The 70,485-nt window shown below is 37.7% G+C and overlaps 2 protein-coding genes across 6 annotated transcripts; both read right to left on the bottom strand.

The window, feature by feature from the left end:
- Positions 1-13,018: 13,018 nt before the first annotated feature.
- Positions 13,019-45,444, bottom strand: LOC121871230 (ADP-ribosylation factor-binding protein GGA2-like). Its single transcript, XM_042373428.1, has 11 exons — positions 45,295-45,444; positions 38,255-38,415; positions 36,914-37,147; positions 33,642-33,851; positions 32,559-32,736; positions 29,382-29,621; positions 27,589-27,804; positions 26,295-26,942; positions 14,829-14,992; positions 13,539-13,649; positions 13,019-13,223 (listed from the first exon to the last, which is right to left on the bottom strand). Exons 1-11 carry the CDS (start codon positions 45,326-45,328, stop codon positions 13,134-13,136), a joined length of 2,286 nt encoding a protein of 761 aa, XP_042229362.1. The 5' UTR covers positions 45,329-45,444; the 3' UTR covers positions 13,019-13,133.
- A 4,167-nt stretch (positions 45,445-49,611) lies between these two features.
- On the bottom strand, positions 49,612-63,661 carry LOC121871229 (titin homolog). 5 transcript variants are annotated; one of them, XM_042373426.1, is made up of 5 exons: positions 63,301-63,661; positions 59,486-59,563; positions 58,529-58,630; positions 52,953-57,486; positions 49,612-52,880 (listed from the first exon to the last, which is right to left on the bottom strand). In XM_042373426.1, exons 2-5 carry the CDS (start codon positions 59,498-59,500, stop codon positions 51,313-51,315), a joined length of 6,219 nt encoding a protein of 2,072 aa, XP_042229360.1. In that variant the 5' UTR covers positions 59,501-59,563; positions 63,301-63,661; the 3' UTR covers positions 49,612-51,312. The 5 variants fall into 5 exon arrangements, with proteins under 5 accessions (XP_042229360.1, XP_042229358.1, XP_042229359.1 ...); XM_042373424.1 differs by having other exon boundaries at positions 49,612-53,924; positions 53,961-57,486; XM_042373425.1 differs by having other exon boundaries at positions 49,612-57,486; positions 58,529-59,111.
- Positions 63,662-70,485: the final 6,824 nt, after the last annotated feature.

Genomic DNA, 70,485 nt, shown 5'->3' with positions numbered 1-70,485 from the left:
CATATATCACAAAAAATGTGACCAAGTCCCAGGTTGCTGATCTGACTTTCTACCTCATTTACACACAATTGCAGGGTCTCAATTGCTTCTCTTACTATTGACAACACAACATACATACTGTAGGCTCTCACCAAAAACGACTTCCACAATAACGTTTTCGACAATAACGGTAAGTTACAATAGATACCCATTTTCGATAATAACATCTGGATTCTCTTGAATAACGGAAATTTCGCGGGAAGCGTCCGAGCTCATCAATGATAGCGTTTGTTTGCCGCCATGTTGATGACGTAGTTGTCCACTCCGGCTCACTCTCACACACGCTCAGTGGAATATAGCGCTGCGCCCACGTGTGAGATTTTCGCCACTATAACCAGTGGTTGTTAGGGTCGGTGATCAATAATGGCTTCTGCATTTTTGCCTGTGAGGGCTAGGGGAGGTGGTGAAGGGAGTGATTTGCCACCTGAATGACAGGGAACTTTTAAAGTGAGGAAATTGAACTGTCCTGAGTCTACAGTGCGAAATATTAAGAGGAACTTAGAGGAGACCAAGAAGAGTATTGTGCTGGCTAAAAATATTTCGGTAGTGATGGAAATGCGAGCTGAGCTATGAATGATAAAGGCGATAGAAACAGGTTGTTAGTGATAACAGAGCATTTTCTTGTGAAATGGTTAGCTTGTACAGTGGCGGCTCGTGCATAGGGCTGCAGAGCTGCAGTCCCCCCAGACACTCACTGCCAGGCGTATGATTCCTTTAGAGAGACAGCTGAATAATACACTACCAACAAATATATCATTTTATATGTTATTTAATTATTTTCAATACGTTGCTAAGTGAATTTTCATTAAAATCAGACCAAAATTTAAGTTACTTTCATAGTTGCTGTCAATGCTGTACGATTCATGTCTGTTATTAATTGGCGCCGCCGCCGCACCACTTCTGGAGACAATGAGCTGCACTTGAAGCAGCTCAGTCTCGTACAACGTGTTTACATTGCGTGTGGACGGTGTGGTTAAATCGTGCTTTCTTTAATTACCCTTTGACGATGGAAAATCGAGTGAAGTATTTGCAAAACATCAACTTTTCCCAGCTGACATTAAATGAAAAGACTGAAATCAAAGCAAGAGGAAGACCTACACCAGTTTTATCCATTCAACAGAACAGTACAAGCAGGAACAAAGAATATACACGCCAGTTTAACATCAGTGTTTATCAGAAATGTGAATGGCTCTGTGGTTGTGACGAGGCAAATACTTTATTCTGCTTTCCATGCTTAATGTTTGGTGGGGACTCGGCATGGACGAAAAGTGGTGTGACTGACTTGAGGCATTTGCCACAGAAAATAGTGAAACATGAGCAGTCAGCCAAACATATGAATAACATGAGTAATTTATCGTTGCTGGGTAAAGTGAACATTGCAGCTCAGATTGACACAGCATACAAGCTCTCAGTTGCAAAACACAATGAACAGGTGAAAAAAAACAGATGTGTTATCCAAAATCATAAACTGTGTAAAATTTTGTGGAAAATTTGAACTCCCTCTTAGAGGACATGATGAAACAATGAGCTCTAAGAATCCGGGAGTATTTCGTGGATTAGTTGATTTTGCTCGTGAACTGAATTCTAGCTTAGATGCTCATTTAAAGACCGCTACAGTTTTTAAAGGAACATCTAAATCAATACAGAATGAACTTTTAGAATCTATGTTGGAAAGGAGGTCTGTGACGTAATTTTGCTGCAGTGCAGAGAGAGATTCAGCTTTACTAATCATTTGGAAGCAAGCAAGTTACTTTTAGTGAATAATTTTCCAGTGTATACCAAAAATTTCCCTAGTAATGAACTTGAACAAGCAGTTGCAGCATATCCCATGCTTGAAAAAGACAAATTGAGAACTGAACTTACTGTACTGTACACAAGAGAAGATTTGTGTAAAACAGAAAGTCTCATAGACTTGTTGGAGATGATGAATGACAATAATCTAAAGTCAACATTTTCAGACACTGTCAAGTTGCTGAAAATTTTAATAACAACTCCAATGACAACGGCAGAAGCAGAAAGGTGCTTTTCAACTTTGAAGAGAATTAAAACTTTTTTGTGCAGTACCATGGTGAATGACAGACTGTCTGGTTTAGCAGTGATATCCATTGAAAATAAAATGATAACAGAAATAAAGGATTTTAATGAAATAGTAATAAACAATTTTGCTACATCGAAGAGCAGACGCGCGGACTTTATTTTCAATTAATACTGGTCCATCACCACCTCGGCCATCCCTTCTACCACCAACACTACTACCATGCCCTGGGAATTCGTGGACATCAACTACAACTCATACCTGAGGTAGGTCAAATTTGTGTATCCTACTGTTGTGTGAGGCTTGCAGTCCCTCCATTTTATTTTTCACGAGCCGCCACTGAGCTTGTAGAATGAAAGACAGTGCAAGTGTTAGCGGCCCTCAGATATGGAACAATCATCACACCAAGCACCTCAAAAACTCCCCCAAGCTAAGTGTTATATTACTCAAACTCTTTATTTTGATGATTGAATAACAATTCTTTTTATTTCAGCTAACAAAAAGTGTTAGGAGGGCTTCAAGGGGAAAAAATGGGTGAAATTCTTGTGGCGGCGGCACCAATAAACCCTTTTTACATGTATTTTAATGTCACACAAATAACGTTTTCGCTAATAACGGTGTTTTTCAGACACCTATTAAACGTTATTGGTGAGAGCCTACTATATATTGTTTCTCACTCTTGATGTTTTTTTCTCATTTTTGCATTTATTTATGGTTCTTTATTACTATTATTATTAATATTATTACATTATCGCCCCCCAGGCCCCGATGTGGGTCAGTGACCTGTGCCCGGGTGGGCTAATCCCTGTTATAAAAAATAAAAAAAATTTAGGAGTTCGGGATTGACGGTTAATCTGAAAGTCGGTTAATCGAGGGTCGGTTAATCAAGGTTTTACTGTACATACACTCCTAATTATCCGAGGCTATTAGGGACCAGGGTCATGTGTATACTGTAGTATCAGTAAATGCGAGGAAGAAAAAAAAAAAACACAAAAAAAAAACACACACACACACACATCCTTGACCACCGAAGGGTCAAGACGTACCTGGCGCTCCTCTCGGAGCAGCCAGGTCAACTGTTAAGTTGGCCCATACCAACCCCCTCCCCTGAACCCTCCTCCCCACCGGAATATCAACAAGTTCTCGCCAGAAGTTACAATTTCATTTAGGAAAGGAACGGAACCAGTGTTAAACAGAGGTGAACAGTGGTGAACAGTGCTTAAGTCAGTGAGAACAACTCAACAGTAACAGTCGTACCCAAGTTAACCTTCACACAGTGAGGTCCCAGGTACCCAGTGATAACGGCCCGCGAGACCCAACAACAACCACCGATGTGTTAATCCGTCTACGATAGGAAGGCCTGGGACCAAACCTCACTCATATAACACCATCTGTGAGGGAATTACTACACCACATGTCCCTCATAACACCATATGTGAGGGAATTACTACACCACGTCAAGTCCCTCATCACACCATCTGTGAGGGAATTATTGCACCACGTCAGGCCCCTCATAACACCATCTGTGAGGGAACTACTACACCACGTGATGCCCTTCATAACACCATCTGTGAGGGAGTTACTACACCACGTGAGGCCCCTCATAACACCATCTGTGAGGGAGTTACTACACCACATGAGGCCCCTCATAACACCATCTGTGAGGTAATTACTACACTACGTGAGGTCCCTCATAACACCATCTGTGAGGGAATTACTACACCACGTGAGGCTCCTCATAACACCATCTGCGAGGGAATTACTACACCACGCCAGGTCCCTCATAACACCATCTGAGGGAACTACTACACCACGTGAGTTCCTCCCAACACCATCTGGGAGGGAGTTACTACACTACGAGTTTGCTGTTCAACACCTACATTAATCTGTATGTTCACTGTATGTTCCTTTACCTTTCTCTAATGAAGGCTTTTGTTAAACCACCAATGTATGTAATAAGTCATTTATGTCCAATGTATATTTTCAGCCTTCGGGCTGCAGAATTTTTTCAATAAACCGTTAATTATTATTATTATTATTATTATTATTATTATTATTATTATTATTACACATACCCCGCTTTACACGGTTTCACTTTCCGCGAGTTCTCATTTACATGGTACCTTGCCAGAACTGGACTTTCACTTTCCGCGGTGCATCTACTCATATACGCAGTGAAGTACAGTGTGGTATGCTATAACGAACGGATCCTACTACGAATATTCCTATAACGAACGGTTTTACCTATAAAATTGAGATTGCTATAACGAACGAAACTCCTACAACGAACATTATTTAGAAAAAAATAATTCTTTTTTTTTTTACTAATTTATTGTTTTTTTATTACAAGTATTAATGATGTTCTGTATTTCAGGGGTTTAGATGCTTATTTATGCACTTTTTTACAATTTTTACAATTTTATATTATATTTTTCAGTGTTAAGTGGTTGTATTTGGGGGCCTGGAACGAATTAATCCTATAAAGAACGAATGCTATAACGAACAAGGTTCTAGAACCAATTAGATTCGTTATAGCATACCCCACTGTATAATTTTTTTTTTCTTTATTTAGCTCATAAATTCATACAAATTACCCGGCCAGAATATAATTTACATTGCTGGAATTCTTACAATATGATGATCATTTTGAATATAAACATCATGGATTTTGCATTAGACATACAAATTTTAGATCTAATGTAATAATTTGGTTTACACAAAGCAAATATTTTATCTTTTGTGCAAAATATATGAAGTTTACATTCAAAATATTCCCTGACCTCCAAGGAATCCAGAAATGTCACTTATATTATCCTAATTTTAGTCTGAGGTATTATTTATTACTAAACGTTAAAATCTAGTATTTTCACCCAATCATTTCTCTGGTAGGGAGGGAAGGTGGGGGGTGGGGGAAGGGTTGGGACCGACCGACTGATCCAGCTGGGTGAGTGTGAGGGGGGGCAAGGTGGGGTACTTTGATTGACAGATAGTGTCGGAAAGAATAATTTTTTTTTTTATTAACTGGAGATATTTGTTTTAGCTCATGAAATTCATACAAATTACTCGACCAGAATAAAATTTACATTGCTGGAATTCTTACAATATGATGATCATTTTGAATATAAACATCATGGATTTTGCATTAGACATACAAATTTTAGATCTAATGTAATACAGTGACCCCTCGGTTAACGAACTCAATCCGTTCCAGAAGGTCGTTCATTAACCGACAAGTTCGTTAACCGAAACCATTGTTTCAATGGGTTTTTGGGTAATTGGTTCCAGCTCACCGAAATTTTCCTAAATTCAACAAAAATGGTAGAAAGGTTCACTTACTTTGAGGTGTGTATGTAGAAGGCTCCTGGATGATGATGATGATGGGATTTAGAATGGGGGTGGAGGAGAAGGAAGAAGAGAAGGCATTGGGGTGGAAGAGAAGTCACCCCATGGCGCCATTTCACCCATAAAATTTTAGCTCTCTTGGTGTAATTCAAGATTATTTTCTTTAAATCAACACTGCACTGCATTATATATTGTCAATATGTAAAATATATTTCAAAATGACCAATAATTTGCTTGGAAACACAAAAAAAGCATTTAGTTGAAGAGAGTCTCAAGCAAGATGTTACCTCCAGTGAAAACAGAGAGAGACTAACGCCTGTTTGCTGTGTTAAGAGGCTGGATGCCGCGCATTAAACTAGTCACTTTACCTTCAATTATGTTCAATAATTGTTAAAATGACTAAAAAATTGAATATTAAACTTTTAAAATTATTGAATAGTATAAACTTCTTGATATTTACTAAAATGGTAAGAAATTTAGGCCCTAGAACCGATTAATGTATTGGCGGACTGATACTAAAGCTGGTTGCCCGTTCAGTGCAAGCGAAAACATGTTGAGGTCGGTTCGTAAGAAATTCGTTAACCGAATTTTTGTTCGTTAACCGAATTGAAGATCCTTATGGAAGGCAGTTCGTTAACCTTAATTTCGTTAACCGAGGCGTTCGCTAAACGAGGGGTCACTGTAATTTGGTTTACACAAAGCAAATATTTTATCTTTTGTGCAAAATATATGAAGTTTACATTCAAAATATTCCCTGACCTGCAAGGAATCCAGAAATGTCAATTATATTATCCTAACTTTAGTCCGAGGTATTATTCATTACTAAACGTTAAAATCTAATGTTTTCACCCACACATTTCTCAGAGAGGTAGGAGCTAGTGAGCTGGGAAGATGGGGGATTTGAGTCCATTAACCTGGCGACTGTATTTCTCTTAAATATTAATTGTGTGAGCATACCATCATAAATTTAGATGTTATTTTTACTACAACATAGATATTGTGTCGGAAAAAGTGGAGTTTGGGGGTCGGGCCAGTCTCTATTGGAATTAATCCCATATGTTCTGTTGTTCACTTTATGCGGTTTTCACTTTCTGAAGTACCCTGTGGGTTCAATTGACCGCGTAAATCGGGGTACTACTGTGTGTGTGTATATATATATATATATATATATATATATACAGGTTGACAATCCTTTATCCGAAATCCTTGGGGTCAGAGGCATTTCGGTTTTCGGAATTTTTCAGTTTTCAGAATGGTTAGGGTTTTTTTTTTTTTTATGTGTATTAGCCCACCCGGGCATAGATCACTGACCCACATTGGGGCCTGGGGGTCTAAAATATAATAAAAACTATAATAATAATAATAATAATTCATTGGTCTCTAGGGGGCAGTGAAATTTTGCTCAAAGCTGCACTCTTCAGGCATTGTTCCTTATACATATCTAAGACTCCATGCCAAATTTGAAGCTGATATGTCGAGGTTTAGTCTGCCGCATTTTCTACTGAAATTTTTAAATTTACCTACAGTACTAGCCAAACAGCCGCTGTGGCGGTGCAATGTTCTGTTCAGTGTTTATCAACTTTTTTTTCATATCTCTTATTTCATTTAAGTTGTCTTGTTGCAGATGAGTATGGTGCTATGTCTATATTGATTATCAGCCTTTTCTCATTTCATTTCTCAATGTTGTGTTACTGTACTGTAATGTAGGGAAGACCGCCACTCGTGTGATGATAAAGAATGAGAAGACCGAGAAATGGAGTTCGAGGATGATGGTGAAAGATCATTATGTCATCATGGTTGAGCCTGGCAATGAATATCTCACACATGTGACTCCCAAGACTGGACACGGAAAGCAGATTGCCAAAACTATTCACGAGTTTCTGGTGGAGAAAAATCTAACCCAGCAGCCCATTGTGTGTGTTGGTTGTGATGGAACCAATGTAATGTAGGATCAGAAAATGGAGTCATTCATCATCTTGAAATGTTACTTGGTCACCCGCTCCATTATTTCATATGTCAGCTTCACGGAAATGAGCTGCCTTTCCGCGCAGTTTTTTATCACTGATGGTAAACCAAGTGGTCCTGAGTATTGGCGTGGTCCCATTGGAAAGCAGATCAAGGAGTCTTTGTCTGAGCTTCCAGTTGTCGCCTTCCAGCCAGTCAGTTTCCCTGATTTCCCTGTGTTTAATGATGAAGTGGAGAAAGATCTGTCCTGGGATCAGAAATACCTGTATAGGATTTGTAAAGGAGTTATCACAGGTGTTGTTGAAGATGACCTGGCTGCTATTAAGCCAGGTCCTCCCTGTGTGTCAAGGTGGAACACCTTATGGAGTAGAATCCTAAGGCTGTATGTAGCAACATCAAGACCCAGCCATGAGTTGAAAAGAATTGTCATTACAATAATAAAGTTCAGTGCTCTAATGTGGTTTTACATCAAGATACACCCTTACGTAACACACGGCTCAAGGAACGTATTCTAGTCCCTGCTATATATGAAACACCTGAATAGTGAGGAGGAGACGATAGTGAAGAAGGCTGTCCAGAGAAATGCATACTTCGCCAACACAGATCAACTTCTTCTTGGTATGTGTGCAGATGAGGACATGACTGTTAGAGAAAAAGCTGTCTCAATGATAAGAAAAATTAGAGAGGAGAATCAGCAAAAGGAAGAATGCACTGGCAGATCTGAAGAGGAGGAGGAAGATTCTGATGCTGCTGTTGACGAGAATTTGTTAAACTATACTGATGAGGAGGGTAAAGATGGAGATGGGAATGAGGATGTGCCTCCTGTAGTCAACATGAGAAAGGTGGTGACTCCGAAACTAAAGTGGCAAGCAAAAAACTATCATTCCATGATTAACTGGAGGAATGAACTCAAGACTGAGCCTCCTTACATTGCTTCTCTGTCAAATCTACAGGTTAATGACATTCTTGAGACACCATTAGTGGTGCCCAAGTGGCCAAACAGCACTCAGGCGGTCGAGAGAGGCATAAAAGTGATGACTGAAGCTTGCACTGAAGTGACGGGATACGAATCGAGAGATGGATATATTAGGCAAAGATTATTGTCTAGGAAAATGATGCCAAGGTTCCGCACAAAAAAGAATTTCAATATGAACTTGTAATGATTTTCTATATGGTGTACCTGTAAAATAACATGTGAATTAAATCGATGTCACCCATGTAAAATTTATCATTATCCTGGAAAACATTAAATGACACCTAATTTTTGGTATACACTAAAAGTTGACAAAAAGTCGTTCGCGATGCGGCAGGGTAAGTATGCATGAAATGGCATGAAATTTTGCACAGGTGTTTGTTACAGCCATACAAACGATGCCTGAAAAGTGCAGCCTGCAACTCAAATAAAAGTGTTTTTTCCCTGCCCCCTATTGGTCTAGGTCATGTTTCTCACTTTTGATCTTTTTTTCATTCTTGTATTTCTTTACTGTATTATTATTTTATTATTACAGTATTATTGTTATTATTATTAATATTATTAATTTTATTATTATATTTTATTATTATTATTATTATTGTAATCATTATTATTTTATTTTGGTGTATAATTATTAAAAATTGTATTTACTATGAATAATTATTATTACTACAGTATTACATTTTTGCCCCCCAGGCCCCAATGTGGGTCAGTGATCTGTGCCTGGCTGGGCTAATAATCCCTGTAAAAAAAAAATGCCCCACGGTTTTCTACCATTTATGTTGTACTGCATAATCAATTAGGTAGGGTCTAAAATTATCTCCTTTTAATCGAGGTTAAATACTTTGGTCAAAACAACTTCAGAAATAAAAATACAGGCATCCCATGTTTTATGAAATAGTTACATATCTGAAAACTTGTCCGTAACATCAAAACCTTTTTTCCATTAACTTCCAATATATAATTGAATATGCATTACTACAGACAAAAGCTTCCCCCTTGAAACTGACTACAGTAAAATATTTCCATAGGAATTTTTAAATACAGTACAGTACAGTACAGTACAGTACAGTAAAGTACAGTACAATACAGTACACTACAGTATACATTGAACTGAAAAACAGTATTCTTTATAAACTGCACTTTAATCTATTACGGGACTTCCTTTTTTAATTGAGATGTTGGCCGAATGTCTTTAAATCTTGTGTTTAGTAAAATATTGGAGGATGGTATGATTTCAGAATTTTCCCCCATTAATTTTTATACTGTATTCTGAAAGAGTTTTCATTTATGTGAATTTTTCTTCTGTATTTCAACTCATTCTGTACTTTTGGGGTTCCGTTACTGTGAGTTTCCATAACTTGATCATCCGTAACTCAAGGGATGACTGTAATTCCAATGGCTAGTAGGTCCCTCAAGTCCAGAATGCCACTTAAAGTAGACAATGGATTGGCAGTTTTCATTTTTTTTTGGAGCAAAACATAAGTCTTCCTCCTGTACACCATATATGACATTACTCCAGCACCTGCTAGATATCACATCCGAGTCAAGTACAATTGACCCTATAGCATCGCCACTATATCATTTGTTGAGAAAAACTAAACACATAAGGCAGTTGAAGGCATACAGCATAAAATGCAATCATTAGCCAACACATGAATTACCCTAGCACATACCTACATGAATACCGTACTGATCCATATATTGACCTTACACCATGGATAAAATCAGATCAAGTCGGCTTTAAATACTGAATAAAATACTCTCCGTACAAAACTCATTAATTTCAATACTGAATTTCATTACAAAAAGATGTTCACATATGTTGCACATAAGCATGTTAACATTCTCTCTGAAGCATGTTAACATTCTCTCTACAATAGTGTTATTACATCCTGCAAATTAATAAATATGTTAATAGGTAACAGTGTAAGAACAGAATGATCGACATATATAATTTCCCGTCATAATAAAGAGAATTAAGAATTATGATATTGCTGTTGCTGTAACACTTATTTGAAAAAGAGAAAATTTATTTTTTATCCTCTTGTAAGTTATGTTTTGTAGAGGTTACAATATCTCAGTGGTTCAGCTTATACCTGTAAACCCGGTTAATTAAAAATTCAAATCACTGACCAATGGTTGAAAGTTTCCACTCACCCCCATCATGTCTTGCAAGCTGGATGTGTTTGTGTTGGTTGAATTATGTCTAATATTGTCCTCAATGGTGAAGTTACCCAATAAAAATAACACTGACCAATATTAAACTAAAAATTACTGTGAGTGACACATCCAATGACTGCCAGTCCAAGAGAAACATGGGATGTACTGTAAAAAACAAACAGTTAGTGCTTTATCCAAGTGTTGAAAAATTGCCATACACTTAAAGATCATATACACAAGTAATATTCCCACTACACATAACATGATGTAAGATAAAAATAAAATCTAAATGACACTAATGAAATGAAGATATAAGGATGAAATCTTTGATGACAGCCAACTATAACAAGCCTTTGCTACTGAAACAAACAAGACTATTAAAGAGTAAATAATGTATACAAGTATATTCATATTTATACATATTATATCCCTTTATAGGAATAGGGATCAGTTAATGAGAAAATATTACTGATACAGTAAACCCTCGCTTTTAAACAGAGTTGAATCTCATAAGTGGACCTGTAACTACAAAGTGGTGAAGGCATCATATACGTAGTGTAAATAAAATTCAGGGATATATTTCAAGATCCACCAAGACCAGCCAGTACTACAATCTTTACTCCCTATATACTGCATTACAGCCCTTATAATGTATGATACACTAAAATAAATAATTAAACACAAATGCCTACCATACACATTGAGGTACACAGAAAAAAAAGTATCGCTCAGAGGGGGGAGGGTCTGCTGACTTCCGTAATGATCCATACATCACCTGATGTGTTCATATTCAGTTATACGATCAACTATATATACGGCAGGATATGCCATTAGCAACAGATATGTGAGGACACCGGGGCTACCACCATAACACAGGACCAACAACATATTCCACTATCCCTCGTGCATGGTGTCGCATTGTTTCGCACATAATCCGTGCGGTACTTTTTTTTACTGGGTGTACCACACTGATGTTGCATAAAACATTCGATGAATACACAGTTTAGCAGAAAAAGATCTTTTTCTAAAACATTCTTATTCTTAAAAAATTCCAGAGTTGATTCTGTGAACAGCATTATTCTAATACAGTACATCTCATATTCCCCTTAAGTGAGAAAGGCTTTATTTATCCCACGATGCTATTTTTGGAGGTCAGGAGATGGCTCACACGAGAAAAGTTTTACTGATTCACATAGGGCATGTGGGCTGTAAGATGCTGTACATTAAATTATGTATTACTTCTGCTCTTAGATATTAACCTACAGTGGATTTGGAATATATTTGTAGGAAATTATATTCATTTAATGTAGAAGTACAACAAGGGCTGCTTAAATGTATTCTCTAATTGTTGTTCCCACGAGGAAGGCTCCAGTGTTGCCAAGGGAAAGTGGAAGATGATGCCTGACTTCCTTCAAAACCATCAAATTCACAACAATATCTGAATAAAATTTTAAATGCAGATGAATTTACAAATTTGTTTAAGTCTATGTTGCGAAGCAAAAAATGTCCTCAGGGGAAGGGATACAGTAGCTCTCCTGATCTGGTGATAGTTTTCAAATTGGTACCAGATATTCCTACCATGCCACCCCACACTGCATACCCACACAGCATACCTATGAGATCTACTTTACACTTTCTTATTACTGTTTGTAGTGCATTCACTAAGATGACTCGGCTTCTTCTGCCAAGAAAAGGAAAGTGATGTGACAGTCAGTAAGAAGATATAAGCTTTTTCAGATATAAGTGTGGGAAGATTTGGTGTTTAAGGTGGCAGCTTGTTATAGATGTCTATGGCATTTATTATATAACCTACCATAGTTATTATACTTATACTGTGTACAGTATGAATTTTGCATTCTAGGGACATAAAGCAGTGAAGAGTGATTTTCTGGCTAAGCAACAAGAAGTGTATGTACGGAAACATGATGCTGTGGAGATGCCATTTTAATAATGAAATAAATGTAAGTCCTATATTTTATTTATACAAAACGCTTCATAATCATGTATTAACGAGGGTTTACTGTCAATTACCTTCCAGCAAATAAAGCTCTTAATACTCTTCTGTACACTCACTCTCGTACCATTTAAAAGCTTCAAGCTGTAAGCAGTATACATTAAACTGTTATCTTTGTGAAACACATAAATATAAAGAAATCTACAAAGGTACTATATCTCGTGACTAACCAACTCATAATTATCTGCAGTGGACCACACAACTCGATAATCCAAAATATGATTAAATATTAATATCACTTTATATCTATAGTCTACAGTATATCTCCGATAAGTAAGAAATAGCAATCTCACAAAATTAACTTCAATACAGTAATAGCAAAATTATCATAAAAGTCACTTCAGCACTGAGACCCATCACACTAAAGATTGTAAAGTAACTCTCAATTTAAACAATTATTATTAATCCTTAGTAATTTCATCTCACTATATTTGTTCAAGGGGTAACTCCAACACCATCGACTATCAGATCGTTCCCCATTCCCCCAGGTAAAATTACATCCCCACTGGAGCTACAGTTTACCACAGGGTTGGGCATGCGTGGGGTGTCTGTCCACACATTATTAGGGAATATAGAATAAAGTCTAGTTTTTACAGTAACACCTATAGAGGAAGACTTGCCACTTCTCCCATCTCTGTAACTGGATCTTCTTCCAAACTGTAGCTGAGCATGACCTTCAGGGACACATTCAACTGGAAGGAAAAAATAAAAAAAATGATGATCAATGTGAACCCTTCAAAGAATATCCAAAGTCCTGAAGTTACCAACATCCTATCAATATCACTAAAGCACTTAGCTACTCTTAACTGTATATTCCACATTCGGGAAAAAAAAAGAAGACTACTCGTATAAAAAGCAACATTAAGTAGAAGAGCCTAACAATATATTTATCAACTGGGTCTGATCCCTTATCAACATACTATCATTATCATCAACAGCATTTTATGGGCATGCAACTCAGTGACACAGTAGCACACAGGTCATGTGACCGACCAGTCAACACTTACTTTATTTGGATTAGCAATGAGCATAATTTGTGTAATGGCAGGTGGAGGAAGGAACGGGCTATACGCTGCTAAGTCAGTTGAGGAGGGAGGTTGTAATCGTACCTTACATCCCTGAAATAAAAGCATCGCACTGTTCTTGGCAACCATTATCAAAAATATAATTAATTCTTTTCCATCTTCTGATACAAACTGCAATATTTGTGAAATAATTACATTAAATGCAGAGTGCAGGACTTTATCTCATATACAGTAGTACAGTACTATATTTTTGCTTGAAACAAAGGAATTATTAGCACTCAACAGCAAAACTTCTTTCTCATCTGAGAATGTATAATATTGACAAAGGAAATTAAACTACATTATTACTTGGAATAACCATTCACACCTACAGGAAACTTTGCACTGGACCACACATAAAGCTACATAACTGGCACTTAAAAAAATTATGACATGAAATGGCAACACTCAAGAAGAAATTTCTAAACAGCTCAGCTGCATCTTTATACAGAAGTTTAAAAACATGTTTTATCTAAAGTATCTGGAAAAATATTGATTCCCCGTTATGTAATTAGACGCAGTTTCATACAAACATTAGAACCCGGTTTCTGCCTGCCAAATTGAATGAGGCGCGAAATTTTTTGTCTCAAAAGAAATTCGTTTGGATTTTTTTTTCTTGTGGCTTCTTGAACTTCAGGATGTAACCCTTCAGTATAAGAAGATTAAATATGTTTTTATTGTTTCATTTCTTTGATAAGCATTAAATAGTTTAATAAATTTTAATTAAATATGTCTTTTTACAGTTTCATACCAAACAAAGACAAGTGATAAGTTGATGAAAACCTAAAATTCCTATGCCCTCAATAAATGGCAGCACTGGCCAGCAGCATCTACATAGATTGTGCACAATTCACAACATTTCAAGTTCTATTGCTCCACCACTCACCTGAAGTTTAAACAACTACAATCCACAAAGCAGTTGTTCAGACTCAAGGCAAGTTATTATTTGTTAAAGAGTGTTCTGAAATGATGGAATTAGTGAGAAAGGGTGATGTTTTAAAGTTTTTCTATTGAAATACATAGAACAATACATGTATATTGAATACTGCAATTCCATATTGCCCAACAATCTTCAGACTCACTGTCACTTTGAGGGCGTACCACAGAAGGTGGCAGTGTTGAGGGTGGTGTAGCACCCCTGTATCTAATAGGCAGAAGACTCTCTTTATAGGTAGTAAGAGGATGAGAGACAGTACAGTACTTATTACAATACACTAATGTTAAGTGAGTTACCTTAGGAACAACAGCTTGCAGAACATAATTAGATATGGGTTGTAAATTGCGAGATACCGTCGAGACGACCACAACAGAAACATCATCCCGGGGCTGATTTTCCGTAAAGTGAAGTGTAACACTAACATCGTTGCTGTCCATAACAATGACCGATCCTTGTCTCCCTGCAGAAGAAAGGAAATTATTTTATCATGTATTGAACTACCCTGTAAGCTTCTCTTCAATATATAAATAAACGCTATATAAATATTAACAGAGTAATATCATACAACTCATCTTTTTTTAACTCTTATCTTACCACTATAATGTCAGATGGGTGGGACAACGAGCAAATATACCCACAGTCTGAATTCCTCAGGATTGAGCAGTATTTAAATTGTGAATAGTTTTGGATTATAGATATCAGCCTCTCAATTCTCCAGCAGTCTTAATCTTACAACATTGTTGCCAAGCCTTCGTTGGGTAATGATCATCAAACACACTAAGTGGCCAGTTCCAGAGTGATCCAGGCTTGTTTATTACCATTATAAGTCACTGGTAACTCTTTCACTCCTTTACGGTAGGAGAATGAATACTACTGATTATCACTAACAAATTATGCTTGTGTGTGCTGCATATGAACATGTAAGATCAATCACTGTCATTACCTTCCTTCATGCCAGACACTACAATATTTCAACTAAAGTATCTGCATTACGGTAACCATATCATATATCCTCTTGCAGAATGTAGGTAATCACATAGAAAACAGAGCAAACCTAGAATGTGTGTGCGGTGTGATTTACTACTGCTGTTTCACACCACCTAATAAGTTAACAGTAACTATGTAGCTACTTTCCTCAAAATCATTTGACTCTAAGCTCTCCACTCATGTACACAAACATTGCAGCTTCCTAGATGTCCATCACCCTCACTTCTGCTGTCTTCAACCCATCCCTCCATTTCCTTAGTTTTCCCTCTCCTTTATAATATCTACTTCTGAATTATACAATACCTTTACCAATCAGACTTGGGGTTGAAGCCAAGCCTACAGCTTCAAAGCCAAAGCCAGCCAATTAAGTCATAAAGCCGATGCCAAGCCTCCTGCTTCAAAGTCGTAAGCCATTGTAAAGTAATAAAGCCAAAACCAGCCAATTAAGTCATAAAATCGAAGCCAAGGCTTTCCAAGGCCACACGAAACTTTAATACCATTACTTAAACAGTATAATGTACTGGTCCTTCAGTTAACGAATACAATTCGTTCCAGAAGGTCGTTCGTTAACCGAAACCATTGTTTCAATGGGATTTTGGGTAATTGGTTCCAGCTCACCAAAAATTACAGTACATACAAACTAAAAATAAATGCAGTAAAGTACACTTACTTTCAGGTGTGCATGTATAAGGCTCCTGGTTGATGATGATGGGAATTAGAATGGGGGTGGAGGAGAAAGGAGAAGAGAAGGCAGTGGGGGTGGAAGAGATGTCACCCCATGCTTCATGCCGCCATTTCACCCATACAATTTTAAATCAACACTGCACTGCACTATATATTGTCAATATGTAAAATAAATTTCAGAATGACCAATAATTATACCTGAAAAATGTAAAAACAGTTTATGATCAAGAGTCTCAAGCAAGATGCTACCTCCACTGAGCAGAGACACAAACTGACGACATTCTGGGTGAGTCGAGTGGCTGTTTGGCGTGCAAAAAACTAGTTCCCTGTACTTCAATTATGTTAAATAATTGTTAAAATGACTAAAAATTTTAATATAAGACTTGGAAAATTATTGAATAGTACAACCTTCTTGATATTTACTCAAATGGTAACGAATTTAAGCCCTAAAACCGATTACTGTATTGACGGACTAATACTCCAGCTGGTGAGCAAGCTAAAACATATTGATATGTTTTCGTAAGAATTTCGTTAACAGAATTTTTGTTCGTTAACCGAATTGAAGATTCTTATGGAAGGTAATTCGTTAACCGAAATTTCGTTAACCGAGGCGTTCGTTAACCGAGGGATCACTGTATTACCTTACATGTTGATGAGAATACATAACTATGATATTCCAAGTTGCACCAAAACCATAGTGTAGATCTTTGAGATGGAAGGGATAATCCCCCTTACAATTCATGAAATTCTGAAGAAATTAAACCTCCCAAAAAAAAAAAAAAATATATATATATATATATATATATATATATATATATATATACTGTATATATATATATATATATATATATATATATATATATATATATATATATATATATATATATATATATATATATATATATATATATATATATATATATATATATATATATATATATATATATATATATATATATACCTATAGCGTTTTCACTTAGCGTTTTATCATCATACGTGATGCCTCAGCTGAACTTTCACTTAACATGGATTTTTTCCACATATACGCGGTGAGTGTCCGGCTCGAGACGCTATTTTTAGATTTGCCCCACCCGCCACCCTGCCTGACTGCCTGTTTTAGCTCATAAAATTCATACAAATTACCCGGCCAGAATATAATTTCAATTGCTGGAATTCTTATAATTTGGTGATCATTTTGAATATAAACATCATATATTTTGCATTAGACATACAAATTTTAGATAAAAATTTTTCTGAGTAACTATGTTATCTTTTGTGCAAAATATATGACATTTATATTCAAAATATTCCTGGTCTTACAAGGAATCCAGCAATGTCAATTATATTATCCTAACTTTAGTTTGAGGTATTATTTATTAAAATTTAGTGGTTATCCCACACATCTCCTTGGGACGGTTGGTGGGGGGTGGGGGGAGGGAGGGACCGACCGACCATCTGTTACCCCGTGAAGAATTTTTTTTTTTTTTTTATTAACTGAAGATATTTGTTTTAGCTCATAAAATTCATACAAATTACCCGGTCTGAATATAATTTACATTGCTGGAATTCTTATAATTTGATGATCATTTTGAATATAAACATCATATATTTTGCATTAGACATACAAATTTTAGATAAAATTTTTTCTCAAATTAACTATGTTATCTTTTGTGCAAAATATATGACATTTATATTCAAAATATTCCTGGTCTTACAAGGAATCCAGCAATGTCAATTATATTATCCTAACTTTAATCTGAGGTATTATTTAATACTAAATGTTAAAAACCCTGGAAGGGAGGATTGGTGGGGGTGGGGGGGAGGGTTGGGACTGACCGCGCGGTTGGAAGAGGGGGGGAGGCAAGGTGGGGTACTTTGATTGACAGATAGTGTCGTGAAGATTATTTTTTTTTTTATTAACTGAAGATATTTGTTTTAGCTCATAAAATTCATACAAATTACCCGGTCAGAATATAATTTACATTGCTGGAATTCTTATAATTTGGTGATCATTTTGAATATAAACATCATATATTTTGCATTAAACATACAAATTTTAGATAAAATTTTTTCTCTAGGTAACTATGTTATCTTTTGTGCAAAATATATGACATTTATATTCAAAATATTCCTGGTCTTACAAGGAATCCAGCAATGTCAATTGTATTATCCTAACTTTAGTTTGAGGTATTATTTATTAAAATTTAGTGGTTTTCCCCCAAAAATTTCTCTGAGAGGGAAGAGCCGGCAGTGTAGTGTGAGAGAGGGGGAGGGAGTTGAGTCCATTATTTGAATGGACATTAACTTGGCGACTGTATTTCTCTATTTCTCTTAAGTATTAATTGTGTGCATGTACCATCATAAAATTAAGATGTTATTTTACTACAACATGAATATTTTAAAAATTGGTTTATAGAAATAGACGTTTCTGTTAGAATTAATCATATGTTCTGTTGTTCATATTCATATATATATATATATATATATATATATATATATATATATATATATATATATATATATATATATATATATATATATATATATATATATAGTTGTACCCCACTTAACGCGGTCAATTGAACCCAGAGGGTCCCGCGTTAAGTGAAAACCGCGTTAAGTGAATAACAGAACATATGGGATTAATTCCAATAGAACCCAGCCCGACCCCAAACTCCACTTTTTGACGACAAATAACTATGTTGTAGTAAAAATTCTATCTTAACTTTATGGTGGCATGAAAAACAAGTAATATAGAAGAGGTTAGGTTAGGAAAGATAAAGGTTAACATAGGAAAAATAAAGAATAGGTTAAAAAACGAAAAATTTTGAGGAACACTCACGGTAGTAGAAGAGATGGGTCGGCATACGGGGATGGAGGCTGGTTCCGAGGCAGAGGGCAGATTACTGCCCCTCAGGTGAATCACCATTACTAGGTGAATCACCATTACTAGGTGAATCAATATCACTGTCACTTACAGTTGTTATGGCTTCCCTGACAAATCCCTCAAAATCAACTTCACTATCACTGGCTTGGGCTGGCTGTGGTGGGTTGCGGGCGAAGAACTCGGTTATGCTTTGCTGACGGCTGGCTTTGATGTTGTCATGATACACCGTGATGTACGGCTCCATAGCCTGCACCAGTCGGGTATGGAAGACGTCATGGCGTTCATCGTCAGTGTCGCTGGAAACGATGGACTTAATTTTTTCTGTTAACTCTATGAGACACTTAATATCACTATGACTTAAACTAGGTTCTTCGGAGAATGACGCACCTTCTTCCTCCTCTTCACTGGCGGGTTCTTCTTCCAACATCTCGTCGGCAGTCACTTCAGGATCTCTGATCACCTCCATGATGTCTTCGTTGGTGGTCTCGGAGAAGCCTTCAGCTGTAATACTGAGCGCAGCTTCTCTGGCAAGGTCCACTGCTACTGCAACAGTCTGAACCTGACCAGTCACAGGTTCACTCCTCCTCTCACCTGGTATGCCATGCAACACATGTCTCCATGCGTGACGAATCGTAGCAATAGTCAGCAGATCCCATGCCTCCACCAAGAAGTCTACAGCTTGTTTGACGTTAAACTTCTTCCAAAATTGTTTGACGAGAAGTTCTTGAGTCGCCGCCTCTTGTTCCTTGTCCTCGTCGCTTTTACTCTCGCTGTCGGTGTCACCCAGCTTACGCAACTCATCCTTGGTGTTGGTAGAGTCGTTCAGGAGCTTGAATTTCTTTGCCGAGTATGCAGCTTTAACATTGCAGATTAACTCCTGGTCCATGGGCTGGATTAATGACGTAGTGTTGGGAGGAAGGAAGACCACTTTTACGTTGGGGTGACGATCCATAAGTAGGGGCGAGTGTCCAGGTGCGTTGTCAAGGAGCAACAAAATATTGAAAGGAACATTCTGTTGCTCGCAGAATTTCTGCACGTCAGGAACAAAACAGTTGTCAAACCAGAAGAGGGACAGAGAAGAGGACATCCACGCCTTACGTGCGGTTAGCCAGTGGACATTAAGCTTGTTCATGTCCATATTCTTGTAGGCGTGCGGCTTGCGGGCTTTGTGAATCACCGATAACTTTGGTTTACAGGTACCGGAGGCATTGGTGGTAAACAGGACGGTGATGCGTTCCTTCTGCATCTTCCGGCCCCTTACCTTGCTCGCAGACTGGACAACGAAGGTCTTGGAAGGTAACTTTTTCCAGAAAAGACCAGATTCGTCCATGTTAAACACCTGGTCGTCACTGTACTGTCCTTCCTCCATAATCTCACGTAAAAACGGAGGAAAATCTCTAGCCGCCGCACGGTCAGCACTCGCTTCCTCACCAACAATGCTGATGTTGGTGACCTTGTTCCTCCTCTTAAACCTATGCAGCCAACCATGGGAAGCATTGAAGGGTTTGGGCTCTGCAATTCCCAGTTTACGTGTCACTGCTGCGTATAGCTCACGTGCGTACTCCTGCACTGAGCGCGTGTCCACCGCCATGTTGCGTCGCGCCTGACGCACCAAATAACTCACCAGCAAAGTTTCCACTTTTGCCAGCACCCTGTTCTGGCAATACCTGATAGATGAAGCACCTGCAGACTTTGTGATCTTCATGTGCTCCTTTATCTTGGCTGCATCCTTCTTTATTGTACGAATCGTAGATTCGTTGACGCCATGCTGGCGCGCGAGATCAACTTGGCGTCTTCCTTTCTCCAAATCTTGAACAATTTGGTACTTCAGCTCGTAGCTTAATGAACGTCGTGTCTTCTTTGGTTTAGTGCCGCTGGGTCCAGGTAAGGAAAGGTTTCTCTCTGGGGGTGGTGGTCCGGCGGAAGCCATTTTACGGAACAATGGATGCGCGTTAACCCGGCGTGGCCTTGAGGGATGAAACTGCCGCGGCTAGGTCAAGCGTCGTCTCTCCTCCCTCCCTCCCTCCCCGGGGTAGTCACGTCATAATACTTTAAGCCAATTACAGCTAGCAGCAGAGGGGGGTAGGGCTGCATGGCCAATCACAGTCCGAGACGTCATATGACGTCAGTGATAACGCAACAAAGACACACACTGCGCAACCTTACCGCGCCGCTTACCCAAGCGGAGGGAGGAGGAGGGAGAGGCAGGCAGGCAGGCGGGCGGGTGGGTGGCGCGTGGCGCGTGGTCAAAATCTAAAAATAGCATCCGAGCCGGACACTCACCGCGTAGCTGTGGAAAAACCCGCGTTAAGTGAAAGTTCAGCTTTGGCAAGGCACCGCGTATATGCGAAAACGCGTTAAGTGAAAGCGCGTTAAGCGGGGTAAAACTGTATATATAATATAATGTATATATATATACAGTGGCCCCTCGGTTAACGAACTCAATCCGTTCCAGAAGGTCGTTCGTTAACCGAAACGTTCGTTAACCGAAACCATTGTTTCAATGGGTTTTTGGGTAATTGGTTCCAGCTCACCGAAAATTTCCTAACTTCAACAAAAATGGCGGAAAAATTTACTTACTTTGAGGTGTGTATGTAGAAGGCTCCTGGATGATGGTGATGATGTGCATTTGAAGTGGGAGGTGCAGGAGGAGAAGGGAGAAGAGAAGGAAGTGGAGGTGGAGGAGAAGCATTTTACTGCTTCTTGGAAGGTGAGTCACCTTCCATGAAAATGTCAGGAACCTCTGGACTGACAGATTCTCCACCATGAACATCCTCTCTCCTTCTTGAAGTGGAAGGCTGAGGGCTAGCATCTTGTTCCCTCTGCCTTTTACTGAAGAAAGTGTCAATTGTGGTCTGTGGGGCATCTGTCCTCCTCACCATTAACTTATGTTTAAAGAAGGAGACCACTGAGTCCTCAACATGACACAAAGTTAGTTCAGTTTTTTCCACTTCTGGGTGCTTTGAAGCCAGTTCCCTGAACTTCTCCCAGTGGTAAATCACATCTTTCAACTGTTTAGCTGACATATGGTCATCACTTTCAATTTCCTCCTCACCACTGTCAGCCTCTACCCGTAACATCTCATCCAGTTCCTTCAAGTCATTAGGAGTAAGTTCCTCCTCATGAGACATCACAAGCTCTTCCACATCCTTCTCCTCCACTTCAAGACCCAATGACTGACCAATGGACACAATCTCCTGGTCCAACTCTGTGTCATCCTCAAATCCCTCAAAATCATGGACTACTGATGGCCACAGTGCTTTCCATGAAGAATTGAGGGTTCTATTGGAGACTTCTTGCCATGATGACACAATCAATTTTACAGCCTCCAGGACGTTGAATTGTGTCTTCCAGAACTGTTTCAGTGTTAGTTCAGGATCAATGGAAGTTGCCTGATGACACCTCCTAAACATTTTCTTCATGTACAACTTCTTGAAGTTGCTGATCACATTCTGGTCCATTGGCTGTATGAGTGATGTAGTGTTTGGAGGCAAAAACAACACTTTCACAAAGTCAAATTTATACTCCAAATTTCTGGCAAGGTCAGGGTCATGACCAGGAGCATTATCCATGAGGAGAAGAGCCTTTAAAGGAAGTTTATTGGTGGTTAGGTAGCTCTTGACAGAGGGGCAAAACACATCAATAGCCCATTCATTAAAGAACTGTCTTGTCACCCATGCCTTACGGTTGGACTTCCAATAAACTCCAAGCATTGTTCTTACCACTTTCTGTTGCTTGAACACCCTGGGGTTTTCAGAGTGGTAGACAAGCATAGGCTTCAGTCGGAAATCCCCTGAAGCATTGGCACCAAGCAATAGAGTGAGACGGTCTTTCATGGGTTTATGCCCAGGTAAAGAGGCTTCATCCTTGGTGATGAATGTTCTTTTGGGCATCTTTTTCCAGAACAGCCCAGTTTCGTCAACATTGAACACTTGCTGTGGAAGATAATTTTCTTCTTCCATCAGTTTTTTAAATTCAATTAAAAACTTTGCTGCCCCTTCTTTATCAGCACTAGCAGCTTCACCATGCCTAACAACACTTAAAATGTCACTTCTTTTCTTAAATTTTTCGAACCAGCCTTTGCTAGCCCGAAAATCTTCAAATTCTGTTCCTGAAGAACTAGGTTGATCTGTCTTTAAATGTTCATAAATCTCCCTGGCTCTTTCACAAATGAAATCACCAGAAACTGAATCACCTTTCATCTGTTTTTCCCTAATCCAGATGATAAGTAACCTCTCAGTTCGTGTTTTTTTATTATTTCCTGCTTCATTTGGATTGAAATCACTTTTCTTGATCTCTTAGGCCCCATGCTGGATTCAAACAATGGCAACACGTATTTTTCAAAGTTAAACTAGCTGTAAATAAAGAATATTTTCTTTAAAATAACACTGCACTGCACTATATATTGTCAATATGTAAAATAATTTTCAAAATGACCAATAATTTGCTTGGAAACACAGAAAAAAAGCGTTTAGTTGAAGAGAGTCTCAAGCAAGATGTTACCTCCAGTGAAAACAGAGAGAGACTGACGCCTGTTTGCTGTGTTAAGAGGCTGGATGCCGCGCATTAAACTAGTCACTTTACCTTCAATTTTGTTCAATAATTGTTAAAATGACTAAAAAATTGAATATTAAACTTTTAAAATTATTGAATAGTATAAACTTCTTGATATTTACAAAAATAGTAAGGAATTTAAGCCCTAGAACCGATTAATGTATTGGCGGACTGATACTAAAGCTGGTTGCCCGGTCAGTGCAAGCGAAAACATGTTGAGGTCGGTTCGTAAGAAGTTCGTTAAGCGAAATTTTTTTCGTTAAACGAATTGAAGATCCTTATGGAAGGCAGTTCGTTAATCGAAATTACGTTAACCGAGGTGTTCGTTAAACGAGGGGTCACTGTATATATAATATATATATAATTATATATAGTGGGGGTATGCTATAACGAATGGATTCTACTACGAATATTCCTATAACGAACGGTTTTACCTATAAAATTGAGAATGCTATAACGAACGAAACTCCTACAACGATTTTTTTTTTTTTTTTTTTTACTAATTTATTGTGTTTTTTATTACAAGTATTAATGATATTCTTTATTTCAGGGGTTTAGATGCATATTTATGCACTTTTTTACAATTTTTACAATTTTATATAACGAACAAGGTTCTAGAACCAATTAGATTCGTTATAGCAGACCCCACTGTATATATAATATATAAGTTTTGCAGTTTAAAATTATTCTGACTGAAAGGTACAGCCCTGTGGTCTATGGTCAACATTCAGTGTTAGTGTTAATCCTGACAGTTACGACCGCTACGGTTGTTAGGTCCACAGACACGGGGTTGAAGAATCTGTAAGCCATGCTTTTTTGGCTTGGTTTTGACTTCAAAACTTTCTAAGGCTTTGGCACCACATGCCAGTATTGATATATTATACGAATACAGTACAGGGAACTTCACTTCCCACTCACTTTTATTGTCCATACTAGCTGAGCAAACCCAGATTCACACACTTCCTGATATCCCTGCAATATACAACTACTGTAGCTAGAACAATAATTCAAATTACAGTCTAACAACTACAGTATATGCTCACCATACCTCATGGGGCCGAAAGTGACTCAATCTACATCATCTACATGTATTGGGTAAAGATCATGGTTATCCAAAATGTAGAACTTTGCAAATTTTAATCCTCTGTAAAACAGAAGAGTCATGTGCTGGTCAAAGCCAAGGGGACAACGAGCATATTGCAGTACAGTACAGTACAGTACAGTATACCATAAGGCTATGCAGCAAGAACTGAACATAACACAATGATGACAATAAGTCAGAGAGTGTAACCCCTATTATGAATCCCTTGTAAGTGTATTGCCTGGGAAAGGACAGCCTGGAGCTAGTTGATAATAGACATAACACAGTTGGTTGAAGCTAACTCGTACTAATGGGAAATCGGCTGAAATCTTCTTTGTTACATTGAATCATGCAACTGAATTTAAACAGCTGTTAGATACTCTAAAGCAGGGGTTCTTAACCTGAGGTCCATGGACCCCCGAGGGGTCATGGATGGGGTTCAGGGGATCCGTGAAGGCCAGATACAAATTTAACATTTATATTCACTATATTTTTATATTAAGTTGTTCTATTTTTGTCAATATATACCAGATGTTATGTATGTATTTTTGGTTACTGAAGAAAACCAGTAAATCTGTAGGGTGGCATGGGATGCTACTGTACACGGTCAGGTAACATACAATCGTCATCGTCGTCAGGTTTTGACTTCTAGAATGTTTACTTTATTCATACTTTGTGTATGTCATACACTGTATAAGGCAATGAATTTTCAATAAAATAAAGTATATTCATTGCATGCAAAGTTGTGTTTATGTGCTTATGTGCATTTTTCTAAGGAGGGGGTCCATAGCTTTCACTAGATTCTCAAAGAGGTCCGTGACTCAAAAAAGGTTAAGAACCACTGCTCTAAAGGATTCCTCTGTGCTTTACAAATGAGAACAAATAAGGAAGGAATAACCTTTAGTCGGAAATATTACAAGCAAACCTCATCTTGTCCTAAGAATGTTCATACTCCTGATATCCTGTTCCAGAGTACCTCTAAGGAACCAGAAAATCCTCTTTGTTTGCCCAGAAGCTAAATACCTAATAGGTCATTCAACAATAAAGCTTCTGTAATATGAAAATAGTTACCTTTAACATAATACAGTACAATCACTTTGGACTGTGGTATTCAATGTCCTTAAATAAAAAATAAAAAAATAATGGAAATGAAACACTTGGATGTCAAAAACACAGTGCCAAGTAAAAGACGTGTAAGTAACAAGAAGTTTGACTGGGAACCGAGGTTTTTTTTAACCTAATGCACGATTTATTACACGCACTGGGTGGCAGGATGCACGTGTTGTTATTAAAGATATAAAAAATAAAATGCAGTAGCTACATTGTGGCATTGTGCTTCCTAAAACAAATATTAATGGTATGCAAAGAAATACTTATTGAAATATCAGACAATAAAATAGAAAATAGTGCATCAGATTTATCAGTCAGTAAAAAATGACTAAAACAACTCTGATTAATATAAAAGGTTTTCACAGGGAGCAAATAAAAGATAAACCAGAAATGAAGAAAATATTAATTCTATAGACCACCGTACCGGTACTAATAATACCTCAAAAATATTATTCTTACCTGGTTTTATACTTTCTAAGGTAACTTTAATATCAGTCATGGGCTTCACTTCCATAAACTGGGCATTTGAGATAGAATTTGTTCTTCTTTCAGAGTCTTCACAAACATTTTTTTTATTTTCTTGAGACTGCTTTTTAGTATTTGTTATTTCCACACTGGTGTTAGGAGAAGGTGCTTCTAATAAACTATCATCATGACTATCTAAGAGATTACTGTCATCTAGAGGCTTTACTTTGTCTATAGTAGTGGTGATACTAATTTTTGTTTCATCAGGTATTATACCAACACCAATATCTCCACTTAACAAGTCTATATTCAGCAAGGAGTCCACAGAGTCCCTACTGATACTATTGCTGCCAGCACCAGTAGCTAAGGAGACACCAGCAGGAAATTGGGGAGTGTTCAATGATCCTGATGAAGTATTTTTGGTGGGCAGTAAACTTGCAGAAACATTCACAGAAGATGCTGCAATATTTACACTCTGTTGCTGCTGTTTCAACTGGTTCATACTTAGTTTTTCTGCAGGTTTAAACTGGACCTGAACTTGAGCATTGGCTGGTAAATTCTGCTTAATCAGTGATGTACCCAAGGCTGCTAATTCATCTAGAGGATCAGTTCGCTCCTTGGACTGTGCATCTGCTCGATTACCTGAAATTCAAAATCTCTAGTTTAATTCTGAGTAATGGAAAAACTAATAGTCTATCAGAATACTCTAAGAGTTAAAAAAATATATATTAAGGTAACTGTTTCAACTACCAGTAATACTGACATAAACTGTTGCAGTAGTGTATCATGTAACCTAATTGTTGCATAGGACCAACTGGAAAAGGGATAACTCCCAAAAAAGCTTCTGACTTTTTATAAATCAAAGCACATGTTCCCATAGGTTCCTATTACAAAAGTCAAGATACTGCCACAATATGTTAAAAAACATGTTTCTAATGACTATATTTTGTATACACAATGATTACAAGCCAATAATAAACATACTACTGTAAATTATACACATGCAGTACAGTGCAGTAATAATTTCATATTTATACTTACAAGAAACTGGACGAGATTGAACACAAAGTGAACAGAATGAAACACTGAGCCAACACCTATAATAATTTATTACCCATGTAATATATGTTGTACTGTACTGTAACTCCATAACTATAGGGTATTGACTCTATGGTCATGTGGAGTCATTTATCCTTATGTATGTCTCAGGAATACACCCTCCAAATTATGAAACATATTTCCAAAATAGTACAGCACATTTTTTTTTTAATAAATTATCCAAACTTACTGTCAAGTGAAGTACCAGGAGATGTCTGGGGTACAAGTGTTGGTGCCATTGCTGTGTGTAGAGGTGGACCAAGTTGCAAGTTTGGTGCTGTAGCTGATGCCACAGCTGAGCCAGAGAAAATGCCTCCAAGATCATCTAGTAATGAAGCACTGTTGTCAGTAGCAGGTGCACCAACAGGAGCTGGGTTTGTGTGACCCAGGTTCAAACCATCTAGACCTGCTTAAAAGAAATAATGCATATAGTGACTTCTACTTAGCATAAATTCTACTGTGAAATAGAACATTTTATATAAAAAAAATATACTAAGAGGTAAACAAACCACTTTCACTCTGCTACATAAATCCATTTTTTTATAATCTGTCGAGGGCTAATTTGAAGCCCAGAACTGGTGTTGATTCCACAGTTTGGGCTGGTAGACTGTTCCATAGGTCTACCACTTTCTGTATGAAAAAGTATTTCCTTATGTGCAATCTGCATGATAACATGGCAAGCTTGTAGTTATATCTCCTCATATTAGTGGTGTGTGACATCACAAACAAATGGCCCAGGTTCACATCTTCAAGCCATTTCTTTGTGATGTCCCGCACCACCAACACGAGGGGATATAAGTACTGTACAAGTTCATCAAGTTATCATGCAGAAGGAACATAAGGAAAAACTTCATACAGAGAGGTAGACCTTTAGGACAGTCTACCAAGCCAAGCTGTGGAATCAAGATCAGTTCTGGGCTTCAAAATAGCCTTTTAAAAAATTACCAAGAACAATGAAGGAATCCTACACAGGCCACTGGCCTCCTCTCAGCATGCCACCTCCAGTGGGTGGCCATTAGGTATATAAATAAGATAAAACAAAATTGTGTAATCTCAAAATATTTTAATAAATTCGAAAAAAAAGACTAACAAAGCGCATTTCCAATAACGAAATATGCCAAGAACTCACTTCATACTACACACACTGTAGGATCTGCTTGAAGATGTTTAACATCTTGGCTACAAGGGGTCTCTCTGTGCTGAATAAAATCGTCTGGCGTTACCCAAATGAAACACTGAAAGTTGTGTCCTGTAGTGAAGGGGTTAGTGCAGATAGTTTACTGACCTGTTGACTAAGAGGGATCTCTCTATGCAGAATAAAATCATCTGGTCTTAGCCAAATAAAACACTAAAAGTTGTGTCCCGTAATGAGGAGATTAATGCTTTGTTTACACTAGAGAAAATGTCTGGAAAAAGACCTTCAAATGGAACTGAAAGAGTAAATGCCAAATGAGAATGAAAAACAATAGCTTTAGATGATGTCAGAAGTGATAAAGCAATTTGAAACAGGAGACAGACAACTGGTGATCACTTGGTATTACAGTACAGTGGTCCCTCAGTTAACGAACATTATAAAATAATATTACAGTAATATATGATGAAAATGTTTGGTGTATTTTTTACCATATTTATCATGCCAAGGAACCAAGTTTTTCCCTGTAGGAACATATCTTAAATTATGTGATGGTTCATGAGGTAAATTAAGTTTCTTAAATTAACACCATCATCATCAATACTTTATGATCATTTTCCACCTAGCCATTTGGGTGTTGTCGATTAAATTCTTTTGCAACTGACTGGTGTGCAGCCTCTGACTTTCTGTACACAATTATTAAAATTAAGTTTTCCTTTAGTATTAATTTCGCTGTACCCCGGTACTCTTTGCCGATTCGTTATACTAATTCCCTCCCCAGAAAAAAGATTACAAGAGATGAACTTAAATTTTCCTATGGTACATGATCTATGACACATCCTATACATTACCAATGTCTTGAAGATCCTGGTTGACCAGACTTGCTGTGCTCTGGTTACTGGGTACATCCTCTGGTGTTGATAGATCAAGAAGAATTTCACCATCCTTCTGAGTCACCACTCCCCCACCTGCATCCATTTGATGTTGATTCTCTATTTCACCACTTTGGTTTTCTACTTTGGTTCCTTCGATAATCAGCTTGTACCGTCCCATCACTCTTGACAGCTCATCATTGGCCTTAAGGAGGTCACCTGGTGTGATCAGCCAGAAGAAATATCATATAATACTGAACATTCATCAAAATAGTATCTCAGCAGGACAGTTAAATATAATTTACAAATAATTCTGCTTTCTATGACAAGTTATTTTTAATAAATTTTAGTTAATATGCATAAAAATGAAGGTTTTCTTCTGGAAACCCATTTTATAACACATACAAAGAGGAGCAAACCATGATAATATACAGTATACCACCGGGTCATGGCAATTGGTGGTAACCTGAAGATCACTCACCCACCCTTGATAACCATCACTCAAAATGAGAGATTATATAGAGGTCATGGGTTGCTCAGTGTGATGAGCCATGAAACTGTTCAGCTCAGTCTCTGTACTTTCCACATCACACCTCATCTGACAATGTCATAAACCAGACCTGCAGTGACAATCATCTCCTAACTCACCACCAAGGAGAAGTGTTTTAAAGCTAGTTAGAAAAAGGGAGGAGGCAGAAAGTGCTTCAAGGCACACACCCTCAAGAGGACCTTGCTTCCAGCGTTGAAGATTTTAACACATTCATCTTACACACTTCCCATTGTCTTGCATAATTCTGTTATTTTCATGAGCAAAGGGAAGAAATTCCTTTTCCTCATAATACAGGGACCCAAAAATAGGCCAAGCAACGTAATCTTTCAGAATGAGTTGCCAGATACTATATTAACTATGAGCACCTCATCACACATCACACACAGTACCATGACCGGTTACGAAGACTCCAAGGTGTCTCGGATACGCCCAGTTAAGCAGACCTGCCCCAAGAAATTAAACCTCCTAATCCTCAAGAAGTTCTTTGAAACTGAAGGGATTAAGGGGATTACCAAGGTGAAACGCCTGAAGCTGCATGAAGACATCAAGATCACCTTCACCGAATATGGTCAGCCTGTACAACTCGCAGAGCTCTCCGACGTCAACAGCATCCAAGTTAATACGATAGCCTACATGTGGGACAACTTGAAGCTGGGAGTAATCTCCCATGCCGAAATTGCCCACATGGATGCAAAAAAGCTGGACCAACTACTTGAGGGACAACTCAGCTGTGTCAAGAAGCTGTCCGACAGCACTGCCCTGGTTGGACACCACGAAACTCTACCCAAAGAGGCTCAACTGGCGTGGGTAACCGTGCCAATCAAGCCCTACTGCAGACCCAAATGCTGTTACAAATGCCAGCACTATGGTCATACTGTCAACAAGTGTGAGGCACAGGAGGACATATGCTCCCTGTGCGGTACCCCCGGACACCACTACACCGCCTGCCCCAATAGAGAAAAAATGAGCTGCCTGTGGCGGCCCACACTCCTCTGCCGACCGGACCTGCCCCACGTGGAAGGAGGAATGCAGGATAGCCAAGGTTCGACTCAACAAGAAACTTAGCTACAAGGAGGCCCTCCTTGCAGTACATGCCCAAGATAAGAAAAAACAAGAGACCAATAAACAAGAAGAGAAGAAAAAACAAGAAAAGAAGATCCAAGAAAAGACACACGTTACCGAGAGACAAGAACACCACGAGACCCTAGGGGCAGACGAACACCTCCCCCGACTTCCTCAATATCTACGAGCAACTAGGGCACGAAGAACAGGACCTAGACACTCACAAGTGGACGTTCCAAGACAGCAAAAAGAGGAGGAAAAGAAGATCGTCAACTTCAATCTAGACCCCATAACAGAAGACCAAGATATTTCTATCGAGCAGCCCGTCCATCAAACAAGCAAACAACACCACACCCCAAGGATCAAGCCAACCAGGAAGAGAGAAACCGTTGCCCGACCTGACGCCTGACCTAAAGTTCACCTGACTCATGGTCCTGACCCCCCTACCGCATCCAGGCTGGGTGCTGTTACCTACTCAAACCTACCACCCCACACCACGCAAGCTGTGTTAAGCCACAGCATCTATCCTCTCCCACTAAAATTCCCTTCTATCCTCCCTTTAAACTTCCACTGAACCTCCTTCCCCCGTCACTAGCCTTTATTCGATTCGATTCTATTTGCATCTCACTTGTGACACTTGCCAGATGCTTCTGGTGTTATTGTACAGGGGTACCTAGTGACAGCAATAGGATCCCGCTTCCTCTATCAAGGAATAAATATTGAAATTAAATTGAATTGATTCGCATCTCACTCACACTCAAACCTACCCTGGATTAATCTTATTTTCAATATACGTACAGTGGTCCCTCGATTAACGAACACAGTTGGTTCCACAGAGTCGGTTGTTAACCGAAAATTTTGTTAACTGAATCTATTATTTCAATGGGATATTGGGTAATTGGTTCCAACTCACAGAAAAAGTATACATACAAAGCACTGTATACCGGTAATAGAATTAACAAAACATTAATTATAAACTAAATACAGTACTGTACTGTACAGTATACTGTACAATAATAGATAAAAAACATTAGAATACTGTATTTTAACTTACTTTGAAGTGTGTATGTCGTATTTCTGGCAGCTTTGTTTACATATCAAACAGCTGATTGTAGAGGCAGTCGATGATGACATGCCATATTCTTTACAGAGTGCATTGGTTCTAATGCCTTCTTCATGTTTCATTAGAATTTCTGCACTGTATATTATCAATATATTAACTAAATTTCAGAATGACCAATAAATTTAATGTAAAAATGCAAAAATATTCAAGAGACCAACAAACTCAATGTTTACTCCACTGTAAACAAAGTTAAACTAAGAAGCGTTGGTGGGTGATTCGATCAGCTGATGCGCATAACAAAGCGTGTTTCTCATAAGGCTGTCGTTAATCGAAGTTTTGTTCGTTAATGGAACTGAAAATCCTTATGAGAGCTAATTCGTTAACCGAAATTTCGCTAATTGAACCGTTCGTTAGTCGGGGGACCACTGTACTGTACTGTAATGACTAGCACCCATTTATTATTAATGTAATACATACTAACCAATTCCCTCTTCTTTATCGTCCATTTCTGAGACAAGTCGATAAAGATTGGACCTCAGAGAAGAACAAGAAGAGTGAAGCTCCAACATCAAATCTAAGTCAGCTTGGGTTGCTGGGCTCTCTTGGTGACGAGACAGCATTTCATCTAGCACTCTTACATTATTCATGGCAGTCTCAACCTGTTGAGAATAAACATATTGAACATAAATTTGATCTACAAAGCCAATCTATGATCGTCTCTTTAAGAAAAAACAAAATGCAATCACTTGATTAGTCAATTATTTTTTCTTCTCCGTGCTTTATTAATAACAAACCACAGAGTAGACTTGAGGGTAGACTGTCACATTTTTTATAAATTTGTTTCTGATTATTTGTGAGAGGATTTTCCAATTATTATTTATTTGCATGTGTTTTGTGTGTGTGTCTACACACACACACACACATACAGTGTATACAGTAGAGATAAAAGAAATAATTGTCCTAAGGGCAAACACACAAAGGGAATATACATTTCTTTGCACACGAGTAAAAATGTAAACCCCCCTCCCTCCCTGGTCAGCAAATGTTATTCGCGGATTTGGCGATTCGCGGCCATTTTGAGAACCTAACCTCCCCGAATTTGAAGGGCATGCTGTATATATAATTATGAGAAAATTGCCGGAAGCTCTCCAATTTTTCCAAGTCCAGGGACAAATTCCGAGAATGAAAGTCAGGCGCATTTTCTGAAAATTGCAATAAAATTCCAGAAACTCTTTCCCCCAAAAAATTCTGGGTCTGGGAACAAATTCGGAGGATGAAATAATGCATAATTCTGGAAAATTCAGATGAAATTCCGAAAATCTCTCCAAATTCTTTTTTCCTGGTCTAAGAGGAAATTCCAAGGCTGAAAATTCCAGCGATGGGGAATTTTTTCCAGGTTTAAGAGAATCATCTCGTTACCCAGAATTCTCTCATTTCTGGAAGTGCTCTGCACTAAGTGTTCCAGCTAATGGGGATATCACTTCGTGTACCCGGTACGTTGTTATACATAATTTCAATCCAGCTACTGTATGTTACTCATTCTGACAAGGGGATAAGACTATACCTCTACTATCCGTCTACTAGTTCGCTCCATTCTTCTCTCATCCTCCTTCACCATGGACTTAATAAGAGCATTAGCTTTGTGAAGGTCTTCCGGGTTCTTACTCTGGAGAAGCCTTTGTAGAAGACGTGATTTTTCTTCATCCTCAAAAACTGCATTTGCTCGAGATCTGGGCTCTGGCACGCATGGGGCTCCAATATACTGAGGGTCATCCTGTAAAACATATAGATAACATTATTATTCATTTTTACAACCATCTAATAATCTGAAGAGACAAAACACAAAATCCCAGTCTATGACCATGAGGAGGAACAATTGACCAAGAAGATCCATGCTGCTAAATCAATCATTGGTATAGCTGGCTTCTGCCAGAGGGTCTTGACATGTTTAATGATATGTTTTCAAGATAGAAAATGTCAAATATCATAATCTGCCATGAACAACAATTGCCACTTGCTAAACCTGGATAACATAATGAATTTGAATCTTTCTGGATAAGATGGTTGTCTCAAGAACCAATAACGCTTCATGATATTAGTATGAAACCCAAGTGCTGCTCTCACATTTTGATCACCTTCAATAAGGCTCCAAGATACAATGTCATAAATATACAGTACTGTAGATACTGTACAGAAATAATGGCAAGGCTCATCACCAGAATTTTACAGAGCCATTTTTCCATGTCTTGCAGTCTTTCTTGTCAGGTTCTTAACTCTAATGTCATTTCTTAAAACCTCTTCCCATATCATTCCTCAACTGTCCCTGGCTGTACTCCTCTCCACACACGTCTTGACCCCAAATGGTTTAGCCCATTCTCTCCACATGTCCAAGCCATCTAAGTCTTATACGTATGATAAATCTCTGAAAGCTGAAGAGGTTTACCTCTCACTCTCTGCCAACATACCAATCTTTCATAATTACCTTTCTAGTATTACCGGTATTGCTTTCTCCTTTTTTACAGTACAGGTTGACAATCCCTTATCCGAAATCCTTGGGACCAGATGCATTTCGGTTTTTGGAATTTTTCGGTTTTCAGAATGGTTAGTTTTTTTTTTTTTTTTTACTGGGATCAGCCCACCCGGGCACAGGTCACTGACCCACATTGGGGCCTGGGGACTAAAATATAATTATTTTTATTATTATTATTATTATTATTATTATTATTATTATTATTATTATTATTAAAATAAAAATAAAAATAATAATAATAATAATAATAATAATAATAATAATAATAATAATAATAATAATAATAATAATAATACAGGTGGCCTATCAAAAATCCGGCAACCTCGGGACCTGAGGAGTGCCGGATTTTCGAAAATGCTGGAAAACTGATGGTTATATTTGCTGTATAAGTTTAACAGAAAATGACTACCTGTACAGTCCTTTAAACAAAGAAAATTAAACACTTAAGTTAAGATAATATAATTGACATTGCTGGATTCCTTGTAAGACCAGGAATATTTTGAATATAAATGTCATATATTTTACACAAAAGATAACATATTTACTCAGAGTAAACATTAGCTCTAAAATTTGTATGTCTAATGCAAAGTCTATGATGTTTATATTCAAAATGATCATCAAGCTGTAAGAATTCCAGCAATGTAAATTATATTCTGGCCGGGTAATTTGTATGAATTTTATGAGCTAAAACAAATATCTTCAGTTAATAAAAAAAAAATATTCTTCACGACACTATCTGTCAATCAAAGTACCCCAACTTGCCTCCCCCCCTCTTCCAACCGTGCCAGATGGTCGGTCGGTCCCAACCCTCCCCCCACCCCCCACCTTCCATCCCTACCAGAGAAATGTTGGGTGAAAAAACTAATTTTAACTTTTAGTAATAAATAATACCTCAAACTAAAGTTAGGATAATATAATTGACATTGCTGGATTCCTTGTAAGACCAGGAATATTTTGAATATAAATGTCATATATTTTGCACAAAAGATAACATATTTACTCAGAGTAAACATTATATCTAAAATTTGTATGTCTAATGCAAAATCTATGATGTTTATATTCAAAATGATCATCAAATTGTAAGAATTCCAGCAATGTAAATTATATTCTGGCCAGGTAATTTGTATGAATTTTATGAGCTAAAACATATATCTTCATTAAATGAACAAAGAAATATTTGAAAATGCGCTCCGAAATCCATGCCGGAAAACTGAAGATTCCGGTTTGTCGGTTGCCAGATTTTTGATAGGCCACCTGTAATAATAATAATAATAATATTAATAATAATTCATAGGTCTAGGTCGTGTTTCTCACTTTTGATCCTTTTCCATTCTTGTATTTCTTTATTATTATTATTTTATTATTACAGTATTATTGTTATTATTATTATTGTTATCATTCTTATTTTATTTTTGTGTATTTTTTATTAAAAATTTTATTAACTATGAATAATTATTATTACTGTATAATCACTATTATTATAATTATTATTTTTATTACATTTTAACCCCCCAGGCCCCGATGTGGGTCAGTGACCTGTGCCCGGGTGGGCTAAAAAAAAAAAAAAAAATGCACAAAAAACTTTCGGTTTTCAGAGCTTTTCGGATAAAGGGTTGTCAACCTGTAGTTTATTTTTTTGGCTTATTTTCATTACTAATCAAGTCTATTAAGTACAAAAAGGACACTGTACAGTATCTGAAAGAAGATTCATGTGCTGTATCTATGAGTGGGTACTATTATAGCATGCAGTCTACAATGATATCTTTAGTCTAGTCTAGTCTAGTCTAACCTAACCTAACCTTACCACACATCACCTCACCTTACCTAAGTTAAATACATGTATCTTATAGACTGCATGCTATAGTAGCACCTAGAAGTGTGTAAAGCAATAACATTAAAATGTGATCATCCAAACAATGTATACAAGGGTTACCAAATGCTTTACTATTGACAGTTACATACAATGCTTACAGTATAGTATATGCTGAACCTTCATGGTTTATTTACATTTTAAGAACATTATGAAGACTATTTCAAGCAAATATAATGTTCACTTGAAGCTGATAAACATTTAAACATACAAATCTTATAATCTCTCCTAAGTATTTTTAAATTTTAAGGTATTTTTCCAATACACCATACATCATAGTGGGCCTGGACCTGGGTGCTGCATCCACAGTTTGTTCTACAATTCAATAGTTTGGATAAGTGACTTAGGTACTGAAAATCTGCAGATTGGGCAAGATCCACTGCACAGTATTTTGAAAAAGAGAAAAAGTGTCTCAGAAAGTTATATGAGCACTAACCTTAACCACACCTTGTTTTTTAAGCATGTTGTAAGCTTCTAAGATCTTGGGTTCTGCCTTCAGATCAATGGTCCATGTGTAGAGGAGCTCCACAACCTTTGTTTTAACCAAGGTGTGGGTGTGGTTCCCAAGGTACTTTGGTGACACTAACTTGATCATTTCGTTCAAAAAGCGAAATTTACCAATCTCAGTATGGAAGGTGGTACCACAGTTATTTACACAAGCTTGTAGAACCTGTAGTGTATTTATAAGAAACGGTACAATCAGAAAGGGTCCTGTACTAATTTCACACATACAATGTTCTTTAAAATATTAATTAGTAAGCTAATTATATATGCTAAGTCTAACACCAGATGCAATACGTGTACACATCTCATCCAGTATCAAAAACATTAAAAAAAAAGTTCCATAAAACCAAAATCTTATACAGGGGGCATACGATTTTTCTGTTACAAACTACACATATATTCAATCAGCTAGATCTACTGTTAGTATAAGTCAACAGTAATAAAATAACATATTCAATGCCATATGACATCACAAAAATTGTGTCCAAGTCCCAGGTTGCTCATCTGACTTTCTGCCTCATTTACACACAAATGCAGGGTCTCAATTGTTTCTCTTACTTGACAACACAACATACATATAGCGTTTCCCACCATTGTTTTTTTTTTCATTTTTGTATTTCTTTGTAGTTCTTTATTATTATTATTATTATTACAGTGTTATTATTATTGTTATCATTATTATTTTATTTTAACTATAAATTTTATTTACTATGAATAATTATTAAATTTTCGCCCCCCAGGCTCTGATGTGGGTCAGTGACCTGTGCCCGGGTGGGCTAATCCCCGTAAAAAAAAAAAAAATACTGGGTACAGTATATCAACCTCTAACTGCAGTGCTCATCCATTTACTTGGTCATTCCCTTATCAAAATCTTTCTCTCTTTTCTCACAAGTGGTAAGTTATACAGTACATGAAACTCTAGTCTACATAGTATGATGATATTCACTCTTGATTAAACATGTACAGTACAGTACAGTACAGCATCACATTTGGATTTGATTTTAACTAATTTCAAAAGTTTAAGGTACACTGTACTGTACTACAGTACTATTGCACACCACCAGACTCATCACATTTTGATGTAGGTTCCATCTAGTCTGTAAATCTTTTTGACAGAATTTCATATTTGGACAGAAAACCTAGACAATCAAAGCAAAAACTTGCAAAAAAAATTCTCATCAATTACCTCATTGGATGGACAATGAAATTCAATATTGAAATAACCAGACACTGTACTACTGTAATTAATAAAACTTAAAAAATTCAAACTCACGGAAAGTGCCTGCAGAGCCTCTCGTTCCTGGGGAGACTGTATCTTGTGAGCCAAGAGTCTGACTGCTGTTTGGACCCCACCTGACTCAGAAGTGACAGCCTGACACACTGCCTGGATGGAATTTGGGTCATCCTCTATATTCAGAGGACTTGTGGACTTCTCTGGGGGCAAACCAACAATAGTGACAGTCTAGAATATCAAAAACATCTAAAAACTGGTTTTCAAAAACAAACAAAAAAACAGAATGGAGTACAGATATATAAATCCTATAGACTAACAAAGTCTGTATCCTGGCAACTTTCATAACACACAATACTGTATACTCAACCTTTACTAATTTAATATTTCAGGAAAATTCTACAGTTTTTGTTGAGGTAGAATTATGGAGATTTTTTTTTTTAACGAAATATCGAATTAGTCCAAAAATCTTCCAATAAATCACATGAATTTCTTTATGATATAATATAATATAATTACATGTAATAATATAATATAAAGGGAAAGCTTTCCTATGAAAAAATCTTCTGATTATTTTGTATACAGTACTTCTCAGTTTTTTAAGGGTTAAAAAAAAATCACTGGTGCACATGAAACAAGATTCAAAAAGAGAAGGGTTCAGTGTATGAGGAGATTAGGTGCACGACTCAAGATACCATACACTGTACAAGTTAGTCTTCTTTAAACCTGTCAGTCTCATCAGCAAGCTCTCTGCCAAAGCTACAATAGACAAACTTGATTTCAAGGATAATCTACCATACTGCACTTCAGTTCCCACTGACTAATCCATGAACCAAAGGGAGAAGGGGTAGTATTCAAGCCACCTGACTATAGGCTCTGTTACATAATAGGATTCCAGGATCACTTCCCCAATTCAAGCATAAAACCTTAATCTAATTTATCTCCACTTTGTTTGCCAGTACAGTACTGTATGTTGTATATGTTCCAGATTTCATCTAATTCCATTATATTTACTCAGAATGGCAACTACTGTGTTCATATTATGGTTACTCTGCTGATATTAATTGATTATAAAGGAGAAAACAGCAAAGAGCATATGAAATGGGATCAAAGTATTGTGACTGTACCAAGTGTGAGCTCATTTAACAACAATAATATTCATTCAGTAAAATCATCATTGAATTTTATAATTGATTTGGCATGTTTATATTCAGTGCAGGTACAATATATATATACTTTTTCAGGCTGTTTTTTTTTTTTTTTTTTTACGGAGATTAGCCCACCCGGCACAGGTCACTGACCCACATCGCCTGGGGGGCGAAATGTAGTAGTAGTAATAATAATAATAATAATAATAATAATAATAATAATAATAATAATAATAATAATAATAATAATGATAATAATAATAATAATAATAATAATAATAATAATAATAATAATAATAATAATAATAATAATAATAATAATAATAATAATAATAATAAAGAACCACAAAGAAATACAAAACTGAAAAAAGATCAAAAGTGAGAGACAATATACAGTCGGTCCTTAACATACGCGGGTTAATAATACACGGATTTGCAAATACGCGGATTGCCCCGCCGGAGGAATATTCTGTACATTGAAGTAATTGAAGTACATTCAAATCGCGCGCCATTCAACTCGCGTGCGGCACCGAACACGGGACACCGCCCGCTCCCGCAACCTCACACACACACACGCATAGCTCTCCCTCACTCAGTCAGTCTCGCTGTAACCACGCTTGTGTTGACATCAGCATTGTAGTTGCAAAAATATTACATTTCCGTGAATGTATTATATCAAACACAGTATGAATACAATATCACTAATATAAGAGTATTTTAACCTAAAACTACTAAAAAAAAAGGAGTAACATATCTTGAACATCAGAAGGTTAGATAAAGTCTTTCGTTTTCATGTAGTTTATCCTAATTTACATTGAAATGCATTACGTTTTAGCAAAACTACTATTTATTTCTGAGAATATGGAAATGTAATATTTTGCTGAAATGACGTACATATTACAGTGGAAAGTGACAAAAGCAATGACTCGCTTTTTTTCGTTCAAAAGATGTTACCGTAATCGCTTTTCGAATGGTTTTCAGTTAAAAAACTGTTGTATTACAATAATATTCTATCCTAATTCATTGTGATGCAACAGTTCTTTTAACTGAAAACCATTCGAAAAGCAATTACGATAACATCTTTTGAACGAAAGAAAGCGAAAGTCATTGTTTTCGTCACGATTTTATCCCACTTTCCACTAATACGTACGTCATTTCAGCAAAAATATTACATTTCCATGAATGTAGTATATCAAGCACAGTATGAATATAATATCATTGTAATATAACAGTATTTTAACCGAAAACTATTAAAAAAACGAGTAACATCTCTTGAACATTGGAAGGTTAGGTAAAGTCTTTTGTTTTCGTCATGTATTTTATCCTATTTTACATTGAAATACATCACGTTTCAGCAAAACTACTATTTATTTCTGAGAATATATTCATTCAGGCACAGTTTAGGTAAAATATACATGTGCTGTAACATTTTTTTAATTGAAAACGATTCGAAAAACACGTACCCTCTAGCCCTGTTCAAGGAGAAGACTGGGAGGAGCTGTTTGGTGCTTAAGACGATGACAAGGAAAATGATTTTGATGGATTTTAATGAAAATATTCAGAAAGACCCTGGCACTGTCAAGGAAAGTGGCTGCTGAAGGCTTCCAGGACATGGCAGAGGACGAGATTAGGGAGCTAATTGAAGAGCACGACACTGAGCGAAAGGGAAAGAGGATGAGGAAGAGCACCAAGAAATAATGTTGGAGAAGTTGGGGGAGATGACCAGGAATATTGAGGCACTGAAAAACCTGGCCTATAGTATGGACCCCTCCATGGTGCGTGCCCTGAAATTCATGCGAGGGATGGATGACGTTTTCGCTCCATACAAAAACATCATGGAAGAAATGAAAGAAAGAGACGACAACTCCCCATCACCATGTTCTTTGATCACCGAAGGAGAGATTTAACACCATCAATCACTGGCGGCAGTGAGGAAGCAGCTGAATCCACCGTCGCCCCCACTTCACCACCCGTTATGGATCGAGTGACGATGAGCCCGATGACCCCGTCCTGTCGCCGAGGATAGGTACTGTACAGTAAAGTGAAATTTTTATCTCTTTTTTTAATAGCTTTTCTTGCCATGTTTATTGTTTGTAAAAATGCACAGCACAGTACAGTTCAGTACTGTACATAGGAAGTGGAGGTGCAGTTATTCACAAAACATTTGTGTTCGTTGTCGGCAGTAGTGACGGTGAGGAGGTGGGGGAGGAAGAGGAGGTGGAGGAGGTAGAGGAGGTGGAGGAGGTGGAGGAGGTAGAGGAGGGAGCGGAGGGAGCGAGTTGGGAGGAGTGGTGACCTTGGACGCGGGAGCAGGGACGAGTGGAGATGCCAGCCAGTACATTACGGGTGTATTAATTGTTTTTATAGCTATTTTTGCATTTTAATATTAAATATTGTACATTACGTTTCAACAAAACTACCATTTATTTCTGAGGACATGGAAATGTAATATTTTTGCTGAAATGATGTACGTATTACAGTGGAAAGTGGGATAAAATTGTGACGAAAGCAATGACTTTCTCTTTCTTTCGTTCAAAAGATGTTACCGTAATCGCTTTTCGAATGGTTTCAGTTGTGGGATTATAAGGCTAATGATAGGATAGAATATTATTGTAATACAGTACGAGTACAACAGTTTTTTAACTGAAAACCATTCGAAAAGCGATTACGGTAAAATCTTTTGAATAACGAAAGAAAGCGAAAGTCATTGTTTTCGTCTTTCCACTGTAATATGTACGTCATTCCAGCAAAAATATTATATTTCCATATTTATTTCTGAGAATACCTATATTCATTCAGTCACAGTTAAGGTAAAATATACATGTGATGTAATATTTTAATGAAAATACGGTATCGTAGTTTTCTTTTGTTTCAAATTTAATTAACAAAGATTGATGTTTCCAATGTAATGAACAAACATTTATGTACAGTATCTATAAATAAACTTTAATAAATGAATACTTTGTTTTACATCGTCCTGTGCTACCATACCATGGATTTGGCTACTTTGGGCTTGCTATGATGACGCAAGACGTCTGCCCTGGCAACTGTACCGACACTCACAGCTGGTGGTGCGTTGGTGCATCGATTCCATTGTTTACTGGTAGTTACTGGTAAATATTTTTCAACCTAACGAAACTATTACCCGTTTAGAAGTCGACCCCCAATTTTTGGCCAAATAATTTGGTCTTAAAAACTTGAACTACACACAGGTATATACGGTAAATAAGGACATAGGGGGAACCAGGTTTTTTGGGGGGGGGGGGCAGCACATATACGTGGATTTTTAACATCCACGGGTATCTCTGTTACGTAACCCCCGCATATGTTAAGGGCTGACTGTATGTATGTTGTGTTGTCAATAGTAAGTGAAACAATTGAGACCCTGCAACTGTGTGTAAATGAGGCAGAAAGTCAGATCAGCAACCCGAGACTCGGTCACAATTTTGGTGATGCCATGTGGCAGCAGGATCTACCATAGACAACACATTATGCTTCCAATATCTTCCCAAGCGGTAGTACCTCCCTCTTGTGGTAGCAGCCTAATACCTACTACATAGTTCAATGCAGGTATATGGTGTACACTCGCAACAAAAAGTATCGGTGCATACTGTAGTGTGAACAATTTGAGACCAGTGACGATAGGTATCGGGAAAGGCGAGTTGTTCCAGCCATATGTTGGCAGCCCTGTAATCCTGCTGAGCAGCTACTATGGCCTGGTCAAGTGAAACAAACCGTTATAAATAAGGTCGGGAAGTGATAAATAGACAGTATGAAGTATGAGGAGCTCCCTGTTAACAAAATTGTTTGTGATGCTTGTGAATATTGCCACATTAATTTATGCTACCAAATAAACCACTCAATCTGGTCGTCCTGAGGGGTGGTGCAGTGTGGACGGCCGCTCCGAGACCTGTCGTCTGTAGCACCAGTTTCGAGATATCACCAAATCCATCGTGCAGCGGTGTTCCTGTGGATACCAACCCACCAGCTAATATCTGTGACGCCGAACCCTTCGTTATGAAGGGCAATAATAGCTCCTCGTGTTCCCTCTGAGGTTTCCGTGTCGTCTGGCATGTGTAGATCTCTACTGCTTCACATTGCCTCTGTTTTATACCCACGTTCACCGAGACCGAACCCTCGCTCATCATTCAGTCGACACAAAGCAACAATCCGAAAAGAGGAAACAAACACACTGATTGTCAGCCATATGGCAACACCTAGTGGAGGGGGAGGGGGGGTTTATGAGGATGCACTTACCAACCTTCCCGACACATCACAGTGTATACGTATCGTTTCGGAAGTCGTCGACCTCACCCTACACCGATAATTTTTGGTGCGAGTGTACAGAGAACATGTAGGTATAGCTTCCAATGTACCCAGACAGTGCAGGTATTTAACAATAATAAACATTAAGACAATTCGACCACGGACAGCCAACAAAACTGTCAGACACTTATTTCCAGTCGGATCAATTCTTTGGTTTATGCTTGGTTACTAATCAGTAACATAGTGAATATTTTGCCGTGACCGGCTAAATTCCTACTCTACTAAGGCTATTTTACATGAGTGCGCTCTGATTGGCTAAGTATTTTCTGTTTAATATGATGGGGGCTCTGCCCCCTGGCTAGGAAGTTAGGTAAGGTTAGGTAGGTTTCTTTGGTTGGTTAGGTCAGGTTCTATTAGGTTCTAGTAAACATCATCTCTTTTATGATAAGAACATGTGGAAAAAATTAACAAAATTGAACAATTCTTTCTGGTTAGGTATGTTTATAACTACACAACAATTGACTCACGGCAAAATAAATGTCAAATGCCACCAGTCATGGTCACATTATAATTAAAAAAAAAAATTTTTATTACACCCAGGGACAACAGCCTTGTCACAACCCTATGGTCAGACACTAATACAGTGATACTCATGTTCACAGTCATACATCGTTCTCACGTTGTTCGCTGGTAATGGACGATTGGCCAATCAGAGTTCACTCATGGTAAAATAGAGTTAGTAGGAACATAGCCAGTCACGGCAAAATATCCACTGCCAATCAGTAACAGTATATCTGCAGGAGTCAAAGTAAATATTTATTAATAAATATAACAAACTGTGCTTAGAATACCCAAGGCGGGCAGCTCAGCCAACACATGACCAACTATGACACATGTTCAGGTAACCTCAGGAGGCCACAGTTCTTTTCAACAGTGCATAACAGAGCAGACCAACCATCCGCAAACAGTAACTAGTATGATGACACATGAAAAGAAGGATAAATCACTCCTTCCTTAATTGTTCTTCCAGCCAGATTATTATTTTAAATATTACAGAATCATCTCAGTGAAGATCCTACCAAAATGCACCAAAGGTAAAGTGGCAGAGCTATACTGAGAATCGACAGTGTTTCAATGAGGTACACAAGTTCATAATGACAAAAGCCAAATAATCATTCATTTCTGTTAACATTAACAAATCACAAGGGTTGGCAGCAATGGGATAGTTTAGATGTGCACGACTCACAAAGTAATACAGCAGCAAGTGCCTCTTGTCGCCAAACAAGTTAATTAAAAATATAATATTTTCTAACTAAACTACAGTATACCGGTCTGTGTACATAAAATTGTGATAATACACGTCACATTATGTGGTAATTTAGGATTACGGCAGTTATTCACTTCGACAAAATACCTTCTGCAAAACTATGATGGTTGAGAGTAATAAGTTAACAAATATGAGGTGGGTGCACACCTCTCGCCCCACGACAGGTGTTTAAATCTTAGGTGGATGTGGGTGACCAATACCTAACCCAATAACACATATTCCAGCGACTGAAAAATGTTTGAATGAAAACCTCTTAAGTTCCGAATTGGAAAACTATTTATCTTCAAGGAAATCATATTAAAAAGGGGCTGCAAATACGACAAGAGAGAAATTTGACATACGTATAAGAGCTTCTAGTGTGAGGGCTGCAGCCATGTTGTATGTGTTGTCAATATTTACGAAAGCGTTGTAGGGACTTAAGGCGCTGGACCACCACCCCAAATGATCTTCTTAGTAATTCATCCTTTCTCTTTATTTCATTGTACTCATGTAATATCCACCTTTATTTGTATATTGATTTTGTTTTGCATAGAATGATAACAATATGTAAGCGAAAACCTTTGATAAGGACATGGATAAGAACGAAATTGTTTATCAGAAAATGGGAAGCTCAGAGATGAGGATAACCGAGTATTATAATACTATACCCAAAACTATTTACTGTTGAAAGATCGATGTAATTCTTTAATATTAAGTACTGTAAGCAGGAACATTCTAAAAGCAAAAATTAATACTAGGATATCTCATATTACGTGTCCTATTAGCCTCAAAAATTATTATTTGGGAAATATCAGATAATGTCTTCCACAGGAAACTGTAGCAAAACACATTAGACGAGCGAGTGGCGAGAAGTATTATCTTCATACAACTATTCCTTTTTCTACACTATATTATGAAGGACAAACTCATCTGGAACAATTGGGAGGATTAATCAAGTCAGACTCCTTTCCCTGTCAAATTGGTAAAAAAAAATTAATTTGGGTAAAGATTTGCTTTTGGACAAAACCGGAATCTTTGAAATTTTATATTTGCAATCAATAATCTAGACAATTCTTAGAAACTTTTCTTCTTTGACGTTTCCCTCGCAAATGACCTAATAACCTCCTAACTAGAGGGCTCCCTCCCCGTCATGTGTAAGTCGTCTGCGACGGAAACATTATAGAAGAAAAGTGTCTTAGAATTGTCTAAACTAAAATACCTACATTCCATACTGATGTTGAGTGTTTGTGTATGCATTAAAAGTGGTGTTCTACAAGGCTGTTTATACTTTATAATGGTGAAGGTTGATTTAATATAAGTTTATAAGTACCGTTACAGTGTACAGTACCTCAAAAGGACACTACAGTACTCAGTCAAGTGTTCATATCTGGAGTTAGTAGATGCCCATCCTACTAGAGGTTACAGCCTCGGACTAAAGAAACCACAAGTGCAGAAAAGTGCAGCTAATCTCTTGGAATAACCAGCTCATGAATTTTGTTACAGCATTTAAGACATGACCAACATTGGCACGTTCCAGTACAATCAAGAGCCCATACATACCCAGTAATCATAGGGTATTATATGCAGTTTCACTATCAATTGGGTTTGAGCAATTTTGGATTCACCAGAAGTTATATCTCTTCAATTGCAACAACTTTTTCTAATACCACTTCCGTCATAAATGGGTAATAACCAAGATGGTAAATTCACCTAAAATAGTTAGAGTAGCTTTCGTTTTTGCTCTTTTTCCCCACCCAAAACCCCCGAATTCCCATGGGTCCCCCAAGATTACTGAAGGGAGAGGGGGGGGTGGGATAACTCAAAAATGACTCATTTCCAAATGAAATAAAGGTTAAATTCGAATGAAAGGCACCAAATACCAGTGCATAACTGAGAACAGACAGACCACCTGACTGTCTAATAAGCTGACCAGGGCTGAAGAGGATAAGTATAGGTACCATAGCTTACCAAGCCTTAGTTACATTTGGACAAACTCACTGGTAATTTTAACATTTACTGCTCTCTAAAGTCCCAAGGGATATCAGTAATAAAACGTCTTCCTCCTTGAACTCCCCATCTATAGTACAAACTTGACACAAAATTCTTTATATTACAATAGAGTATTGTATATGTTCATGAAACAACTAATTTGAATTTGGGCAAACTCCAGTTTTATAATGTTCAATATTGAGCTGGATTTCCTTAGTTGTTATACATTTTTAATTTAAATTTCCTATTTCATGCAAATAAACCATTATTGTTTTTTAATCAAATATCCTCAAATTTATCCAGAGAATACCTTATAATGGCTTGTCCATATTTTTTCTTGTGTTTTACCTGCAAGTTCTTGTCAATTTCTCAACATACTCGGTACATGTACTTTTTCCTTTCTTTGACCTGCCCAACAGAGCATTTGTAATTACAGAATACATAAATAACATTCTAAATATCATCACAATTAGTTCTAATGAATTACTGTGCTAAGTACATTTTACTTTTGTTATGGAACAGGGTTGTAGTGGATACTCTTCCCTACAACTGCCACTGCCGTTAGTCGCTGATCAGCCGATCCCGCGAAGAAGTTTCTCTGACAAGCCTAGCCGTCTAGACTCGCGGGGGGTTGGCCACCAGCGACGCCTACTTCCGGTGGACGTGTATACATAAGCTCACAGCCTCGCCGTGGAAGGCATTCTACTGAGCACTCTCAAACAGACAAGACCTCTTCTCAACAAGCTCCTCACCTCACAGCAACTCCCTAGCACTGCATTGTATATAATATATATATATATATATATATATATATATATATATATATATATATATATATATATACCCTGTACAGAAAACGCCATAGCCGAGTTTCCCTTCTTACCTCCATCCTAGTGCGATCTAACATCACATTAACCCCATAGGGTGATCAAATAGGTGTTAATCCAGATTCTTAACATTCACATGCGAGTGGGTCACCCTACTAAACGATTCACCCACAACCAATAGGTTTACTCAATAAATAATTTATTTACTGCAGCGAATGTAAAGGCTAATGAACAGAGAACCAATTCTTCCACTACACTTAAGAATTAAACCTATGACTCCTTGCTTGTGAAATGAATGTTTTTCCAAAGAGCAATGGAGTCTTTGTTTCTTATTCACACAATTAATCAGGGTCTTGTATTTTCATTATATGAGTAATGAAACCTTGGAAGCAATAGGTATCAGTGATGGTGATGCAGTATTAGAATTTTGAAAATGTTTACCAGCATCAGGAAACTGGGTGACAATAAAGTACTTACCATAACTTATTAGTTGCTTGAAGATTAAATAGGTAATAAAACATGGCTGCAAGCTATTACCTTCTAATTAGAGAAATTGTAAAAGTATGGTAAGCAACAGGAAACATAAAAAGATGAAAAGTTTTGTGTATAGTACTGTACTGTTCTTTACTGTATACACAATAGATGTGAGAGAAGATAGTCAAAGATTGGTCAGCCAAAATAAGCAGTAAATAATCTTCACAGCTGTTAAAAAGGGATATTAAGTTAGGTTTAAGAATGAAGCAGCTAAAATGGTAGGTATGATTTGTACAGTACAGTACTATTGTATGATGAATGGACAACACTTTTGATATTTTATTTAACCAACATTAAGCGATTTTATTCAGCTCAGAGGGGGGCCCGTATACAAGTGGTTAACAAGACAACAGACTTTTGAAATACCGTATGGTGCTACAAAAAGAATGTTGAAAATAAGTTATACTGATAGAACATTAATGAAGTAGTACAGTACAAAGATTGACTTGAGCAATGAGAAAATTTCTGAAAATTTACAGAATAAGGAAATTGAGATATTTTGGCCATGAAATTAGAGATGAGGGTGCAATGTAAGTCAAAATATTAATAGGTAAAATTGAAAGTAGGTGGGAATGGGGAAATCAAGGAATGGGATGGATGGCTGAAATAAAAATCTGGGTCCTGAGAGATACAAAACCTGAGAGGATTGGTAATGACTGCACAAAACAATGAATTGTGGTTCTTGGTCACCAACCCTTACACCAGAGGATGGCACCTCAATCAATGAGTGAAGGGCATCTTGTGTAATAAAAGCAATTTGTTTAATGTATTCTATATTACTGTACTTAAATGAGGATGTTACCCCACAGTACTCACATATGTTTAATTAGTAATCCTCAATAATTAATGAACTAACCCAGTACGATAGAATATAATAAACAAACAAGGTTATTCAATTAATCATCAAAGGCAAGCTCATGCAGTGTGATTGAACATTTGCATATCTCGGTTGTTGCTAATCACAAATTTCTAAATTCACTCTTCAAAATACCAGTTCACACCATATTTCCTAATTCCTAGGTTGATAATGTGTATCAGTTATGAGTCATTATTGGAATCTTCTACTTTTAACTACTGGGTTTAAATAAATGATGCAGGGAGATCTTACATACCTGGTACACGATAAAACCTATTCATTGAGGCATCCCCTAACCACAGTAAATGGATTCCTAAATTCACACAAATCAATTTAGTCATTTTTATACTCTTTAACACAGAATGTAATTTTTTTTCCCATATCTGGTTCAAGTACTGTACAGTAGTTAGTAAGCTGATAAGAAGCAATAATAGTCATCTGATGAAAAGGAGGAGAGAATAAAAGAGAATTGGTTGGTATGTTCTCTTTTACTTGGAAGCTCACAACAATATGGATAATATTAACTTGGCTGTACAAGGGGGTTGAGGAAGAGGAACTGTACAAAAATATTTACTATCTGGTATCTGACAAACAAGGTTCAACACTTCCCTAGTCACCATACATAGCCTGATACACCAGTGATTTACTTACTAAATACTGGAAAATAAAAGCTGCACCTGCTTTTGTCAAGTAATTATGGAAGTTTGCAAAAACTAACTGCCAGCCTCCTAAGAGAAATTCCCCAAAATTCCAATTCTTAAAAACTTATGGTAATGATATAAACAATCAGATCTGTCACATAAGAGAACTGATATCAAGGGAATATTAATATTTATGATGCTCCCCTAGTGAGTCACAGTAGTAATAAATAAATAAAGTGGTAAATGAGATGACAAGGTATGTGAGATTAACATTATCAAAACAAGTCACACCACCGAGAACATCCTTGGTCTGTTTTCATATCCTGTCACACCACCGAGAACATCCTTGGTCTGTTTTCATATCCTGCCACACCACCAAGAACATCCTTGGTCTGTTTTCATATCCTGTCACACCACCGAGAACATCCTTGGTCTGTTTTCATATCCTGTCACACCACCGAGAACATCCTTGGTCTGTTTTCATATCCTGCCATACCACCGAGAACATCCTTGGTCTGTCTCCATATCCTGCCATACCACCAAGAACATCCTTGGTCTCAGTTTTAACACAACTGATAAAGCCTTAAAAAATAAATTAATCCCAATGCTCACATCTTTGTCACTTCCTCTCCCACGTCAATTTCCAATTACCTGACATCTATGATACAAAAGAACTCCACGTGAGAAACCTAGCTAATGTGTATGTCACTTACCCCAAATGTGATGATATCCTGTATCAAGTTTGCATTTTAAAGAGGGTTTTATTATGCAACAGTTGTATTTTTTATAAGTTGAAAATATTTAAGGGAAGATAGCACAGGTACTCCAAATGCATTTTTCACAATGCTGTTTGTAAAAAAAAAAAAAAGAAAAAAAAAAGCTACTTGTTTGTGAATATACTGTATTTATTAATATCAATCATAATAAAAAGAGAGAGTGTGTGCGTGTGTTGAGGTTTCTAAACAACATAAATTACCAGAACACTATAATGATCAATCTGACAATGGCATCTACATTACACTCTGGTCCAACACCATCTCATGTCTCCATTCTCCTTCACATGGTTGATTGTATCATTTTACATGGACAAAATTAATGTTTTGTGAACCTTGTTACACAACTGACAGCTAAGGTCAGTACTTGGCTGTAAATTGTGCAATAACTCATACACCAAGTATATATCTGACAAATTTTACAGAGAAAAATACCTAAGTTATATCTTGTACGATTTCAAGTCACAGTTTAGAGAATAATACCTGATTCATGAAAATATTTCTTTGAACATAGTAAGAAACTATGAAACAGAAAATCTTCAGTGCTGTATAACATTTCCCTTCAGCATATTGCCATGAAGTGAAATTTTACTTATTACAAAGATACAAGTTTAAAGTTCAATATTGTACTACTGAAATTTAGAATCCATTAAGTATATTTACATAAATAGGAACAAAAGTAATTACTATAGAACCAATGAGAAAAGGTTTCAGAGTTATAATAATAAAAAAGTTATCTTTTAAATGCTCTCCATAAATTTCAATCAAAGAGTATGGAACTTAACAACTCATCATCCCAATCACAAAGCTCATCTACTGGCAAAGGAAACTTCCCCAAGTGGTACCATCTTTTCATGTCTAACAAAGACACTAGTCTTAACAGAGACTTGGCTCGGAGACCCGATTGTCGGGAGCACCTATCAAAACCTTCAAAGTCACATGAAGCAATAGGAAGAGTGGGAGCAGACAATTTTGAGGTTCTATTTCCTAAAAGTTCAAATTTCTTACGCAAGTGATGAACAGCTTGAACATTTTCTTTCTTTGGTGATTTCTTAGGAAATATAGAAAAGGTAATTTTCTTTGCTTTTACATTTTTGGAATACGATTTTTCCGGCGACGTATATTTTCTTTTTGTATTTGCACTCGAAGAAAGGAATGACCTAATATCACTTTTCATATAAGGATATTTCTTGGTTTTCTTGGGTACGGTTGTAGAGTTACTAGCGTGACTTGAACTAGCTGAGTGACGTCTCTCATCAGATGTTTTTGTTGGCGATTTCTGTACAGCAAAGTATGAGCGAATATCTTTCATTGTTCCGGGTGAATTATCGATTTTTAACTTTTTGGCTGGGGGCGACGGTGAATAACGATCTTCAGTAAACTCCATCATACTGTTTTGTTGATCACTTATCATTATCTGCGCCTTAAGCTTTGCTCCCCGTGCTTGCCATTCTCTATCGTGTACAGACCTTGGCGACTTTGGTGACCTTGAAGCATTAGGGCTGATGGGAGAACTAATAGTGCCTGGAGATTTTGGATGTAGAGTGGAAGGAGAAAACCGTGTTTCCAAACTTGGTGATGTTGCTAATTTTGGACTGGAAGACTCCTTGGTATTATATGAAGCAGGTGTAGTTTCTTTGGAACGAGACAATCTGTCATTACTAGTTGGAATTATCTGTGAGTCTATTACACCAGCTTGTTGGTCCTGAATAAGCACTTGAGCCTTAAGTTTTGCACCTCGCCCATGCCACTCACGTGATGGAGACAAGTCACTCTCTCTTAATGGAGACACTGGTAATGAGATTTCTGCCCTGGGAAGTCTAGTTTTCCTTTTTTCCTTACAAATGATGTTTTCCTCTTCAGTTTTAACTGATAATACATCAAAATGTTTACATGACAACTGAGATACGGTTGAAGGATTTCCAGAAGTATCATCTACTGGCTCTTGTCTCTGAACTGAAATTTTATCAATATGGTCTGTGGATAAATGTTTCACTTTCCGTTGCTGTGGGGAAGCTCCTTTAAGACTATCTACCTGTTGCTGTGAGGAAGAGGAAGCCCTCTTTAGTCTATCTTCCTGTTGCTGTGAAGAAGCTTTCTTTAGTCTATCTTCCTGTTGCTGTGAAGCTTTCTTTCGACTATCTTCCTGCTGCTGTGAGGATGAGGAAGCTCTCTTTAGTCTATCTTCCTGTTGCTGTGAAGAAGCTCTCTTTAGTCTATCTTCCTGTTGCTGTGAGTAAGCTTTCTTTCGACTATCTTCCTGTTGCTGTGAAGAAGCTCTCTTTCGACTATCTTCCTGTTGCTGTGAAGAAGCTTTCTTTCGACTATCTTCCTGTTGCTGTGAAGAAGCTCTCTTTCGACTATCTTCCTGTTGCTGTGAAGAAGCTTTCTTTCGACTATCTTCCTGTTGCTGTGAAGAAGCTCTCTTTAGACTATCTTCCTGTTGCTGTGAGGAAGAGGAAGCCCTTTTTAGACTATCTTCCTGTTGTTGTGAGGAAGCTTTCTTTAGTCTATCTTCCTGTTGCTGTGAAGAAGCCCTCTTTAGACTATCTTCCTGTTGTTGTGAGGAAGCTTTCTTTAGTCTATCTTCCTGTTGCTGTGAAGCTCTCTTTAGACTATCTTCCTGTTGCTGTGAGGAAGCTTTCTTTAGACTATCTTCCTGTTGCTGTGAAGAAGCTCTCTTTAGACTATCTTCCTGTTGTTGTGAGGAAGCTTTCTTTAGACTATCTTCCTGTTGCTGTGAGGAAGCTTTCTTTAGACTATCTTCCTGTTGCTGTGAAGAAGCTCTCTTTAGACTATCTTCCTGTTGTTGTGAGGAAGCTTTCTTTAGACTATCTTCCTGTTGCTGTGAGGAAGCTTTCTTTAGACTATCTTCCTGTTGCTGTGAAGAAGCTCTCTTTAGACTATCTTCCTGTTGTTGTGAGGAAGCTTTCTTTAGACTATCTTCCTGTTGCTGTGAGGAAGCTTTCTTTAGACTATCTTCCTGTTGCTGTGAAGAAGCTCTCTTTAGTCTATCTTCCTGTTGCTGAGGGGAAGCTTTCTTTAGTCTATCTTCCTGTTGCTGTGAGGAAGCTTTCTTTAGACTATCTTCCTGTTGCTGTGAGGAAGCTTTCTTTAGACTATCTTCCTGTTGCTGTGAAGCTCTCTTTAGACTATCTTCCCATTGTTGTGGGGAAGCTCTCTTTAGACTATCTTCCTGTTGCTGTGGGGAAGCTCTCTTTAGACTATCTTCCTGTTGCTGTGGGGAAGCTCTCTTTAGACTATCTTCCCATTGCTGTGAAGAAGCTCTCTTTAGACTATCTTCCCGTTGCTGTGGGGAAGCTCTCTTTAGACTATCTTCCCGTTGCTGTGGGGAAGCTCTCTTTAGACTATCTTCCCGTTGCTGTGGGGAAGCTCTCTTTAGACTATGACTAATTACTGTCATACTATCTATTGATTTAGAGCTCAGTTGCTTGTCCCTTACTGAGGTTGCTACCTTAGCCTTCTCTTGGTCAGACAACCTATCTTGACCATCTTTCTCTGCTAAAGGTATTTCTTCCACTGGTGCAGTAACAGTGCCTATTTTCAGTGGTTCTACACCCAGGGTTTCTAATAACTTGCTACTTCTTCTCCTCTGTCGCCCTAGTCTTACAGGAGTTTTACATTCAGCTTCATTATGCACCATAACAGGTGTTTCTCTATTTTCTCTGGTCTTTATTGAGTACTTTGATTCTCTTTCAGGTGAAACACTCTCAACTGTTCTGCACTCTGTACTAGAGAGTGTTGTTGTGAGATTACTGGGTGTTACTGGATATGACATTTGTTCAACCAAATCATCGAACACTTCCTCCTTTTTATTTTGTTGACCCAATGGCAATGGTAAATGTTCCATCCGCAATCTGTATGTCATATCAGAAATTGATAGCCTGTCACATTCATTGCTTTTTGTCTCCTTCATTATAACTGAACTCTCACTTAGTTGTCTAGTTTTTCTTCTGGAATGTCTTAAATCATCCTTATCATTACAACCAGACTCTGCACCTTGCCGAGTTTCCATAGATCTGCCAACTGTGTCTGCGGATTTTGTCCTTGATCTCCTCCTCCTCCTCCTTGGCATGTCTTTTTTCTTCGGTGTATCTAAATCTGCTACAGGGCTGATGTGGTTCATTTCAGACTGGGATAAATGTTTTAATGCTTCTTCCGTTTCATTTTCTTTAAAACCAACTATCAAAGCGTCATTATTAATGTTATTACATGGTGAAGGTGTTTGTTTTGTCTTTGATATTACAGGCAATACTAAATCTTCCGACATTAATTCTTGAGGAACAATTAATGTGTTTCCTGACTTGAATTGAGAAAAGCACAGAGGTGTTTCTAGTTCTAAAGTACTTTCAGAGTTGAGTTTACAAGGTGTTACCGAATTTTGAACCTCCTCCTTTTGGGTAGTCTCCTCCATATCTGATATGTTGGGCAACTCTAAAGCTTCAGTTACAACTGAAGAAGAAACTGATGTCTTCTGTAATATTACTGGGGATTTTGAGCCTTCTGATATCACTTCCTGAGTAAAAATTATATTACTCTGCATCTTGGACTGGGAGTCATCATCCGTACTTTGATTTAATCCAGGTGAACCTTTGCCAATCAAAGAAATATCCCCTACAGATGACAGTACAGGGAGGCTTTCTTCAGAACACTTAATGGCTTTTTCCTCCTCTTTCCCATCTCTTGATTGTGAACTAGTCCTTCTTCTCAGATCTCTTCTTTTAGGACTCAACAAAGCCTTTATTTCCTTTGTTATACGAGATGATGTTTCAGTTTCACTGGTACCACTCACTTTAGATGTAATGACATTTTTGGTACAATCAGTATCTTGACCAACATCAGACTTTACTATTCTGAGTGGTTTTACATTCAAAACGTTTTCAGTCTGATTGGCATCAACATTTGTATCTTTTACAAGCTTCTCCTTTCCATTCTGTCTCAGAGAAACAGAAGCGACTTGAGATTCTCTATCATCCAAACATACTTTTTCAGAACCTACATCACAATTAGACTCTTTTGAGGCTTCTTTAGAAACATTTAAAGTTATAAATTTATTATCTCTTAGAACAACTGGTGTATGGGCTTTGTTTGCATTAAGTTTCCACATTTGTCTCACTGGAGTAAAACCAACCTTGCTTCCTTTCATAGTCAATATTGGACTAGGTACAAAGTTTTCCAGATCTTCAACATTGGGGAAGAGGAAGTGACTTGGGTTAACATAAACAACATTGTTAGCATCTGTTACATACCCTATTTGGTTTGTAACATCCCCTAATGCAGAATCCCCCACAAAGATGGCATCCATACTCGCATACACTTTAAAGTTTGGGTTTTGAGGTTCAGTAAGTAATACAGACACCTGTTCATTGAGGGAAGGGAGAGTAAACAGATCAAGTTCAACAGTTGGGACATTTTCTTCCTCTTTCTTTGTCTTTAGAACCGGCTCATTTTCCAAGTCTTCTTTATTAACCTCATCAAAAAGAGAATCTATTTCAGACAGATCTGGGGTTTCATCTATGCGTATCTTACGAGGCCGACCGGGTCCTCTCTTCTTCTTCTTCAACCCTCCCCTAACACCCTTGGAAGTCTGTCTTGATGTTTTTGGGGTATAATTCTCAGAGTCAGGAGCTTCCCTCGATTTTCTTCTGTGTCCTTTATGGTTTACAGAGGGATTACCACTATTCACTTTTTCAGCATTGAATAATTCTGCCTCAGCCGATTGTTTCTTTCCCCTTTTCTTAATTTTTCCGTTGACATTCAAGGATGTGTTTGCATCATAGCTCACATCTGGTATACTGGGTTTTAACACTTGTTTACGACTTTTCTTTACCTGTGAAGGTTTTAGAGCTGCAGTTTCTCCATTTGCTGAGACTTTTCCTTTCTCTTTGGTTTTTGCACTAAGTGGTAACTCAGTGCTGGGGCTGGCATCTGTAGGTTGGGAATCAAGAGTTTTATTTTTTGTCTTTACATTTGCAATCTTTTTAATAAATTTAAAACTCTGCCCATTCATATTTGATAACCCATCATGTGACACCACAGATTTGGTGGATGATGTTTTCTCTCTCGTATTGTTTAATACTGTCATGTTTCCTCCTGTGATCTGTACTGTAGTGAGGCCATTTATATTTCTCGCTGTAGTTGCTGCGGTCGATACTGCCTGAGAACTCTTTGGCAGCGAAAGTCCCTTGGAGGTACTGCCCAAAGGAATAACATTTTTTCGTCCAACAGATTTCATAACTATTCTTGGTCCCCTACTGACCACAGGTACAGAGGTTGGTGTTGATTTATGCACAATGACCTTACCCATGCCAGTGGTGGCAGCATGTTGAAGCTGATGCACTTTATGATATAAGCTACCACTAGAAGTTGTCACCAGCTTTACAGTGCTGGAATTTGCCATAGAACTGGATATCTCACCATTAGAAGATCTCACAGCAGACTGGCCACTGACCTTTATTACAAAATTTGTTCCTGTTTTCAATGTGTCTGCACTAATCCCACTAATTTCATTAACTGTATTCCCAGGTATTATTTTGGAAGTCTTGTTCACTTTGATGATACCATGACTTTTCCTTAGGTGACCACTCATATTGTCTACATGTACCCACATGGAACAGTGTGCGCACCTCAACATTCCCAGCTCAATTAGTTTCATCTCATGTGTGAGATCCACAAGGGCTTTCTCTGCCAGGTGGCGGTGAAAGCTCTTCGACGAAGGAAACCAGTGACCACAGCAGTAGTTCTGACGTTCTAAACCACCAACACCGACTAGTTTGATAGGAGAGACGCGACGTCTAGTGTTATCTGAGCTGGTAGGAGATTCTGAAGCAGTTATGGAAGTAGGTGTTATAACAGTTGTAACAACCACACTAATGGGAGACAGTCCCCCTCCTTCTGAAGTGCCTGGCATAACCTGTAAAACAGAGAAATTTTAAGATATTGTAATGTGTCAACTCACTATCATCTAGTACAGTATATAAGAATAGCACCATCCCATCTATTGTTAAAATAATAAACAACTCCTGATTTATGTACTGTACAGCCCTGTAAATGTATTGAAAGTATATCATTATGTCTAAATCACATGTAAGTTTGTACATTTTCAGCCACCGGCTGCAACTCTATTAATAAACCGTTTATTATTATTATTATTATTTATTTTATAGTTGAGAACACTAATGTGGGCCCTAAATGCATGTTGGTTGGATAAAAATGCAAACATCTTATTGATGACTACATAATGGCTGAATATTTTCAGAGACTAGAGACTGCAGCAATTATTTCACTAAACTACACTGTACAAAACATTACTTTGATCTAATCTTAGTCACACGCTGGAACAGAAAATTATCCAAAAGTGGTAATAAGTTATTTGGTATTCATTCCCAATTTCATGACCCTTGGGTATCTAAGAGTCAAATTATCAATGAACTTATTTTACAATTATAGTACTGTACTCATTTGTTACTCCATAAAGCATGTCTGTTTAAATACAGATGGTAAACCAATTAACATAATCTATGGGTCAAAATTCAGGATTTAATTTATAAAATTATTAATATCATAAAAAAATTTCCATCACCTTTTCCTGCATTTAAAACAGACTTATCCACTCACATTCTTCCCAGATATGCCACACATCAACTATCTCAAGCCTTCAAGTGTCAATGAGCAAGGAACACTGATACACATTTATTTTATAAAATCACACAATGGTTTAACTATCAAATGTTTAAAACAAGTCAGGTACAAAATGAAGCCCATAGCCAGGAGGTTCTTGTAATACTGTACATACAGCCTGGAGTCTCCAGGCTGTCCCCCATACAGCAAGCCAGAATTGGTCTGTTAACCTGTTAAGGTCCAATTCCAATCACCCATCCATCTCCATTACACTGTAAGCCTCAGAAGAGGTAGACTACATGCAACAGTTGCACTCAACAGGCAAAGGGTCTTACATGAGAAGCGATTGTCCAATCAGCACACTTTGTGCCAGGGCTACTGTCCGTCATCTTTGATTTCAAGGTCAATGTGCCATGTTGAAATTTAGTTCCAGTTGGCTAAGCCACAAACCAAAGGAAGAAGGGAGACTATTTAAGGCACATAGCTATGGGCTACACTAGAAGTAGAGGACTGATTCTGAAATTTTATTTTTTAATCATGACTGGACTGTGACACTTGCAAAACCAGTAAGTTTATAGATTGAAAACACAGACCCCAAGACCCTGACTTGTGACCGAGATCTAAAAATTAAGTATGTAAATTTAAAAACTGGATAACCTTCACCGGGAGGCTCACAAAGGATAGTCATTTGGTAAACTAGAAAGGGAGAAGGCTTTAAGAGTTTGGGTGTAGCATAAAGAGAGATGTTCTGATCCATCATGTCAGGACAGCTGATGAGTAGGACCACTTTGGGTGACAGTGTGACTAGATCTGAAGTACTGATCTTGATAACATCACCTTGCAGTCAGTGGCCAACAAATGAATGGCTTGGAGAGATCATGTTCAATGCTTAGCAACAATAATTCTTCAGCTTTCTCCCTGGAAATGTAGGTACATGACAATGTAACTTTTTAATTTACAGGAGAGAGTATTTCATTTTTAGACCCTAGTTCTACAAGTTAGGGCCCAAGGATCCAACTCCCTTAGTGTTAACAGCTATGCAGTACAGAGTTGCTCAATCCCAACAAACGGTTATAAAGTGATGCCAGGATCAATCCCCTTGTGCACAGTTTTCATATTTCTGCAATAAACCTTTTCTGCTTGTTCTGCATATGATTTGTTAATTCATACTCAAAATAAATAATACAATAATTAGCAAATATATTCTCTTTAATATTCATATCAATAACTTTTGTGTGGCTAGGTTATACATTATCATAATTATAAAATATTGTACTGTATAGAGAACTAACCTCTGTATTGTCCATTATGTAAAAATCTCCTTGATACAGCCTTATATAATCACTTCATGTGAAATCAGGTGTAGTAATCTGAAATGTAAAATGTTTAGAAATCATCTATCACTACATGCAACTACTTTACCCAATTTCATAAATACTGTATCATTGCTTGAAGCAACTTATGTACTACATCAAAATTCACTGTTGAGCCAATTGCCAAAAGCTGAGAGTTTACACCACCCTGCAACCAACCCAAGCAAACTTTCACTACAAGCCCAGGGTTCAATCACCCTTCAGTTACTAGCTTGCTTCAGTATCACTAGGGAGGAAGGAGGTTACCTGGTTTAAGCTGGTCATAAAATGGAATTTGAGAATAATTTCTACGTGACAATGATGTTCAGGCAACTCGTGTTCACTCAAACCAGCTAGTAGAGATGGAATGACAGATGCATCAACTACATGCATCAGTGAGACTTCATCCTAGGAACCCATAAATAGCACCACAAGCTCCTAGATGCACTAAAGGACCATCTAGATATTCTATCTCACTAATGTTTATACTTCACTTATACTGTAGGAAGGCAAAGACAACACAATTCTCTAAGGCCTTGTGCCTACAAGGATGCAGCCCAGCTGGGTGAGTCCAATGGCCTTCATCATGAAACTTGCAAGGCTCTTGAGTTCCACACTAACACCTATGGCTAACATTCAGTGAATGTTAATACTGTACATAATTTGCTTACAAACATAACTATGAATAAGTGTTCAGAAAGAGTGAATGAAAATTCCTATCTGATCTCTATGCCAGAAGATTATTCTATCCAAGACTTACACCAAGAGTTTGCTTCACTGACAACACTGAAACTCCAACAGATTGACTCAAAACAGTGAAGAACCAAAGAATATGCACTGTAAGACTTTTCCTGCTTTTCTTCACTGGGGCTGGGATCACCTCTATATCAATGTCACATAGTCTAAGGCCACCCCTATCATATGAAGTTCTGATATTTAAAACCCTTGGATATGAGTAGTACTGCTTCAAAGAGAGCATACTCTTAATATCTCTTCTAAAAAGGTCCTAAAATGCAGCCTTATAGACCAGCATACCCATGTGAAAATCACCCATAAATGCCTCCCTAAAATGGATGGCCAAGGTAACTTAGAAGAATCCATTGTTCTCATAGATCCACCCAGCCAAAGTTAACAGGCTGTCAGATCCTCTGAAGGATTCTCATATACTCCATGACAAGGCCTATAGTTACTGTATATAGTACTATATACCCTAAGGGAAGATTTCAAGTTTGGACTCCTGAAACAGATATTTCCTGGCCTTCCATTTCAGAAAGCCCTAAGGGAACTTAAAAATCCCATGAGGTTAATGTTGTGGGAAAATTGGGAAATATGCACAGATGCCAGGTGATGCAAATACCCAATTGTGCTTCTCTCAATTAATCCCTCAATTTGTCATTAAAATTTATTAAAGGCACTTGCAGCAAAATACACCCAAAGAATACTACAATAATTCAGGAATGAGGTGCAACCAGTTTAGCCTCTGACAAATTCTCTAAATAAAATAATTACCTGGTATATTTAAAAACAAATAAATAAAAACAGACATAGCTGCTGCAAATAAAACACAGCTGAGCCACATCCAAGCAGAAGGAACAACTGGTAACTGGTCTGGTGAGTCAGAGGCCTGTGTTATAGTCTACCGGAGTTGTGAGGTGAGAGCACAGAAGGCATAGTGAATTCGACTCACAGCTCTCAGCCTTTGGAAGCCAGGGGAGATACCTGTATCATCTCCAGTTTTACTGAATTTCTGCTGTATGTCTCAGTCATACAAGTGCAAAGTTCCTGGGAACCCTGAAATCAAACCCAAAAGCTTGTCAACACAAAGCATGGGTTGCCTCAGTTAGCTATAAAAATAATCCACTGCTAGTAATGTATACTATACACTACATAAACTTTCATACAGTATAATTTATTTCACAACATGCACTTAACATATTTCACAATTTCTTTAATAAAAAATGATTAATTATGAGGAAATTAGCTTCATACCTTTACTGTAATTTATAAATCTTTAAACTGATAGATGAGAGACACCAAACAACATCCTCTCAATAACAGTAAAATTCAGAAGTGTCAACATATAAAACTTTAAAGACTAGATATCTGCTAAGGTAAAGAAAACAAGAAATATTATACATTCTTCAAAAAATAATATACAGTATTAAATATCAAATGACCATAACAATCCTTTGTCATCAACTACATGGCAATGCTTTAAATTAGTGTATGTACAGTAAAGTCCACTTTACAATTCAGGAAATGTGACCTACTTGTGGAGAAAAACTGTTTAAGACGGTAAAAAAGAAGATACAGCTGATCTGTACGGAACATACTGGAAACTCTATCCAAACTAAATTGCTATGACAAGTTGACAAGATAAAGTAATTGATATAGTATGTGCCTTGTTTACCTATTCTTTTTGTACATGCAAGCCTTTCCTTATACATTAGGTAAGTAGTTCTATAAAACAAGCTTTAAATTGCTATAATCTCCATTTCTCTATACAGTATTAATAAACAAAAGGACACAAACTTTGAATTTTGGCAAAGGTCAGGTCATATTTCAGTGAGCTCTGTTTGGGTCATACGGATTTAAAATGCTTGGAAATTTTTCTATCTTTGTACATGTATACTAATTATCACTACAGTTCAAGATGATAACAACAAAATTCTCCTCAAAGTAGTGCAGAATTGATAAGAAGTGTTTATTGTGATTTCAGCAGCATATTCCAAAAGTAGCAGTATTCATGTTTGTGTCTGTGTGTGTTTGAAGAAAGCAGCATGACACAGTATAGTTTTGTGAACCAGAATTATTGTCCAAGGTAAAAATCTTTCATGTTTGACTACGAAAAGCTTGTTGTACATGAACTGTGTTAAAGTAAAACTAATTTTATTTGTGTATATGTATGAAACATTTGAGCTTAACCCATCAGTTGAATGGAAATAATGTCACAGGAAAAAAGTCATAACTTTAGTTTGAAAAAAAAAGCCACATTTTACTTATAAATACCATTAACAAGGTAGGTTAGGTTAGGTTAGGTTTGATTGGCCAATGTTGGTTTAGGTTGGGGTTTGGGAAGTTAGATTTTGAATATTTTCTTTGGTTATGTCACATTTAGGCTGTAAAATGAACTTATATTTCATTGTAAAGTTGCCTCTACCAGTTAGTTATAGAGTGACTTTATAGTGACATTTCCCTGTAACTGATTTCCTACATTCGATCACCATGCACAGCGTTAATTATATTCTGATTTACAACTGGTAACCCTAATGGTGACATCAAAACTCAACCATTTTCTCAAAGTTCTATATTCCAAGCAAAACAAAGTATGCAAGGAACCCCTATTAACAAACCAATAACACAAAGCATGTTTTGAATCACTATACAGCTCCTATATCAACTCTATACAGTAGTGAAAGGTTATGTATATTGAGGGAGCGAGGGAAAGTTGTGTGCCTGTACATCAGTGGCCTGTATGACCTCTTGCCTACACCTGTCACCAACACCACTGTGGTAGAGTGGTGTCGCCGATGTGTACATTAGTAAGGCAGCTGTATCATCTAGTGTGTATGTATGTATGTGGCAGGTGTATGGTTGGGGGGCCGGGGATGCGCCAGTAGTGACGGAGGTAAACAAAGCGCCATGCTGTGTTGTGGTGGTGGCAGACAGCACCAGCCGCCACTCACCGCCATACCCCGCCAATATCACCCACTACTTCAAACTAACGTCTAGTAATCAAGGCAGCTCATTCTTACCTATGAGATGGTGTTCTGTTCCATTTTAGGCTTGTTCAGAATCCACCGTGTCAAGTTCAGTCACTACCAACGTACAATAACCATTAAATCTCGAAAATTAGTATGAGCAATTCCGCTGGTTTGTTTGGGCGCGCTATGTCCTCACAACTGTAGTTCGAGACTAATAATCGCTGGATTTTCTATTTTTGAATTTTCTTCGTCCATGTCACATTAATTAAGATATACAACACCTCGATATGAAAATCTATAAATACTATAAATAACATTTGAGTGCCACAGGAAGATCAACATGTACACCAAAAGTTACATAGAATTTAGGCGACAATGGAAAGAGAGACGATCTGCGTCTCGAACAGCTTCAAGGCCATCGATCCGGCAGCTGCGCCCTCTGCAGTGTTGCCAGATGCCAACCATTGGATTTAATCATCTGATGCAAAACTACCAGTACTGCATTCCCATGCATTAACTCCTTACATAACGTTTTATTAATTTACGATAAGCTGCTTAAATTAACAGGCTCTTACATCTCAGTGTGAAATATACTCTGGTTCCATATTATCTATTGGATTTGTTAAGAAGTCTCTAGAAAACCCCCCTCTTTCTTTTTACTTCCTCAATATTTTCGTCTTTGAACTAACTGATCATAAGCCAGAACACTGAGTTACACAGACGAAGATAATTATTTTTTAATGTGTGGTGTTACAACACGATTATTGTTGAACTCGATGTCGTGTCGTGCGTCACCGGAAAATACTTTGCATTTTTATTTGGCCTGCTGCATTGCGCAGAAACTATTACGCTTTAATTACACACTGTGATACAGTTGGGGCTCATGGATTGGTCTTTTGAAAATAATTCGCAGTTCTTTAACCAATTATTATGCCAGTGTAACATTATACACAAGCTGTTTTAGTTAAGCAGCTTGGGAAAATACGCCGTAATTAAAGTGTTTTTTTCCCTTACGAAATATTAACAAGTTGTAAAATTTGTCTTATGTTTTAAATACATCCCTGTGTGGTATTTTCCTTTCACATAAAGTGTTGTCTATAATATTGGTGTAGCGTCACCACCAACCACTCTACGATCAATAATTTTTGACGATTTTTTCCTTGACTTTCAGTGTAAAATAACACGCTCAGTAGTTTTGTCTATCTGTCTTTTTGAGATAAATTATTGGTGTACTATACTTTTATTTGATTAACGAATAGTATCTCTACAAAATTGTGTAGTGCCTTCACAAAACAGTACAGTATCATCAGAAGAATGAATGAATACTGTATACACAAATTACTAATGTTGGTTTTCATATATCTGGCATTTACCCAAATTCTGTGATTCATATGAATTTACACCACAATTTTCTTTGACATTACTGTACGTCACAACATAAGATTTTTCGCATACTTCATTGACAACGACGCAAGGTTAAACAGGCAGCGCGCAAATTTATGCATCCGAAACTACAAACGTTATTTTATATGTTCATTAAGCAGTTTAAAGCGAGGATTAGGGAATTTTTAGATAGAAGAAGTAAAAACAGTCAGGATGATCTTTCACTTCGTCCAGTAAACAACGTTATTTACGAAATGGCAACACTGTTCACCCCCGTCAGAGAAAACGGGACTTGTTTACATGTGTCTTTTAGTCACTAGACTTGTCCAGACAAGTCGTACTTCTCCAATAGATGGACTTCCATAATCAATTAGCTTAATTTTATCAAAAGCAATTTTAATGAATCCATTATGAAAATATCAAAAGCATCGATTTTAATTTTTATATTTCCGTAACGTAATGTCATTTAAATGTTGTATTTCTAAGATATCCGTATCTTTAATCTTTAAACGTAGCGGGTCACCTCGGTCCTCGAAACCTTATATTTTCACCAGTTGAAGATCACGTCGTATTATCAAGTCGTAAGTCGGTCTGATCAGGTTCCAAAATAACGTCCTCATAATTATATGATTCATTGAAAGCTCATCGAAATATCGGAAGGAAATGCAGTGTTGCACCATACTTCCACACTGACAAAATATTTCAGGAATGTTTCTATAAACAAGAATTGGTTTTACTATTTTCATTACCGGGCAGATAGGAAGGTTCCCGCACAATCAGTATAAAGTCACCGCCTACCAGGGTATACATAGGTGTAGTAGTGAACAATGCTGGGGGTTGAAGGCCATGAGGTGGCGGCCTCTTCTGCCGAAACTCACTCTTTGCCCGCGTTAAATTCTTGCTATCGTGATGCAGAATGGACTTCCTGGATCACAGGGTATGTGATGATTACCCTCAGGGTGTGTAGAGATCACGGAGCATGTGAGGATCATAGTGTGAGGATCACGGGGTGTATGAGGATCAGTGTGATATCACAAGATGTGTGAGGTTCACAGAGTGTGTGATGATCACAGTGAAGTCATGTGGTGAGGATAGGGTATGTGAGGATTACACGGTGCGCGCCTCCTGGGTGGGGGGCGTGACTGGTCCTGTACTGGTGTAAGGGTCCGTTTTTCCTTACTTCAGATTTACTCTATTTATTCTTCCTTTCTATACTTATATACTTATATTCTTCTGTTCTTAGTCCTGTTCTATATAAGTATCTATCTTAAAGTTCTTTGTATATATAACCCACCAAGTCCGTCCGCGTTTATGATCGAATCGCTCTCTTCTGCTTCAAGCTTATTAGTTCTTTGTGTTGTTCCCTCTGTACTGTCTTGCGATCTGGACTTTTGAATATGTTCCGAATTGCTGCTATCCCTGCCAGGTTTTTGGCCTGCAGGATAAATTCCTCATTCTCTAATGGTATCATCCTGAGCTGAGCTGAGGGGGCGGGGCTATTCTCCAGCATCTGTCGCCTCTTCACCTCATGAGGAGTAGCTGACAGGTTGAGAGCCTCTGTACAGATATCCTGTAACTTCATCTTGTCGTGTGATTTTTTACGTTCAGCTTCTTCTGACTGACTCTCAGGGACTCCAAACACGATAAATTGTTCCTGCGGTCGAGCCGATCCTGGCGTTCCACCTCTCCCATATCAGTAGGTCTACTGGTTCTAATCTTTTCAACACTCTTCACTAGAGACCCTGGCTGCTGTAACACCTGCTCGGATCTTACATTTGTCTCAGTCATCTTCTGTGACCCGGCTGCAACCTGAGCATAGCTCTTCTTAACTACTCCCTTTATCCTATCGGCTACTTCTTCAGTCTAAGTGAGAATCTCTCCCAACTTGCTCTACAGTAGTTTGGCAACCAACAAGGATCCAGCTTCCTCTGTTTTCGATTCTAAGGATTTCTTTCCCTTATGATCTGCAATACCCTCGTTGACTTTGTTTATATAGTCAGGACAATATCAGCAACAGCAAACACACGTTAACGCTTTCTGTACCTAACCTAACATGACTTTACATAATTTACCCTAACCCCTAAGGAAGAGTTAGGGCGTTTAGTTATCAGGTGTAACTAGCTGGGGGGGGGGGGACTAACCTTCAGGTAATCCAAAAATATGAGAGCATGTGTATTAGGGAGAGAGAGGGAAAGATATGCGCTTTACTCAAAGGATAAGATGCTCCCTCGCTCGAGTACAGTAAATAGGGAAGTGGGAAGAAATAGATACGAAGACGGAACATACACAGAACTGCACCACATCGCCTGCTTTTCCAGGTTTAGTCCATCATGAATTTAAAATGTTTCCCTCCCCACGGACCACCAAAGCTCGCGATCCACACAAGAACGTCTCAAGGACTCGGATCTTCTTCAAATTTCCTCGGTAGGCGAGTGGTGAAGCCGCGACAGTTGCATCCTCTCTGGTTATTGAAAATGTGAGAACGTGGACACACATGTGTATGTTTGTGTGTTAGGTTCACATTTTCAGAAATTCGTCCGTAACATTTTTTTCCCCGACAACTGTGAGAGTGCATGTTGACGACTCACTTAAGAAACTTCAAAGAGATAGAACCTTCAGAGAATCTAAAAGAACAAGTTTGTTGGGTGATTAATAATGGAAAGATAAAATAATTCTAAAAGTTTAGCACCAAGGGTCTCTGACATTAACATTGTGTGAGGCTCATGGAAGAGTGACGGGTGAGGGCGGAAGATTACATTATTCTGTACCTTTAATGTAGTATCTATGAAAAATAACTATTTTAATTTTGTGACTGTAAATAATGTAATGGTTAAGGTAATTCTGGCATTGTGAGAAATCTTGCACCAAAGTTATGACACTTACGACTTTCTGTAAGCCCCAAAAAAGGATAACACACACACACACGTTCCTAGGTGGGTTCGAATCTTGGTATATTTGTTGGTGTTGAGTCTTATCTTAAATGAAGGTGTTAAACTGTATGTAAATGACTCATTAAGATGCTACATAAAATTAGTTGCCATAAAGTGTCGAGAATGTTGTGAGATCACCGTGAAGTGTCCTAGCTCTCACGTCTCACATTGTGTGAATACAGAGTTACGCCGCATATTAAGTGTGGATATACGGTAGTGTACACGACACCATACAGCAGAATTTACGAACAATACGGGCATTTCTCTTTTAGGGTTGTTTTATTAATAGATTCATGATTCAAAGTCTATTTAGTTTTGTTTAATTTTTAGAAAGCCGGGATACCCCCGGCAGCGCCCAGCTCAAAAAGTGCCTGAGATATTGCCCGGACAACTATGAAAACGATAAAAGTAACAACCACTAAAAACCTTCCTCTCTGAACTCATATTCTTAGGGCCGGCAGCTGGAGGGTGCAGTATTGTTGTCAAAGGACCTCCTGATCTAAAGGGATATTACAGCTTAAAAAAAAGACATAATTTGACGGGATTTGATTCACGTAATGAATTAGTTGGCGGGATTTGGCCTCTGGGAGGTCGTCCAATGTAATTTCTGCGATGGTATTTTGTTTAGTGGAAGCTACGCCGAACTCTCAAAACTATTCTCACCTAATGAAAAAAATATGCTTTTCATTATATCATTTACACATGAAGGGGAGTACAATAACACAACAAACCAGGGAGCAGGTACTTTATTGGTCCTTATTGAGGTGATAGAAGGGTACAGGAGAGATAGCAGGCGGTAGGCAGAGCGCACACACACACACACACACACACACACACACACACGCACAGGTAAACGTCTCAACAATAGACTACTGTATTAAGTTGTACTACATGGGCGCCAACACAAGCTCCTACTATAGTACAAAATTATGTTACAAGCTATGTACAGTACACAAGGGATGTGACATGCTCGGGTCAGCAGAAGTCTTAAATCTATCAGTTACACGGAAGAACCAGACGCCGAAGGCTAATGTGTACCAACCTATAATGTTCTCTTCACTAATGGGTATTATTGCCACTGTCATCATCAACTATATAAAGGGATCTGTGTTCTGGAAACTATAATTTAGGAAAATGCTAAGAATATTCAGCAATGTTTGGTAACTATACATATGTTATAAGTATATGGTACCAAATGTTTAAGGTAACTGTACAGTACACTCACGCGTACATATGTAGAGTAAAAATACACACGAGTAGTGCGTAACAGAGACGTGACCGATCGCCCAAGCGGCTAACGAGCCGATCATTTGGTGAAGAGGATAAAAGTAACTGTGTTTGGTGAATGTTTACTTAACCCCTTGAGTGTGACTGATGACAACCCTTCGAGTACGATGATTTAACCCCCTTTGTGTATGATGAAATAATCCTGTAAATAAAGTCATCCTTCTCAGGGGGTTAAATCATCATACTCAAGAGGTTGTCATCGTACTCAAAAGGGCTAGACAGCATTGAGAACTACCTCCCAGGTGAGGGCGACTCACTACACTGGGATATATCAATAAACAGCACAACAGCACATCACCACCAGGTACTGAGTATTGTGATACAACAACTTTGTTATGTCTGTGTTACAAAGGTCGGATCACACAAGATTAATCCCCCAGCTTATATCACCGGATGATTAGACACTTGGGAGGAGTTAGGTTAGCGTTAGTGTTTAATCTTTAGGTGAGATAAGCTGGGGGCTAATCTTCCTGTGATCCCAAAGTTCACCGCAAGAAAAAGCTATTGTAATGAACACTGTCTATGAGAGCGACCGTCAGCCAGGCTATGAGTATAGGGACCATGACGTCATCATTCTGAAGCAGACCCATCAACTAATTAAATCAGTATCAGTTATTACATCCTATCCAAACATATTCTAACTACAACCACACACACTGTTCAATGGGCGTGTTGTGTATCTTTACATGTAAGATCTCTCGACATAAAGATGGCGTCTCTCTCACTAACCAATCACCGACCTACAATCGCTCTCTACCCATTATGGTCAGTATTTAATCTACTGTAGAGTTATATATTGTTACGAAAAATCTTTAGAAAAATAAATTATAAATATGAAGAGTCTTAAATATACATAAACATTGCGACCACTGTATAAAGTTAGCTCTAGGCTGGCCAAGTCCCTCCTCATTGATTAGATTTTTTTCTCCCAAATAATTCCCTTTCTTTCCAGCTAAACCTCTTATGAATATGTAGTTTTTACCCTTAGAAACGCATTTCTTCCCGTAAAAGTAGCTCGGCCGTACACCACACGTTCTGGTTCACTTCACCGTATCTACAAATAATAATAATAATAATAATAATAATAATAATAATAATGGGCTACACAATATGAGACACTACATCACGTCAAGTTCACAGGCGGGAACATAAGCACTGCAGGTGAGTGCATGGTGATCGTGACGTATGGAACACTTATATAACTGTGTGTTTATATCGTAACATCTTGACGTAATTGGGTATTTTCATATACTGTACGTATTCAAATGCGCTTATACGGTGATCAGAGAACCATTCGTGTGGGTGGACAGTCGCCTCTAACACACACACACACACACACACACACACGGCAATAAGCACCCCAAAGCCGTATTTTCTTCCTTATATATACATTGTTTCATTCTTTATAAGCTCAAGAAGCATTTATTTATACCGACTGGGCACGTTATATACATTTGTGAAGATAACACAACACTAAGTTAGGCTATATGTATATAAGAATTCAGTTGATTAATAATAATAATAATAATAATAATAATAATAATAATAATAATAATAATAATAATAATAATAATAATAATAATTGGACAGTACCGTTCCTGCACTTTGCCTTCAACATTCCTCACTCCATATTTAC

This window comes from Homarus americanus, unplaced genomic scaffold (genome assembly GCF_018991925.1).
Source record: "Homarus americanus isolate GMGI-L3 unplaced genomic scaffold, GMGI_Hamer_2.0 scaffold40565, whole genome shotgun sequence".
In the NCBI taxonomy this organism is placed as follows: domain Eukaryota; kingdom Metazoa; phylum Arthropoda; class Malacostraca; order Decapoda; family Nephropidae; genus Homarus; species Homarus americanus.
Note: the sequence above shows the minus strand (reverse complement) of the source record. Positions and strands in the feature narration are given on the sequence as shown.

What these genes read in the sequence shown, in the direction of transcription:
- LOC121871230 (XM_042373428.1), bottom strand. Translation starts at nt 45,328, where the DNA reads ATGGCTGCAGCCCTCACACTAGAAGCTCTTATAC. An exon ending in AAAAACAAGGTGTGGTTAAG is followed by an intron (nt 33,852 to 36,913) that starts GTTAGTGCTCAT and finishes TATGTTTTACAG; the next exon opens with GATGACCCTCAGTATATTGG. An exon ending in CCAGGATCTTCAAGACATTG is followed by an intron (nt 27,805 to 29,381) that starts GTAATGTATAGG and finishes TCTTTTAAGCAG; the next exon opens with GTCTAGATGGTTTGAACCTG.
- LOC121871229 (XM_042373423.1), bottom strand. An exon ending in ATTGGACAATCGCTTCTCAT is followed by an intron (nt 57,487 to 58,528) that starts GTAAGACCCTTT and finishes TCTGTTTTACAG; the next exon opens with GTTATGCCAGGCACTTCAGA.